The sequence below is a fragment of the Prionailurus viverrinus genome, chromosome B3, assembly GCF_022837055.1.
Source record: "Prionailurus viverrinus isolate Anna chromosome B3, UM_Priviv_1.0, whole genome shotgun sequence".
NCBI classification, from domain to species: domain Eukaryota; kingdom Metazoa; phylum Chordata; class Mammalia; order Carnivora; family Felidae; genus Prionailurus; species Prionailurus viverrinus.
Window position 1 is genome coordinate 58,153,221 of NC_062566.1, and position 60,948 is coordinate 58,214,168.

At 53.8% G+C, this 60,948-nt stretch overlaps 3 protein-coding genes and 1 long non-coding RNA gene across 18 annotated transcripts in view; 2 read left to right on the plus strand and 2 right to left on the minus strand.

The window, feature by feature from the left end:
- LOC125168627 (uncharacterized) overlaps positions 1-1,482 on the minus strand; it is a 5,891-nt gene extending 4,409 nt beyond the window's left edge. Inside the window, exon 1 of the long non-coding RNA XR_007153227.1 lies at positions 1,366-1,482. This is a non-coding gene — a long non-coding RNA (uncharacterized LOC125168627). The remainder of the gene's footprint in view (positions 1-1,365) is intronic.
- Positions 1,483-9,977: 8,495 nt separating this feature from the next.
- On the plus strand, positions 9,978-19,244 carry CCDC9B (coiled-coil domain containing 9B). 5 transcript variants are annotated; one of them, XM_047864405.1, is made up of 12 exons: positions 9,978-10,148; positions 10,981-11,094; positions 11,366-11,473; positions 12,152-12,304; positions 12,396-12,521; positions 13,162-13,361; positions 13,639-13,697; positions 14,291-14,344; positions 14,445-14,544; positions 15,125-15,167; positions 15,251-15,310; positions 15,462-15,781. In XM_047864405.1, the coding sequence occupies exons 1-12, from the start codon at positions 10,137-10,139 to the stop codon at positions 15,639-15,641; spliced, it is 1,209 nt and encodes a 402-aa protein (XP_047720361.1). In that variant the 5' UTR covers positions 9,978-10,136; the 3' UTR covers positions 15,642-15,781. The 5 variants fall into 5 exon arrangements, with proteins under 5 accessions (XP_047720361.1, XP_047720357.1, XP_047720358.1 ...); XM_047864401.1 differs by having other exon boundaries at positions 9,980-10,148; positions 15,251-19,244; XM_047864402.1 differs by lacking the exon at positions 9,978-10,148 and adding an exon at positions 10,313-10,887 and having other exon boundaries at positions 15,251-19,244.
- Positions 19,245-23,976: 4,732 nt separating this feature from the next.
- INAFM2 (InaF motif containing 2) lies at positions 23,977-27,208 on the minus strand. Of its 2 annotated transcripts, none has more exons than XM_047861311.1 (2): positions 25,725-27,208; positions 23,977-25,342 (listed from the first exon to the last, which is right to left on the minus strand). In XM_047861311.1, the coding sequence occupies exon 1, from the start codon at positions 26,631-26,633 to the stop codon at positions 26,175-26,177; it is 459 nt and encodes a 152-aa protein (XP_047717267.1). In that variant the 5' UTR covers positions 26,634-27,208; the 3' UTR covers positions 23,977-25,342; positions 25,725-26,174. The 2 variants fall into 2 exon arrangements, with proteins under 2 accessions (XP_047717267.1, XP_047717266.1); XM_047861310.1 differs by having other exon boundaries at positions 23,977-24,291; positions 25,202-27,208.
- Positions 27,209-39,774: 12,566 nt separating this feature from the next.
- Positions 39,775-59,860, plus strand: PLCB2 (phospholipase C beta 2). 10 transcript variants are annotated; one of them, XM_047861293.1, is made up of 32 exons: positions 39,783-40,723; positions 43,816-43,893; positions 44,550-44,618; positions 45,255-45,395; positions 45,533-45,612; positions 45,698-45,751; positions 45,858-45,933; positions 48,403-48,503; positions 48,648-48,814; positions 48,904-49,050; positions 49,230-49,387; positions 49,652-49,734; positions 49,997-50,081; positions 50,658-50,820; positions 50,958-51,049; positions 51,179-51,275; positions 52,341-52,425; positions 52,555-52,679; positions 53,227-53,381; positions 53,908-54,072; positions 54,641-54,740; positions 55,266-55,370; positions 55,538-55,632; positions 55,756-55,831; positions 56,045-56,110; positions 56,227-56,449; positions 56,525-56,699; positions 56,831-56,907; positions 56,998-57,093; positions 57,660-57,717; positions 58,363-58,449; positions 58,795-59,860. In XM_047861293.1, the coding sequence occupies exons 1-32, from the start codon at positions 40,640-40,642 to the stop codon at positions 58,996-58,998; spliced, it is 3,567 nt and encodes a 1,188-aa protein (XP_047717249.1). In that variant the 5' UTR covers positions 39,783-40,639; the 3' UTR covers positions 58,999-59,860. The 10 variants fall into 10 exon arrangements, 8 of the variants coding, with proteins under 8 accessions (XP_047717254.1, XP_047717255.1, XP_047717249.1 ...); XM_047861292.1 differs by having other exon boundaries at positions 39,784-40,723; positions 50,943-51,049; XM_047861295.1 differs by having other exon boundaries at positions 39,784-40,723; positions 50,943-51,049; positions 56,069-56,110.
- The last annotated feature ends 1,088 nt before the right edge of the window (positions 59,861-60,948 follow it).

Sequence of the window (60,948 nt, forward strand, 5' to 3'; positions counted from 1 at the left end):
AATCATCAGGGAAATGCAACTCAAAACCACAATGAGCTATCACCTCACACCTGTCAGAAGGGCTATTACCAAAAAGATAAGAAATAACAAGTGTTGGCAAGAATGTGGAGAGAAGGAAACTGTCAGGTACTATTGGTGGGAATGTGAATTGGTGCAGCCAATGTGGAAAATAGTAGGGAGGTTCCTCAAAAAATTAAAAATAGAATTACCACAAGATCCAAAAATTTCACTTCTGGGTATTTATCCAAAGAAAATGAAGACACTAGCTGGGAAAGATATCTGCACCCCATGTTTGTAGCAGCATTATTTACAGTAGCCAGACACGGAAGCACCCTAAGTGTCCATAGATGGATAAAGAAAATGTACATGTGTAGTGTTATATTATTCTTCCATAAAAAAGAAAGAAATGCTGCCATTTGCAACAGGTTGGATGGACCTTAAGGGCGTTATGCTAAGTGAAATAAGTCCGAGAAAGACAAATACCATACGATCTCACTGATACGTGGAATCTAAAAAAAACAAAGGCCAAAACCAAAGCCAAAACTAAAAGTCCTCAAAAACCCCAGAGCTCATAGACACAGACAACTACCTGGTGGTTGGTGGCAGTCGGGTGGAGGGGGTGAGGGTGAGGGGAAGTGCAAAGTGGGTGCAGAGGGCCAAAAGGTACAAACTGTTGTACACCTGAAACTAATATAATGCTATGTCAATTAAACTTTGATTAGAGGGGCGCCTGGGTGGCTCAGTCGGTTAAGCGTCCGACTTCTGCTCGGGTCATGGTCTCGCGGTTTGTGAGTTGGAGCCCCGCGTCGGGCTCTGTGCTGACGGCTCAGAGCCTGGAGCCTACTTCAGATTCTGTGTCTCCCTCTCTCTGCCTCTCCCCAGCTCATGCTGTCTCTCAAAAATAAATAAATGTTAAAAAAAAAAAAAGAAAAGAAACTTCGATTAAGAAAAACAGGACAAGACTTGGACTTTCTCTCCCCGATTCAGGCCACGATGCTTGAAGGACAGGAGTTTGGTGTGTAAGTTCCTCTGAAAGGGAACAAATGCAATCCCTTCAGCCCTCAGTGAAACCCCTCTGCCTGGCATGACGGAGGCACGGGAGCTGGGCCTGCGGTGGCCGCAGGGCAGGTGGGCAGGCACGTATGCAGATACACCGACACACAGCACATAGACCCACATTGTGCTCATGAGAGACACAGACCTACACACACAGATGGACGACACCCACGCAGACAGAAACAGAGGCACAGATACCAACTGAGTACACATGCACACATCCTCAGAAAAAGCACGGCCACATAGACCCACAACACACTCTCACAGAGAGCCCCTCCTGTCCCCGGTCCACAGCCAGCAGATCCTTACCTGAGAGCATAGAGCAAGGAGCGGGAGTAAGTCTGAGGCTCCGTCTAACCTCAGGTGTATTTGTATAGGGTGGGGAGGCTGGACGGGCCGGGGACACTGGGAGGATCAGAGGCAGAGGGTGTGGAGGAATGAGGGAGGATGGGCTAATCTTAATCTGGGCAAAGAGCAGGTGGAAGCAGGATGTGTGAGTGTGGGTGTGCGTGTGTAGGTGGGGGGCAGGTGGGGAGGACGGAAACTTTACCCCATCAGTCTGGTAAGGAGATGCCATAGAACCAAGGAAAGTCCCAAACCTTGGCAGCCCTTGGGCTCACAATGCTGGCCCGAACTGACGCATGCTAACACTCCCGCCCCCAGCTAGATGAAAGGGCTCGGTCGGCCGTTTCAATCAAGGAGAACAAGAACCACGTGGAATCGGAAGTATGCAAGAGGAAGCAGGAGTTAAAACAGCCACTGTTGCCAGGCCTTCCTGTAAAGGGCCTGGATGAACGGGCTGCACCTGAACTGCATTAAAGTCATTTTTTCAAAAAGTTTATTTACTTTGGGTGCAGGGAGGGGCAGAGAGAGAGAATCCTAAGCACATTCCACAATGTCAGCGCGGACCCACAAACGGTGTGATCGTGACCTGGGCCGAAATCAAGAGTCAGATGCCTAATCGACTGAGCCACCCAGGCGCCCCTAAATTCACCTTTTGAAAAAAATTTTCTTTCTTTATTTTGAAGAGAGAGAGTGAGAACGGGGGAGGGGGGAGAGAGAGAGAGAGAGAGAGGGAGAGAGGAAGAATCCCAAGCAGGCTCTGTGCTACCAGCTCAGACCTCACACAGGGCTCCATCTCACGAACCGTGAGACCCTGACCTGAGCTGAAATCGCTCAGCCGACTGAGCCATCTGGGCGCCCCATTAAAACTCATTTTTAAAAAGTAACATACCAAAGGGAAATGCAAACAGGTCCTCACGAAGGATTATACTTGAATGTTCACGGCAGCTTTGTAGTAGCTAAAAACTGGGGATTTCTCAAATGTCTGTCAATAGGCTGAATGGCTGAACAGACCGTGGTGCCCGCAGTGAATGGAATACCACTCAGCAGTCAAAAGGGACGAACTGCTGATACACGCCAAAACTCGCCTGCGTCTCAAAACCATTCCACTGAGTGCAGGACGTGGGACGTGAAGGATACACGGTGTGCAGTTCCGTCTAGAAAATTCTAAAATTTTGTAAAATTCTAGATAATGTGAACTAATGACAGCAGATCAGTGGTTGCCTGGGGACAGTGTGGTGGGAACTGGGGGGAGGTTAGGAGAAGCATTAGAAGGGACACTCGGATACTTGGTTTTGATGGGTGTGTTCATCATCTTGATTGTGGTGATGGTTTCATGGAGTGTACATGGGGCACATAACAAATCGCACAGTTTGTGCAGTTTATGGTACGTTGATTTGGTCTCTGTTAAAAGCTGTAAAAACAGAAGTAACATAACCACATCAGAAAATGATTTGAGACATGGAGAGAAGGAAAAAGTGATTCTCCTTTATTTCCATGGTGGAAAGGAAAGTATTTCTGTGTCAGGTTCTTTTACACTATCAGTGATCTCGTATCAGCTCTTGGAGAAAGGTGTTATTATTTCCCCCCCTCCCTCTTTTGTAGATTAAAAAAAAAGCCGGGACTCAGAGAGGTTAAGAAACTTGCCTGAGGTCACCCAGCCAGGGTGTAGTTAGTCCCAATCAGGACCACCCCATCTAGCGCCCGGGGCCTCTTCTCTCTACATTGTCTTTCCTTTCAGGAATGCTCTTCTGAAAATATCCGGCCTGCTCTGGTAACATTATGAGCAAAGGGCTTTGGTTCATGGGAAGGTGGGGTTCATGCACACAACTGTGCGCGTTCAGGGCTCCCGGGCACAGAGGGCAGCCAGAGTCCTGGGAAGTTTACAGAGGTGTGGTGCCTGCAGCGTCCCACCCTCCAGCCCACACTTCACCCCTGCGCTCAGCCTCGGCCACCCTGCAAGCCTTCCTCTTCTGGGAATCCTTCTTTTCCCTCTCGGGGACCCTGGTGGCATGACTTCCCCACCTCCACCCCCAGTCTTTGGCAGCAAACCGAAAGGAGAGGCCTGCATCCTCAGGGACCTCCAAAGGGACAGTGGGGCTGCAGGGCTGAGGAGGGCAGTGGGGGCCCAATGCCCTGGGCTCCAGTTTCCGTTCTCACCATCTCCGGAGTCAGGGTCTGAGCTCGGGATCCAGGTCCTACCGGCAGGTGGTAGGAGGCAAGGAGGCCTTGCTCGGGCAGAGGAGGTAGGCCTGTTTTGAAGGGGTGGACACAGAAGCTAGCACAGGCTGAGCGGTCTGGGGGGACAGGAGGCCTGCCGTAGGGGAGGATGTGTGTAGCAGTGGCGGACAAGGCAGAGCGAATTTACAGCAGAGGATGCTGTTTGTGGATTCTCCCCTTCCCAACCCTAAGATGTAGGTGAGCAGAACCTCAACTGTGGGTGTGTCCCCTCTGTCCTTGGGTACTGTGCCTTAGAGATAGTGACCGCCCACCAAGCGATTGGATGTACTGTCTGGCTGAGAGAGGTGGTCTTCCTTGCCAGAAAGTCACGAGTATAGAGGAAAGGACTCTGAGGAGCAAGAAGAGACCTTTCTGGGGGGAGCGTCTGGCCTTGAGGAGAGGAGAGGCCAAAGGGAGTCTCCCATAGTGGTAGAAGCTGTGGGTGGGGGGTCTTGGGGAGGGTGCTGACTGGCAATGAAGACAGGATGTCACTCTCTACGACCCTTCATGCCTGTCAGCAGAGCCAGCAAGGCACCGTGCTCCTGGGCTGCTCTGTAGGGTGGGGAGGGAGGCAGGAGAACCAGGCGTCTTTCTTTACACAGTTTGGGTGGACAGTTTTCTCCCGGCAACAGGGCAAACGTGGCTGGTCTTGGGCACGGGCTGGAGAGAGTGTGCAGGGCTGGGCATCGGCCTCAGTGATTCAGCACAGGTGCAGTGGGGAGACCCCACCCTACCACGGAGACTTCTGGGCAAGTCACTGGCCCTGATCTCCAAAAAGAAGCTAATAACACCTGCCCTGGCTAATTCACAGATTTCAAAGCTCGGTGAGATCAAATGACATCACAGGTGTGAGGCCTTTGGCAGTGCTGTTTGTAAGTGCGTGGTGTTCTCATTATTGTCAGTATTAGCACTGATGAGCTATTGACTTCCTGGCCTCATCATTCCTGCCCTTGTGCACACTGAGATCTTTCTGCGGGACATATCACCACTTCTGGCTTCTGGCATCACTGAGTATTTTACTGAGAGCCTCCTGAGACATTTCCCCCCAGCCCCAGCTTCTTCTAATGCCCTCCTTCCCCCTAAGGTGACCAAACTTCCAGGTTTGCCTAAGACTGAGGGGTGTTCTGGACTCAAGACTTCCGGTGCTAAAATGGAGTCAGTTCCGGGCAAGCTGGGACAACTGGTCACTGTACTTCTCTCTCCAGCCTGTGGCTGCTTCCTCTTCCCTGTGGTGACCATGGAACGTGCTTTCACCCAGGTTGTCCTCTGCTGCCTTGAAGCGTCCAGGTTGAGTGACGCCACCTGGGGGGGGGGGGGGGCATGTCAGCCCTGGCCATTCCAAAGTCACCTTCCCTCTTCTCAGTGGGACAGGTCACCTCTCAACAAGCCCTCTGCCTTCTGTCGGGCTTCTGTCCTTCTTTCTATTCTTCAAAACTGGGCCAGACCTCTTCCCTATGTCTAGAGGGTATGACCCCACCCACACCTCACCCCCATGAGAGGCCCCTGTGATGAGCTTCAAGTGGGGGAAGAACCTGTCTGTCCCATGCCGGCATTCCAACCTATTTGCCTGCCCAGAGGAAAGAGCCCCCTGGGTGCATGCAGGCAAGCCTGGCCTGTTCCCCACATTCGTGAGGACCCCCAGGCCTGAGTCCTGGATGCTGTCTTGACTCCTCCCCTCTCTACTCCATGCCCCCTCCCCCATGCTGATGCTCTAAGGCCTCCTGAGGCTCCCTTGCTCACTCTTCCCTGGACTCCCACTGCTCTGTCTGGCCCAGACCCCTCCCTCCGGGATCTGAACACAGCCCCCCACTTGTGCCACTGTGCTTGCCATCATGCATTCACGGGATGCCCTCTCACAACTACCCCCTTGCTGAGTCTTCCTCATCCGCTTGAGGCTCAGTCGGAAAATTCCTCGGTTGGCCCATGCCCTGTGCTGCCCTGGCTTCAGGCTAACATGGCCTGGTGTAGGCAAGTGCCAGTAAGGTGGAGTCTGGATCCTCGCCTCTCGGTTCCCTCATTGCCTCGGCCAGGTCAAGTACGCAGTAGATACCCCGTTAACGTTAATGTTGTGGGCCAGCTCTTGACAGGGTGGCACTCAGCCTCTGGTTGTGGGCAGCTCTGGGCTAGGGGTTGGGGGCAGGGGTGGGCCCTGGGTCCTGGGAGAACACTGTGAGTCACCTTTGCACCCGTCATGGAGAAGAGAGCCCCAAACAAGGGAGAACCCGGGGCTTCATCTCTCACTGCTGGGCCAGGAGCTGGAAGGCATGTGATGTCCCAGCCTTGGGTGTGCCCTGGAAAGCAGAATGGAGGAGTGGGTCCCCAGATCAGCCTTTTGCCTCCTGATGCCTTAAAGGGCTTCAGCCCCACCCTGCTCTGGCATGCGTGTTCTGGGGAAAGGCGAGGCCCAGACTGCCCCCGTGGCTGCAGCCTGCCCAGAGCGTGTCCTGGCCCTACTTCATGTACTCTGAGTCCTCCCCACCCAGGGCTGGGCCTGGTCTGCCCTGAGAGGCTTGCATCGCCTTGCATAGATCTCAGGTCAGGAGGAGGCAGGAAAGCAGTTTCTTGGGCCAGGAATGGCCCTGATGGAGAGTGGGTTTGCAGGAAAGGAAACCCAGGAGGCTTTAAGCCACCCTCTTGACTCTCCCTATTTGGAGGGTCGCCTGCCTATTGTCTGGGTGCTCATGTAATCCAGCCTTGCCCGCCCTCCTCCTCAATACTCAACCACCCACCCAGAGTGGGGAAAGTGGCCCCAGTGATCTCTAAGGGTTTGGCCCCAGCCCGGAATGGTTCCCAGACACTGGGATGTGAGCCTGGAACTGGGCCTGGTGGGATCCAGAGGCAGGTGGAGCACGGGGACTGCTTCTGGCAGCATCGGCGCTAGCTGGCCAGAGATGGCAGCCAGAGCCTGGGACTTCAGAGGGGACGAGGCATGAGGGAGGGGAGCAGTCAAGGTGAACTCCCTGCAGGGGGTGGGGCAGGAGCCTGGCCTTACAGGATTTGCTGGGCAGGGGTCATCATGAAGGGAGGCTCAGAGAGGATGCCGAGGGGGTGCCTCAGGATCTCCCTATCAGGTCACAAGTGGGCCTCACACTTCAGAAGTCTTCAGTGTGTTCAGATCCCAGCAGGCTGGCAGGAGGCAGCCTTTGGGGCCCCTCAAAGGATGCTGTAGTGGTAGCATCCACGAGGTGGCTATCACGGTTCCCGGAGGCAAGAAGAAAACTATGTCGAGCTTGACTCTGGGAGGCGTGTTGTTCCAGATATAGATAAGACGTGTCATTTCCTTTCATCTGCCAATGACTTGGAGGAGTAGGTACACCTCATTTTACAGATGAGGACCAGAGCGTTAAGGGACTGCCCTAAAGTCATACAGTCAATGAAAGTGAAATTAATTCGGACTCCCCCATCCCACTCTGCCCCATCTTATGTCAAGGTTGAGGAAGGGCAAGGACTGGAGTGCTTACGTTTTATTAATCAGCCCTGGGCAGGGGCAGCCATTCTGGAAACAGTGAATGAGGCCCAGGAGTGGGGTCTCTGTCAGACCTGGGCTCCCAGTCTTGGTGCGTGGTCCAGAGAGTCCCTTCCTCCCTTGCAGGCCTCTCTCCTCTCTCCTCCTCAGTGACAATCCCCAGATTTGCAGCCATCTTGTCCTCAGGATGGGCTCTGGGTATGTATACCACGGACCACGAATACCACCCAAATACAGCCCACTCCAGGTGTGTGGCCATGGTGTGTGGCCACGGCCCAGCTGGCAGGCCACCCGAGAGGGAGCCAGGGAAGAGCTGTTGACCAGGACCCATGGCTGAGGTGCCAGGACAATGGGTCCGCCTCAGCGCAGGGAAGAGGAGGGCACAGAGTGAAGTATCTGCGGAAACAATGTTTTGGGGGGCCACCTGGGGGTGAGGGGCGGGAAAGTGCACAGCTGGGTGGCAGGCGCCTTGGCTCCTAGTCTCTCACCTGTGACACAAAAGGCAGTGTGGCCTGGGCAGGTGGTGCTATCTCTCTGGCCCTTCTCATCAATAAAATAAGGCTTCTACAACTGTGTAGCTTCTCTAAGATGGCGGAGTTGGGAGTTCTCTAGTCTGGGGATTACAGAGACTTGAGGGAGAGGAACTGGGGAGCTGGAGGGAAGAAGGGGAAGAGAGCCCACACCTCATCAGGATTTGTGACTCTGCTGTCCCCTAGTGGTGGCATGGAGTAACAGAGACATGGGGTCTCCCTCTTCCCCCAGACAGGGGTCCTTTCTTTAACCCTCATAGGGGACTTTACCACTACTCAGCGCTGCGTGTGTTTCTGGGTGGAGAGAAAGGCAGTCAAAGCACATACATAGGACACCCACAGCCACGCACAGGATAGCGTGGGTTATTCCCTCCTGTATCTGCTCTGCGAGCGCTTGGGGAGGGTCTGTAGTTTATAAGGGCACTATGCCGGGCCCTGGGGATCTGGAGGCACTCGGTATACCATTTCTGCCCTCAGAGAGCCTCTGTCCATTGGGGGAGCAGACAAGCAAACTTCAGACTCTGGAGAAAATAGGAGAATGTAGGGGCTGCTCTGAGGGACGACGTATTGTGTAACATTTGGCAAGCACACGGCCAGCAACTGTGGGGCCCTATCTGATCACTGGTTTGTCCTAGAAAATGTATGCCTGCAGCCCGATGGGCTTGGAGACCTTCACTAGGTTAGGAGGGTCTCTCCCTGCAGGCCCTTCCAGAAGAGGGGGGGTGTCACCCTCTCTATGGGATGGCCGGATTGCTACCTGTGCTTCCTGTCTCCCTGCTGCTGTCCTGCCCTGACCCTGGCTGGGAACAGGGGTGAGGGGCACAGCCGACCTTGCCTCACCCCTGTAACCTCCTGTATCTACACCTCACTGCCCTGGACCTGGTTTGAGAGCCAAAGATGATGGAGAACATTAGGTCTCAGCTGCTGCACCGCTCCATCTCAGGCTGGTGCTGTGCAGGCCTCCCAGGTCCAACAACACGGTGCGGGGTAGGTGGTGGGAAGCTTGGGGGCCAGACCACCAGGGCCTTTGGGGGCTAGGATGAAACTCAGCATCCTGTGTGAGGTAGCACACAGAGAGGGTGGGAGAAGGAGAGGGAGAGGAGAGAGAGAAAAAGAGAGGGAGAGGAGACTGGGTACGTCACCGTTGCTGGGAGTCTGACTCAGTGGGAACATCCGGCAGGAAAGGAAGAGACTGTGGTGGCATTTCCAAGCAGGATGGGAACTCTGGGGCTGTGGAGATGGGCTGTGGGTCAGGGGTGCTGTGTGAAGGCCTGGCCAGGAAAAAGGCTAACCATGGTAGGGATGGGAGGGGGGCAGGAACGGATGGGTCAAGGGGAGTAGACCTTGAAACTCTGGCCACCTGGGCTGGTCTGGGGAGGAGTGAAAGGGCAGCGAGGATTTCTGCTCTGGAGACAGATCATGGGATTAGCGAAACTGAGGCCTGTTCCATCAGGAATGTGGGGGATGCGGGGACCTCTCCCTCCCATCAGGTCTTGGAGGTCGGGTCCCTGTAGCTATTGAAATAGACCATAGGTACCCTTGATACAGAGAGACACCCCTCCTCCCAGCACCCCAAGCCTCAGCTCCCAAGGGCTCTAAGAGTGGGACTGCCAGGCAAGCCGCTTCCCTCAGCCATCCTGGGAAGATTTGGAGAGAGACTTTCCTGAGAAAGGCTGCCTCCTTTCTCAGGGTGGGAGAGGATGAAAGGCCAGTCCTGGAGAGCAAGGCCAGGAAGCGCCCAGAGTTGGGACCCTGAGTGGCCGGCTCTGGGCTGCGGTGGCATGGGCCCTGAGGGAAGGCCCATCTCCCCATACCGAGGGGAGACTTGGACAGCTGAGCCTCTCTGGAGTGTCTGTACTTTAAAACACAGGGAAGACACTGTTCAACCTAAAGGAATGACTAATCGTGTTATGTCAGGTATGTAGTAGTATTTGGTGGCCGAGGGGAGGTGAGCTTCTTGATCCCTTCAAATTCCTGAAACCAGAGCTGATGAGGACAAATAGGGAGAGGCTCATTTGAGGTGGGGGCCCTCCGACTAGGGTGCCGGATGGGCTCAGCTGCACCCTGTAGGCTCTTTACTCCTGGGAAGAATGGAGGCTTTTGTTGGCTGCCCATCCCTCTGCAGGTGCGTCCAGGCTGGGGCTCCGCTGGGCATAGAGCCTCAGAGAAGGCAGGGCCTGGGGCAGCCAGGCCCCCTGCATGGGCCAACCCGGCAGAGAAAGGTTCTTGCCCTGTCTCTGGGGACACTGGGGCGGGGCAGGGAGAGAGGTGCTGGGCAGGGCCAGTGCCCTGGTCCTTGCCCTCTGAGAGTGGATGGGTGGGGGCGGCGGCGACAGCATTCCTGGCTGTGAGCCCAGAGGAGTCTTTTGTAATCACAACATGATCTCGTGTGCTGAGCAGTGAAGCCGGCAGGGAGAGGCCAGCAGAGGCCCGGCTCCGGTGGTGGCTCGGCGGCTCCGGCTTCCCTCCGGCTCTGGCTCCCCTGGGGCTGCTCTGGAATTCTCTCAGTGCCCACTGTTGCCATGCACTCGGCTGTGAGTGGCACCTCACCTTTGGCGGGGGGCTTCTGGGGGCTGGGAGGAGCCCGGGACACCAGGCAGCCACACTCTGGGGGCAGCTGGGGACAGCTGGGCCTGGGAGGAACAGGGCTGTGCCTAGGCCTGCAGGGGGCTGGGCAGGGGCGTTTGGCTACAAGGGAGACCCTGCAGCCACACAGGGAGAGACCTGGGGATTTCGGGGCAGAGGCATGGTTTGCTTAGGGTGGCTCCTCTGCTGGGCCTGCCTATGGAGCTGGCTCTCTCCTGCCCCGACTGCCGGAAAGAAGCTCAGGCCTGGAAAGGCTGGGCTCGCAACGGTGGCTCTTTCCCACAGGCTGGGCTGCAAGCCTGGGGAGTGGGGCCTGGGGCCTGGGAGCCCAGGACAGAGCAGGGGCTTCTCTTTTTTACCGTGGTTCTGGGCCTGGGAGCCAAACAGCTCCCCTCCTCGACCTCCTGAATCCCCTGGCAACTTCCCAGTCATGGCAGGTTCCGCTGCCAGAGCCATTTATAACTCTCATTCCTGCTCGGCAGGCTCTCTCGGCAGTGGAGCTCCCTGGAGAGCCCGGGGGAGGGGCAGCCCACTGCTGAGAGCGGAGGGCCCCGTATGAGGCCCTGATCTGAACCCCTGAGGAGGCGGAGAGCCGGGCAGACAAGCCTAGTAGGGTGGGGACTTGGGACCTTCCATGTGCCATCCCCCCTTGTGAGCCTAGCTCTGGAGAGCCGGGGTCCATTCATGGTAAGAATATGGTTCTCAGGTGAATGTGAAAGTTAGGGGCCTGATAAGGGATGGGCCCGGCAGTCAGGAGCTTGGGCCCCCTGCCCTCTGCAGGGGCCTCACGGAGCTGAGTCACCCCTGAGCAGGCAGGAAGAGAAGGATGCAGAGCTGGATCGGAGGATAGTGGCCCTTCGAAAGAAGAACCAGGCCTTACTCCGCAGGTACCAGGTGAGTGGGCTGTGATGGGCCGGGAAGGGCAGCTGGGTGGGCACTCCCTGTCTGTCTCGCAGACCCCTGCATGGCGGTCTCTCCCTGCAGGCTCTAGGCCTGGGGCCAGGGTTAGGGCCATGTGGTTCATCTCAGAAACTCTGAGAGGACCTTGGGGACTCTGTGATGCCGTGCCTCTGCCCCCTGGTGTCCCACTGGTGTCTCTCTGTGTAGGCCTGTCTGTGTGCGTCTGGGGGGCCATGGCCTGTGCTGACCCCGGGCCCTCCCGTAGGAGATCCAGGAAGACCGTCGGCAGGCGGAGCAGGGGGGCATGGCTGTGACCGCGCAGGAATTCCTCCGACCTGATGGCCTCACTGTCACTATCAGCCAGGTTCCCGGCGTAAGCCCCACCCCGGGGTGACATCGTGGGTTGTTCATTCTTGTAGCTGCTCTGTGAGTGCTGACGGAGGGTCTGTAGTTTACAGGGCACCATGCCAGGCCCTGGGGACCCGGCCCTGCGAGGAGGTGGAGGCCCAGCCTGCATCAGGGGAAGACAACCGCTCCTGCTCCTCTGTTTCCTCCACTCACAGTTCTGGGGCTCACCCGTCAGTTCCCAGCCTTCTGCAGCCCAGCCCACCCAGTCCCCCTGCACCCAAAGGGCCACAGCTGAAAGGCCACCGAATAGAAGCCTCCCCATACCCTTTCCCAGTCCCATAGCCCTGCACCTGTGCTGTAAACCACAGGCTGCTCCTAAAACCCAAACCCTACAGGGACAGAGAAGTGGGGCCGAAAGCCAGGAGCAGTATCGGAGGGACAAAGCCCCATTGTCCGAGTGCTTTGGATTTCCCAGCTCAGAGATGACAGGCTGCTATGGCATCTTGGGCCCCAGGGTGGCCCCAGGGCCTGGATAACCTAATGCCACTGGCATGTGAATGCCCCATAGAATCAGCTCCTCTATGGGCATTCCAGGGAGGTCCAGGGCTGGAAGCCAGCCTTGGGGAACCTCCCAGAGGACTCAGTGCCCAGCTCTGCTCAGCCCTGCCCATGTGGCCTGAGGGCATGGCATCCCATTCCGCAGGAGAAGCGGGTGGTCAGCCGGAACTGGGTGAGATCCCTCGGACCTGAAGCAGCCGGTGCGATGCTTGAGGACGAGGAGGTGGAGTACCACACCGGTACTTTCTGCCTGGGGGACCGGGTGGAGCTGGCTGTGACCATGGAGAACAAAGCTGAGGTAAGCAGGGTGGGCGGGGGAAGCCCAGGCACCAGGCCGACGGCCTCTTCTTACCTGGCTGTGCCACACCACCCATCCTCACCTCCTCCAGGCCAAGCGGATCGTAAGTGAGAAGCCCACCAGAGCAAAGAACCGGGGGGCAGGAGGGTCACCTGGAGGGGGCTTGGGCCGGACCCCCTCCGTGCAGATGGCCGTCAGCTCGGATTCGGCACGGAAGGTACATCTTCAAGAGAGGATGGGGACATGAAAGTGGCAGTGCTCATTTGGGGGAGGCGGAGAAGCTGAGTCACATATGTCCCTCATCTATGGGGACATGCCCAGGTAGCATCAGCAAAAATTCCCACCCCTTCTTCCTTTCTCTGGCCAGTCTCCACGTTGGGCGGGCCTTGCAGTGAGAGGAGAAGTCAGAGGTCAGCCCCTTACCCTAACTGGATCTCTGACGGGCCTTGGGGTGGGCCAGGAGGCTGCAGGGGACTGGCCATGTGCCAGGTGTGACCTCTAGGTGGCAGCAGCCCCTAGTACTGGCTCTTGCTGACCGCTGCCAGATGCCTCTCCACTCTGGGCCTGTCCATACCCTCCCTCCCCTATAACCCGGTGGATAGGTGCTATTATTATCCCCATTTTACAGATGAGAAAATGATACACAGAGAGGTTAAGTAACTTGCCCAAAAGACACAGCTAACAAGTGGATGGAAATCGTATCTATGGCAAACAACACGTTAGAGACGGAATGGATTTAATTTTTAGACGGGGACGTGGAAACCTGGAGAGGAAGGGGTTAGTAGTATCCAGATTTCCACTCCAAGCCCAGGCCTTCCTGCTTCTACCCCATGGTGCTGAGTGTCTTCTCCCTGCAGGGTGCTCAGGAGCCCCAGAGTCCAGGCCTGGTCCCAGGCCCGGTTCCCCACCGACCAGTGGGGGGACCCCAGGAAGTGGGCTGGGACTACGCCCAGTGGAAGCAGGAGCGGGAACAGATCGACCTGGCTCGTGTGGCCAGGCACAGAGACGCACAGGGTGACTGGCGCCGCCCGTGGGACCTGGACAAGGCCAAGCCCACGTGGGTGGCAGGGCTGGGCAGCTTGTTGGACTGACATGCTTGTGGGGTTTAGGGCAGGATTAACTGTGGGTGCTTCTTGGAGGGCTGGTGAGACCGTCTCCAGGGTGGTTAAGAGTCTTCCTGGGCCCTCTGGTTGGGCCCTGGGCTCAGGGCGGGCACCGGGTCCCCCACCTTTCCCCCATCTGTCCTGGGGTTGGAGCTGGGGGAGGCAGTGGTTGTGTGAGGCTTGCCCTAGCTTGTGTCCATCCCACAGCAGCCTGACTCTCTGGCTCCACAGGCTACAGGACTCCAGCAAGCCTCGAGAAGAGGGCCCGGCCAAGGCGGGCGGCACCAGGGGTGAGCCAATACCCACCGCACCTCCTTCCCCTCCTTGGCTTTTATCACAGCCTCCCCCCACCCCCTGCTTCCCCTCCTTTCTCTGTCTCTTGGTGTGCCACTTATTTCTGGAACTAGAAAGAGGCATGGAAGAACATCTTCTTTCCTCTCCCTTGCTATTAGAGCAGGGCACCTTCCCTCCCTCCAAACCCACAGCTCCTACCCTGGGTTCTGACCCCAGCAGTTCCGGGGAGGAGGCTCACAGGAAGTCTGCACTGGGATCCTTTTGAAGTTGGTCCCTCACGGGTGAAAGCTCCAGTCTCCCTGTCCCTGGCCTGTTATAGGGACAGACATCTTAGAACTGCTGGTCCCCTTACTTCACATAGGAGGAAGCTGGGGCTGGAGAGGCTCAGCCAGTTACCTAGCCAGGAATGGCAAAGTGAGCACAGGCACCCAGCTCTCTCGATCCCCAGACCGGGGCTCTTTTGGGGAGTCAGAACACCCACAACTGGACTAGGAGAAAGACAGACAGCTTCCTCGTCCTGGAAAAATGGTGTTGCTTCCTTGGATCCTTTATCACCCCACTCTTTCCCCATTTCCTTTGCCCCACTTAGGTCCCAGGAGCCACCGAAAGCTACAGCCCCCACCCTTGTCCCCTGATGGTAAAGGTGAGTTGGGAATAAAGGAGGAGCAGGGTTGCATGAGCTGGTGAAGGAGCTGGGCTGCCATGCCCTCTTCTCTGCTTGATTCGTGGGTCATCTCTTGCAGGTGGTACTACTCGGGGTGGGCAACCCAGCAGATCCTCAGTGGTGTCTGCCACACGAAGCAAAGCTCGGGGGACAGAGAGGCTGACTGGCAGGGCCCGCAGGTAACAGGGGGCAGGGGGCAAAATCAGGGGAATCATCTGGGCTTCCTGATTTCCTGGATCTCCCTTGCCCCTGGGAGGTCAGGACCAGCACTGGTCCAGCTTCATGCTCCGGGCCTCGGGGCCACTGCCTCCTGCCTGACGGCTGCCTGGCGGCAGGTTAATGAGGTTCCAGAAGAGGCCAGCAGCAAAGGCAGCAGCAGCGAGAGCCTGGTGCCCAGGGAGGCCGCAGTAATTACAGCAGTTGCCTTCCCCCAGGAAGTCAGGCATGCCTTTCCAGGCGGTGCAGGCAGGGACACGTCCAGAGTCTCCATGGAACTCAGGGTGGCCCAGGCCTGGCCATAAACATCAGCTGGGCACCTGGGATGGAGCTCAAGTGGCTGGCGTTCAGAGGAAATGGCAGGATTTGGGGAACAAGGTCGGGTTGGAAGGGAAGTATCCTGGAGCCTTGTTCTGGCTCTGACACTCCTCTGAGACCCTTGGGGTCTAGTTGCTCCCTGGGAACATGGGCCCCTGGCTACAGAGCAACTGATGTGAAGGGCATGGGTAGGAGTAGACCCTGCCATGTGTCGTGTTTCTACAGGTGGGAGACGAAGGAAGGCAAGGAGGAGCTGGAGAGCCAGGAGGTGGGTGTTTGGGAATAGGATGGGACGGGCTGGGGATCTGAGCTCTGAATTCGCCAGCCAGCAGGGCCAATCTCTTGTTTCAGGGAAGCCAAAGTACCAGAAAGAGTCGGAGCGAGGAGGAACACTCACAGAAGCAGAGCGAGGTGGAGCTGAGCAGACCCACAAGTGCCCCAGCAACCAGCCCAGCCCCAGTATCCCCAGAGGGGCCAAAAAGGGAGTCAGGAGTCTCGATAGCCAGTCCAGAACCTGCCTCTCCACAAAACACTGACTTGGTTCCCCTTGACCTTTCTCTAGGAGGAGCCAGTAGCCCTGGGCCCGGGGCGAGTGTGTGTGTGCTCCCTCCAAGGCCTGGAGCCCAGGAGAACCCTGTGTCCCGGCCAGATGGTTCTGAGCAGCTCCCGGGGTGGAATGACCCCCAGGCTGAGCCGGAAGTACAGACTTGCTCCAAGCCCCAAGGAGGAGCAGGGCCCTTAGAGCCCAGAGAAGACAGGTCTGGCAAGGCTGGGACCCAGCAGGGCTTGGCACAACGAAGCAGGCCCACCAGGGGAATGGGCCAAAGGGCAAGGGGCGCAGGAGGTGTGAGAAGCAGGACAGGAGGTCCGGGCCCCTCGGGAAGATGCTGAGCAAAGCCCCTGGGAGCAAAGGGGCCGGGCTGGGCAGAGGAAGAGGGAAGAATGCAGTCAGGACTCTTGTGCGTGGTGGGTGTCTGGTTGCTGGTGGCTTGTGGCAGTCCAGCTGAGCAGTTGGGCAAACTTTCCAGTGGGGTGACATCGTGAGGGCAAGGAGCTGGCCTTCCTTGTATCTCAGGTGCACATCCCTGTGTACGGGTGTGTTTTCACCTGCAGGTAAAGCTCCTGGTGTATTCCTATGTCACACCTGGTCTCTGAGGCTGGCAAGAAAGGGAGGCTCGGAAACACTCAGCACCTGGCTCACCTGGCTTCTATCACCCCCAGGGCCTGGCTTCTCTTTCCAGCTGTGGCTTTGGAGGTGGAGGCAGCCTCAGTAGCTGGCAGGACCAGCCCAGGCCTGGGCCCTTTCCCATGCCTCTGCCTTGCACCCAGGTGACTCACAGCCCCAGACTCACAGGATGGCAAACGAGTGGAACATCAGCCATCAGCTGGCAGCCTCTTGCCTTCCTGGAAGAGGAGGCTGAGGCCCAGAAAGGGAGGGCACAGCAGGTGGGGGCTGAGCTGGGGACAGGAGAGTGGAGCTCAGGTCTCCTCTGCAAAAGAGAGGGTTCCTGGAAAGTCCTCCTCTCTGAAATGGGGTGGAGTTGGGTGGTGAGAGAATAGCGTCTCCCCCCGCCCCCCCACAGTAGGGTGGGAAAGCTCACCAGCAGGGACACCCTCCCCCCTACCCAGGTCAGACTTCAAGTGTACCCCAAGGGGAGGGAAGAGGGCAGCCCTGCAACCCAGGGCCATTTCCTGCCATCTCCTACTTCCTCTTCCCCACCACCTCCCTGCACCAAGGTCATGCAATAGCAAGGACTCAGACGAGGGACAGAGAAACAGCGACTCTGGCAAAGTACAACTTCAGGACTTGTCTTTCCTACTTAGTCTCTGTTCCTGCCCCTCCCCTGAGGCCCACGGCTGGTGAATTATTCAGACTCCGCACAAGCTGTGGCTTCCTCTCAATTCAACAAACATTTCCTGAGCACCCACTACCAGCAGTGCAGCCGGTGGGCGATGGTGACTTTGCCAGCAAGAGGGAGGGAGAAACTCAGGCATCCAGCAGCCCCAGGCTGCACAGCAGGAGCCATTCTTGGCTGCAAGAGCCTGACAGGAGCTGGGCATGGTGGGAGGAGCCCAAAGGGAACCATCTCACTTCTGCTCGAAAAGGCAGGTGCCCCTTCCTTTCTCACCACGTGTGTCTTTTGCCCCCCAAGCTCCTGCCTGGATCTCCCCATGTGGCCCCCTCTGTTCCCCTCCTCTTTGGCCCTGTGGTGGTGGCTGCTCCTCTCTGCTGAGGGTCCCAGGCCTCACTCACCAGCCTCTCTGGGTTCTCTAGGGAGTGTCCAGATCATGCTCAGGGTTTCTCCACTGTGGAAGGGAGGGAGGGCTGCAGGAAGCATGAGGAGGGGGTGTCTTTTCAGCAGATCAGATTGTTTAGAGCAGTGCTTCTCACATGTTAAGGCGCAGAGTATTGCAGGTCCTAATTCGGTCGGTCTGTGGGGGGCCTGGCAATGTGCATTTCTAATCGGCTCCAGGTGACAGCTGTGCTGCTGTTTCCTGGGCCGCGGGTTGAGTAGGAAGGGTTTGGGCTGGGAGATATGGTGAGCTAGGGCCAAAGACAGACTCTAGTCTCTAAGGACTTGTTGCTGGCTATGTCGGGGACCTGGCGAGGGCTGCCCCGGCCGGGTGCAAGCTTCCTGGCTTCAGAGTTGGGTGGGCAGCTGAGGCACCTGGGAAGGTGCCAGAGAGGCCAGTGAGTGGGTGGTGCCAACTTCCTGTAGCGGGGAGTGAGGGTTGGGAATGGGATAAGGTGAAGGGGGTGGAAGAGGTTGGTGTGGAATTTTGAAAAGGCTTGGGAATATTCTTATGCGTGTGGGAAGACCCCTCTGAGACATGAATAGGTAAGGGCGAATGATTCCAACTGAAGTTTTCCTCTCGCTCTCCAGTCATACATATATGTATTTGGAGCAGGGGCCTGGGCCTGACCCATGACTCCCAAAGGATAGAGGTGGGGAAGAGCAGATTCAGCAGAGCCCTTGAATTCAGATGTCTCAAAATAATAATAACAGTAATCATCATTATCATCACCATCATCATCAAGAATCTGAATTCTAAGATTCACAAACTGCTCCCAACGGCCACCACCCGCCCCGCCTCCATGGTACCAACCGTATAGACAGGCCTTCGTTAGAGGGTATATGTCAAGGTATGTCTGACTATGGGATGGGGATGTAGAATTCAGGCAGAACTCTGGCTCGGCCCTTACAAACAGAACCTAAGCAGTAGAGAAAGCTGGGCAAGGGGCGCCTGGGTGGCTCAGGTGGGCGTCCGACTCTTGATTTTAGCTCAAGTCATGATCTCGCGGTTCGTGGGATCAAGCCCCAAGTTGGAGCACAGCCTGTTTGGTATTCTCTCTCTTTCTCTCTCTTTCTCTCCCTGTGCCCCTACCCTGCTCACGTGCCCGCTCTCGAAATAAATGAACTTAAAAAAAAAAAAAAAAGAAAGAAAAGAAAAGAAAGCTGGGCAGAAGGGTTACGGAAAAATAGGGTTTCTCTCTCTGAGGGTAACATCTAGAAGGACATTAGGAGAAAGGATGTCATGGGAGTCACTAGGGGTTAGAGAGTGCAGAGACCAGCACAGGCGGTCTTCACTCTTGGAAGACTGTAGTGCCAGAAAAGTATCACAGCTTTTCTCAACAAAGGGGGAGCCTTCTTCAGGGCAGCAGCTAAGGGGGCGAGCACCCTCCTCCCCTGGGATGGAACCAGCCGTGGAGAAGGAGGGAAGCATAGACACCCCTCCATAAACCTCAGGGTCATGGGAGCCTGGCTGCAACAATTCCTGGCTCCTTTGCCTAAAGGAGTCTGGCTGGGAGACTTCCTCTTAGATGCCTCTTTCCTCTCCAACCAGCTGACAAGACTTTCCTCAAAGGTGGGAAGCTCTTCATGAGACAGCACTATTGGGAACCCAGGCACAGAGCTGGGGGAAATGAGAAGGAAGGTGCCTGCAGAATAGTAGGGCAATGACAGCTTTACTTAGGGCCTCATAACACAGAGGGCAGAAGGGGCAGAATCTCTCTCCATCCTGAGCCCCTATCACCTGGGCAGAAGGGAGCAGCAGACCATATTGCAAGGGAGGTATGTTTTTTGAGGAGAGGCAGCAGGGTAGGAACAGACATGGGCTAGGTCTGTCATCAGCTAGCTGGGTAACCTTGGTCAAGTTAAACCTCTAAGGCCTTGGTTTTCTTATCTGAAAAATGGGGCCAGTAACACCTACCTTGAAGGGTTGTCAAGAAAATGAAAGAGAATGCAAAATATCCCCGGCCCACAGCAGGCACTCTATCAGCAGTAGCCTGGCACTCAGTCATTGTGTGTTAAATAAATGGATAGCTATTTGGTTTGATCTCTGTCTACTTTGTTTCCTATCCTCTCCTTTACCTTCTCTTCCAGTCTCATCTTCACTAGGATCAGAACACTTCAGGGAAACAAGGGATGGTTTGTAAAGTTTCCCCAGCCTTCCAGGACAGTGAGCTTCCTTAACTGTCCTGGAGGAGTTGACTGGAGTTCAGAGCCTCACGAGCTGGGTCACCGAGATTCCTAAGCATTGCCCCTACCTCTGCACACTGACTTCCACAGGTCAGCGCATTCCCTCTTCTGTTTCCAACTCTCACGAACTCCCACCACAGTCTTTGCTTAATATTTTCCTCAGAAACAAACTCCCTTGTGGGGTTTGCTCAGATCTCCTGGAGTTAAGGGTTTTTTTCCCCCCCAAAGGAGCAGCACGACTGTATTTTCTTACAGTCAAGGAAGAGCCAGCTATCTAACAAGGCACAAGTTTGGAGAGTTTGACCACCAGTCAATTTCAGTCCCAACCCTGGCTTCAGGGACAGGAATAACAGGAAAAGATGGCACAACCCCTCCTATCCCCCCACCCCCCCAAAAAACCCCCAAAGGAAATGGCAAAAAACCCCACATGGCCATATCTTCTTATTTTGGGGACTAAGTTGGGAAGGGGGGTGTGGTCAAAGGAATAGGAGAAACTAAAGATACCACTTCACTCTGCCTCTCCAGCCACTTATCAGTGTCCACAGACCCAGCAAGCAGCTCTGAGTGAGGACTGCCGGTGCTTTTGCGGAAGGGCTGACGCAGGGGGGGCCACGGCTGAGGGGAGGACTCGAGGCTGGGTAGGCAGGGAGAAGAGCGGCAAGAAGCACAGACTGAGGCTGCTTTCTCTCAAGTCGGCCTGCCTACGTCACGGCCCCTCATTAAGCATCCACTTGACGCCGACGAAGTGAAATAGCACAGACCTGGCACCAGAAAGAACAAGTGTGGCACCCACTGCTCCTTTTAAGGTCTGACTCAGGAGCAGCAGGCCCCAGGGCAGGAGGTGAGGCAAACACCATCAGTGGGAGGGGAAGGGAGGACTCTTTCAGGCCTGCCTCCTTTACCAGTTCTCCAGGGCAAGTTCTCCTGGCACCTTCAAAAGATAACCAGTAATGCAGCAGGCTCTCCCCCTTTTTCTTACAAACTCTGGGGATATAGTGTTTGCTTTTCTCCCAGCAGGGCAGCTGGCTTCAACTGAGAAAAAAAGTCAAAAGTCATCTTGTAGCCATCTGTCAAAACAGAAACACCTAAACCCTAAGTTATAGAATCGGAGGCAAAGTCTGGGCTGGTGGTTTTGATTTTAGAGTCAGAATCACCTGGAAAGCTAGTTAAAACACAAAGGCGGGCTCTAGCCTCTGAATCTCTCACCCAGTTGGCCTGGGATGGGGCCTAAGACATGGCATGTCTAACAAGTTCCCGGATGATGCTGACGCTGATGGTCTGGGCCTTGCTATGATGTTTATCACCTGCCCCTTTGCATTTCTTTCCAGGCATCACTTATGCCCAAAGGGACAGACACTCCCTAGAAAATACATTACCTCCTATGTCTATGCTGCACTTCTATTCCCAACATCTCCAAGCCCTCTCACATCTGTTACCTCCAGTTGCTCTCATGAATTCCCATTTGGTTAGGAGGAAAAAGCAGGGTCAAGGCCCTAACCAGTGCTATTACGGAGTCTGCAAGGTTCCTATTTTCCAGTTCAGGGTCCCTTCCAAGAACACACTGCCTCCCCCCACCAGGTCCTCATGATGCTGTGAGCTGCCCATGCACAGAGGCCGACTGCCATGACACAATACTGCCCCAACTACCAGTAGAGAGCTGGGGGAGGGGGGGGGGCAGGTGGCCTCTAGGTCATAAGCTGGGCAGAGACCTCAACTCATGACTCTAAACACTGAGGTTAGCAGAGAGAGGTTTGTTTGCTTAATTATTTTTGAGAGAGGTATATTTAAAAGGAATTTCTTGGTAATCAACATAATTGCCTCTCTGGACACGTTGGCTTGGGGACTTTTGAGGCTCACTTGGCACACTGCAGGCACTAAATAAATAGTTCTTGAATTAATGATAGTGATTTGTGGAAAATATTCTACAGGGAGTTAAAATCATACTGCTGGTTAACTGATAAACTATTTTAAAAGCAGATTATTGAAGTTAAGAAAACAGGGCAGTGACAAGAGTAGATTCTTATTGGCATGTCTGTAAATTTCTTGAGGACAAGAATTCGGTGGGAATTTTCTGGTCCCTCAGTAGGATCTTGGCCAATGTTTATAGAATGTTTATATGGAACTGGTTTGGCCCAGGTGCTCCCCACTGACCAGGTGGCTCATGTACACAGTGCATGACTTTGGGAGCCATGGCTGTTTGTACACTTAGGATGGAGAGCCTGGGAGAGCCTGGGCATGTGGTGAAAAAAAAAAGTCCTTGTTTTTTTTATTTTTTAAACTAGCTACTGGAGGGAACAAAGAGTATAACACAGGTTTTCTGGCAGCAGAAACCCACAAGCTATGTCAGCAATTAAAACAGATGTGACCCAAAACTGTCAATAAAGCAGGTATTTTTATAGCTCAACATTAGGCCGTAGGGTCGGGACAGAGGAGGCAACGAATGGGCCACATAGTCTATGTTGTGTCTGTTGACTACTACATGGACTGCAGCTGTGTATGTCTTGTGCCTGGAAAGAACAGGCAGGCTGAGCCCATGTCCTTTAACTTGGACATAAAGAAACTGTGGCCAGAATGGCTGGTACAGCTGTGATTTGCAGGGCTTCTCTTTAGCCTTCTACTCCCTCGAACCAGATTATGGGCTGTGGATTACGACAGTGACACCACACTGATACCAAGGCCAATTCTATCTAACGCAGTGATCAACCAGATGATCAACCAACTCTAGGCACTTCCTACTATGTGCCAGGCACCGGGCTTAGCGCTGGTCCAGTGAAATGAGCAAAGCTATTGTGGTCCTGCCCTCCATTGAGAGACAAAAAAAAAAAAAAAAAAAAAGGGAAAAAGTATACAGCTGTGGCCCTTTTGTTATTGCATTGCAATTCCAGAAATACCTCCATTCTCTGCAGACAGGAAGGGGAGGACAATTATTACCCCTTTTAAATAGTTGTGGTAGCCCTAAAGCTCAGGACCTGACCTTTTGGTTCCCCTTAAAGAAACATGTAGAAACAAGTAGATGCTCTCCACCCAGCCTTTCAAAACAGGATATAAATACTCAACTGAAGAACACAGCATCTTAGAATTCCCTAGTGAAAACTGGAAAACAAGGTAGACAGAAGAGCTTCTAAAGCTGCGCTCTCATACTGTGCAGAAATCTAGAGCTGTTAGGCAGAAAAGTCAGGATTAAAACTTCAGAGACACATTTCCCTGCACCTCAGCATCATGGGGGAAAGAAACGATTCCAACACAAACTCAGTCTGAAGAGCTTAGCAAACTCCTGATCCTTCGCCCTCCAAAACTTCACTTTCAAAAGAGGATTATCTCCTCCTTCAAACTCGGGCTGCCAGGGCATAAATGTGCACAGTAACTTCTAATAGAAGTAAACACCTAGAAATGACCCTAATGGTGGAAGCAGTTAAAGGAGAGTAACCCCCCTTTGCACAGACCTCTCCTTCCTGACCGGCACTTTTGCAGCTGATTTCTAACCTATGAAAATAAAGCTGTTCGGCCACTGCTCCCCGCCAACCCAGCCCTGTTCTGGCCGAACAGTGCCCTTCTTATCAGCCAGCAGGCTCTTGCCGCACACACCGCTGTATGTGCCCAATGCGTGAAGCTGTGTGCAACTGCAAAAGCCACATGTCACCGTCTACACAAAGGTGGGGGGGCAACTAGAAGAACCTTGGAAACTCTTTCACTTCCCTTCTGCTCTGCCTTACCAAGCCCTCTCACAAAAAGCCATTGTGTAGGCTGAAGAGGGAAATAAAAGAAGGGCGGACTTTTTCCATGCTCCCCTGCAGACTACAAGGTGATGTAAAAGCACAGAAGCTACCCCCAACAGCTCTGGAGAAGTGCAGGCCTCAGGGGGCCCCACCAACACGGCTTCTCACTCCACTTTGTACTGGGCAGCATTGTCTAATAATGAGCTGAGTTCAACTGTGTGCCGTGTATTTTGCAGCATTGCTAATCCCTTTTATTTTGCTTTTCACCCACCTGTCTTTTATTGTTTGCTTTAGGGCATGAAAAAGCCTCACCTTTGAAGCAGCCTACACCTTCTCTGAGCCATTTGGCTCTCTCACCTGCTCCACTGTGGACAAAGCTCTGGCTAACCACTGCAGGTGTGTCAGCACCTCTTTCCCAGTGTTGGCACTTTTCGAACTATCTAGGGGCCAGTGGTTTACAGGTGAGAACAGTGGTGCTGTCGGGTGGCCTATCCTCACCGCAGCTCTCAGCCAGCTCAGTGTTTGTCATAATTCTTAATATGTTGGCTTACTGGTCCTTGAGCATCCTCAGCTAGGTATCTGCTCAGAACCTCTTAAAAGCAGAACTGTTTTGAACCTTTTTAAGGTTGGTAAAAGGTGGCTGAGCTAGGTATCACTGTTCACCTGACCCCATGACTGCTTCCCGACTAAGATGCATCCCTGCCACACTTAACCAATCAATTCAGTGAAGCCATCAGGCACAAAAGTACAGTAGGGCAATTGCTTTTTCCTCTGACACCTATTCATCAACGTCTGTCCACCACATCTCAGACCAGGTCTTCTTCCAAACTCTACTCCTTCCCCAAGGAGTACGAAAGAGAAATGGTCAACTTACACAGGCTTATGTAGAGTTCTTAGAATGTATTTTTGTTCACCTGAAAAATAAAACTTTTAAAAAATATACAGGACTTTTTGAGTACAGGTATATCTTAAATGGCTGAATTATAAATAATGTCTCTGGTCATGTTCACAGCTAGAGCTGGAGCTAATGTCCCAATTCCAGTGAAGGCTTTAGAGTCTGGAGGCCAGCAGCTGGACCTATGAGTGGTCTCTCTAGACTCTTTGATCCATCCCAAAGTGGATTAAACAGTCCAGAATGCAGGGATGGGGACAGGGGACTGGATTCCCAGATGTTCTCCGGCAAGTTCAAAGGATTCTTGGAATAAGAGATCAATTTACAAATTATTAAAATATAGGACTAAAAATTCACACAATAAATATAAATTACAGGCTATTATTGAAGTTATAAAGTGGCATTTTATGTTTCTTCCCCACCCCCAGACCCCCCACCGAAAATTTAAAAAGGCCTCAAAGGCTTCCTAATGACCAAAGTCACATCAGCTGCTCAGAAATCTCCTCCAGCCAAGACACCTTGGGGGGTGCGACCAGCCTGCTCCCAGGCTATGACAGCTCAGCTGCTGTTATCTTGCCCACAACAGAACATGGCTTAAAGCAAGGCTTGTTGTCCTGTAAACTTGGATCAGAGCTAACTAGAGTGGAGGCCAAAAAACTGGAGAGACCAACTGTTTCAGGACTCAGGTGGATAAGTTTTTGTTTTTGTTTTTTAAAAAGTGCCTCATTTCCCAAAAAGGAAACACTAAGGGGTTTGATATCTTGTCACTACCCACACTCAATTGCCTAAAAGCAAGTGGCAGAAGGAAATGGAATCCAAATTGAGTATGTAGAATTCTTGCTGTCCCAGAACTATACAGATGTCATTTCTCTTGGTGTTTTTCATCTCAAAGCATAGGCTGCAAATAAGTAGGTTTATCAGGAGACGTAAAGACAAGCCAATGTAACCTTCCCACGGCTGGTCTATTAATCGGCTATCAAAGCACAGTCCTGAGTTTGAAGCTCACTTTTTAGCCTTTCTGGTTCTATAATACAAGTCAAAACCAGACAACGTGCTCAACGCTCTGGTTTCACAACAAATTTGGCCCTAATTGCAGGGCTACAATGTCACAGGCTCAGCAAAGAGGGAAGAAGGCAAGGGTGATTACTGGAACAAGACAAGATCTTGAGGAGCAGAAAATAAAATAAAAACACTTGTGAGCCACTCTACTTACAAAAGCTTGCTCTTCCTAAAAGAACTCTGTGAGGAGAAGGCCAAGGATTGAAGCACAGAGGCATTGCTCTTTCCCTTCCTTCTTCCCTGGCCCACATCCAGATACTTAGGGCCGCAACAGGAAGCCTCTTCCGTGGGGGCACTAGGGTGGGAAGAGGAGGGGATTAGTTCGTTCTCCACCCTCCCTAAACTGCTTCTACTTCTTCTAAGGTTTCCCCCTGTCCTCTCAAGTCTAAGAATGATTATACTCTTTTGGGCCATAAACCTATCTTTCTGAAATAGGAGGGGGTAAAGGGGAGAGAGTGGATGATGAAAAAAAACAGTGTTTGTGCCCTTCTGGTTAGCTGCACTTTGGGGGCCAGCAAATAGCCCTTGCGTGACCCCATCGGTGGGAAGCTAACCAGGGTTGTGGGAGGATACATATAGTTCTGTGTAATTATAGCTTCTAGTGCATATGTCAACAACTATATACAGGGATCTATAAATTAAATGTATCTGTGGCCACTGCAACTAGGTTGACGTACCTGAGCTCCACTACTTTTGGTGCCCTCCTCCTTGTGAGAGCTTCAGCTTATTAAAGAAGAGCCCCTACAGCTCCCTCCTTCCCCTGAGTCTTGGGGGAAAGCCCGAGTCACTCCTGCACGTAGGATACACAAGAGCTAGCGGCGAAAAAGGGTTCGGAGCTGGGATCTCCCCACCCCTCCCCCCATTCCCTTTATGGCTCAGAGCCCTGGCGCAGCACGGTCCTGGGAAGACCAAACCCCGAGCCCCCGGCGAATCGTGGTCCCTTGGCTTGAAGATCGGGATGCAGGCCCTTGGCTCCCCGGGCGAGGTGGCGATCGTTGCGGGGAGAGAGGGCGTTCCCTCCCGTGGGGGTCACTCCCGCGGGCTCCCCGCCCCGTCCTGCTGCAAAGTCCTGCCTCCGGGCGTGGGGAGGGGAGAATGGTTCCCGGCCGCCCCTGGCGCGGAGGGGCTCAACGACTCCCGGGCGCCGCCGCCGCTTCCTCCTCGTCCTCCTCCGGTCCCCGCGGCCGCTCCAGCGGCCCGGCCGGGGGACTGTCTGCAGAGGGCTCCGGAGGCATGGGCCGCGCCGCCTGCAGCGGGGGCGCGTCGCGCGGTGCCTCGCGGCGGGACGACCCTGTGGCATTGGGCCCGGCCGCCGCCCCCGAAGTCCCGGACGGGCCGGTGGCGTTGGAGCCGCCGGGGGGCGGGCCGGCGGCTCCCCCCGAGGTCCCGGCGCCCACCGGCTGCCAGATGAGGCTGTAGTAGACGGCGAGCACGATGGCGGCCAGCGACACGGAGAGCACGTAGGCAAACACGGTGGCGAGCCGGACCCACTTCTTGTTGGTCTTGGCCGCCATCTTCGCCTTCTTGTCCCCGGTGTAGGTGGCCGGCTTGCCCCGCTCGGCCGGGGCCGCGTCGCGCTCCTTCATGGGGGGGCCCCGGCCTTTGCCCCGGTGCTCCACGGCCCCGGCTGGAGGGGGCCTGGCGGCCTGCGAGGACTGGACAAGGGGCGGCCCGGCGCCCCCGGCTCTCGGTAGCTCCGCGCTCCTCCGCCGCTCCTCACGCCGCTCGCCCGCAGCCCTCCACCGCGTCGCTGCAGCCGCCGCCGGGGCCTGGACCAGTCACTGCCGCCAGCGCCGCCGCCGCCGCCGGCCCGTCAGCTGCTTCCCTGCCGCCGCCACAGCCACAGCCGCCACAGCCGCCCGGCTCCGCGTCCCCATCCGCCGCCGCCGCCGCCTGCTCGGCCGCCGGCCGCCCGGTCTCCAGTGGCCGCGCGGACGGCGCGCTCCGCTCCAGCCCGGCTCCCCCACCTCGCGCGCCGGCAACAGGGGGCGGGGGGAGCGCTGCTGGGGGCTGCCTCTTAAAAGGGCGACGCCGGGGTCCGGAAGTGCCGCGAGGGGAGGCGGGCTTGTGTTGGGCGCCGCAAGCCCCTCCGGGACGCCCCGTTAGGAGAGAGTTAAAGGAGGCTGGTTCTTAAAAGGGCAACGTCGCTGCAGCCCCGCGCGAACTGGCGCGGAGAAGATGGGAGCCCCGGGCGCTTCTTTAAAAGGGGAACGGCGCCGTTTGGGGCGGGGAGCGGAACTGGAAAGGGGGCGGGGAGGGGTGGTCAGAGCACGGAGCTGTCAACTCTGGCGCCTCTGTCCTTCGCTCCCCACTGTCCGAAGTGACAGGTGGAAGAGCAATAACGGCTGCGGCCCCAGGCCTCAGTATACCCCCCAAAGTCGGGGTGATACCACTCTCATGCTCATGCTCTCGGCCGGCGTCCCGCTCCACGTGCCCTCCGGGCGGGTTTCCTGAACCCTTTCACTCCTAGCGAACCTGGCCCGCGTCCTGCACAGGCAGCTAAGCGTCCCCGAACACTCACTGTGGTCGCAGCTGGTCGCGCCCCTTCCCTGCTCCCCACCCCCGGCCGGGGCTGGGCTTTGGAGCGGTGCTGAAATCTTCCCGATTTCCTCTCTTATTCTCTTAGAGCCCGAAGTCAGGCTGCGAGACCTTTCGAAGTTTCTGGGAACCACGTGCTGAGCGGGGCTCTCCAGACTCGCCTTAGTCCTGAAGTTTGCAACAGGTTTCAGATCCCGCTTTTTGGGGTGCCCGATTCCCAGCTTTGGGCTTGATTTGGATTCAAGAGGCTGCACTGAACCCGTGGAGTGTGGCTCTCAGAGTTTTACTCCTCTCTGAGCCCCTCTGGGCCTGAGTCTGGGCTGTTGTCCCCTTCTCGCGCCCCCCCCCCCCCCCCCCCCCCCCCGCAAAGTGCCCGTTCTCTTGTGAGGTTTGTCCTCCCTACGGTCTGGTCGGTGCCAATGTCCCCTAGCCAAGCTTCGACTCTCAGTAGCCACTTTCCCCTGTGCCTTCCCTGTCCTTCTGTCTTCCTCTCTTGCCTTCTGTTTCCCCCACTCTGGGTAAGGATTTCCAGAATTTCTGGTTCCCTCCTCCTTGAATTCTACTTCCTGTGTTCCCAGAGCTGGGTGAGCGGACTGCTTGGGTGTCTTAATGGGTATGTGAGACTGTGCCTGTGTGCTGGTGAGTGGGCAGAGAACTGTGGTAGTGGCGGGGGTCCTGTGGGTGACCTCCCCCTCCCCAGCATGTGTGAACCTGACTCCTGGCTTCTGACTCTGTGGGGCAGGACCCATTGTCCCTCCTCCCCAACAGCACCTACCTTTGCCTTCCCAACACCTGCTTCTTTATAAGGAAGCTCCTCCCTAGCACCGGTGCCCTGCTACCTCAGCTGTACAGAAGTCAAGTGGCTACCAGAACTAAGTGTGTTGGTCAGCTGCTTAAACCATAGGCCTATAACCCAGCCTCTCTCTCTCTCATTCCTGAGATCCAGGTGTAAGTCTGTCACTAGCAGTGGTCAACTGGATGCTATCTCCAGGAATAGCCTGCCTTTGTACTTTATGAGAAAATTTAAGGACATCAACTATTTGAAATGTTTATTGCCTTTTGTGGGCTGATGGGGAAAAGACAAGTGCTCCTTCCCTATACTGCTTCCAGGTTGGCCAGAGGCATCCCCCCCCCCCCCCCCCCCGCAGGGTAACCTGTTAAGTTAAAAATCTCTGAATTGTCTCTGGATGTTGTCCTCTCTTCCCTGCTTTCTGGTCTTTGTGGCAGAACTGATCAGATGAACTGTACTAAGGTGAATTATTTGGAAAGATTCAGGTAAGGCCAACCCAAAGCCTCCTTCCATCCTCTTTCTTGGATGCACTCTGCATTTCTTGTGTTGCAAAGTAAACTTTCTTCTTGCTTCGTTCCCAGTGGGCTAGGAAAATAGCCCGTCACTCTTTTCTATGCTAAGGAATACATATACTCAAAGCCCTCATTCAGTTCCTCTCACCCTATTCTTCTCCAAACGAAACAGTGCCAGATTCTTTAAACTGTCATCAATAAGTCCTATTTATTATCCGGATTTACATAGTGTCTTTTACCCTAGGAACTCAAAATGCTTTCAGATATAATTGAGCCTGATCTCCCTGGTGCCTGAGTCATTAAGAAACCATTAGTGTATTCCTGTTGCAGGCAACCAAATGGCCCCCTAGTGGCCTGAAAGTGAATATGCTTCTCTAAGTGCCTCTCCCCGACCAAGGGTAAGCAGTCAGAGAAATCAGAGAATCAAGGCAGCTTGGAGACAGAATGGGCCCCAAGGTCATCTTTTGTGAATACTCCCATGGACCCTAGAGAATCCTCCACAACATCTCTATGGAGCCCTCTCCAGCGACAGCTAAAAGACTCTCCATGATGGTGTACCTATTGTCTGTTTTATAAGGCAGCCTTTTCAGCTTTGGAAAGGTCTGATCGGTTATAACAGTAGCAACATCCATGGCGTTAGTATGTGCTGGCACCATATTAAGCACTTAGGTTCCTCATCTCATTTGTCTCATACCAATCTATCAGGTAGTTACTATTTATCTCCGCGTTGGAGATGAAGAAACAGCCTCAAAAAAGTTAAGTAACTTGCCCAAGGTCACATAGCTAGATGGAATTCAAACCTGAGCCTTTCTGACTCTAAGGTCTTAGGTTCTCATCCCTGCACTACTCTGCCTCATAGGCAGAGCTTAAATTCGTCTCTGTAGTGAGGGTAACCTCAGATGGGGGCTGAGGCACTCATTCTTCCAGCTGCCAGGAGTGTTGGCTACTGATGGCTCACAGCTTCCACTGTCTCTGGGAGTTGCTCTCAGGTGCCAAAGGAAACTGCCTCTCTCTCTTGGCCTCCAAGACCAACACATAAGGGCAAAGCTGCAACAAAACCCAGCCAGGGATGTTCAGGAGCCTGATAGGAAAGGAAGAGGGCTACACCTGCAAAGGAGCTACAAAAGTAGCCAACTTGTACTGGCATGAGCCAGGAGAGGATGTACAGGCTGGATCCATGGGGAGCCAAGTCTGAATGTTAAGTTAAAAAAAAAAAAAAAAGACAGTTTATTGATATGGGAGCACTCTCGGGTAAAATAGGATTTAAGACCCTGACATGGATCCTGGGAGATAGGAAAAAGACAATGGCTGGCTAAGGGAAAAGAAAATGCCAGAACTGCCATAGCAGAAGATGGAGGAGGCGTTCAAAAAGCTCAAAGAAGTGAGCCTGCTGTAGTCGGTATTCTATGGAAGGCCAGAAACCTGCTTCAGTTCCACAGGAAGGCCCAGGGGATACTCTGGCTATCAAAACAAAGAGGAATGCACTGGGAGAAGCTGTGTGGCTGTCCTCTGTAGGCCAGGGCTGACAGCAAGAGGCCGTTACAGAATTGGCTCTTTGATAGCGATGGGAATGATAGGACCACGCAATAGAAGCCAGAGGTTGGCGCAACTACTGTGGTGAGCAGCAAAGAAGAGTGGCAGTGGAGGGTCCCGACAGTAGAGCTAGGCAGCTGATGAATAGAACATAGCATCCCTGGGCCGAGCTAGGTGGGCAGCCCGTAATGGTACCTGTACCAGTGGTTCTCAAGTGTTTTGGACAAAATATCACTTTACAGTCTTGAAAACTGGCATCTCCAAAGAGCTTTTGTTTATGCGGGCTGCATCTATTGACATTTGCCGTATTAGAAATAAGACTGAGAAATTCATCAAGTATTTATCAACTCATTAAAAAAAGAATTAGCCCAGGGGTGCCTGAGTGGCTCAGTGGGTTAAGCTAAGCATACGACTTCAGCTCAGGTCATGATCTCACGGGTGAGTTCCAGCCCCGAAACGGGCTCTCTGCTGTCAGCACAGAGCCCGCTTTAGATCCTCTGTCGCTCTTTCTCTTTGCCCCTCCCTACTCTCTGTTTCTCAAAAATAAACATTAAAAAAATAATTAGCCCATTATATGTTAACATCAATAGTATATTTATATGAAAAATAACTACATTGTATGAGAGAAAAAGTTAGTGAAAGAGTGGCTTTTTAAATATATTTTTGTAAATCTCTTAAGTGTGGCTTTATAGAGGACAGCTGGATTCTCATATCTGCTTCTACTGGCAATATGTTGTTTTGGTTAAAATATATGAAGAAAATCTGGCCTGACCCAGATATGTAGTTAGGAAAGAGAGAAGCATTTTAATAGCCTTTTCACATAATTTGAGACTACACCAAAACTCAACAAGTAGTATTTTCTTAAATGGTAGTTGTAATTTAGAATATGAAACTATATCAATGAATTTTTTGTACTCGATCATATTAAAGTCTATTAATCTACCCTGCAGTATGAATGGCTCTGTTTCCCATGCGTGGTTTTATAACATCCCGCTTCAGTCATTTGGAAAATATTGCTTCATTGGATTGCATAGATCTTTCAAACATTGATACAATTCATTATACAATAGTAAAAATTATATTTGTTAATATCAGAAAAAGTTTAAGCGTTGGGATCTATCAACTCATGATAGTGTGTACAAATTTTCTAAAATTCTAATTTTTGCTGAAAACCTCAAATTTTATCGTTAGTAAATACTTTTGGTTGTTTTCCTCAAAGTGACAGGCTTACTTGGTTTGGATTTGAGAAAACATCTGCCAAATAACAAAGTCTAAATAATCAGAGTTTATCTGTCAGTCATTCTTTCAAGTGAAAATGGTGTTCCATGAAGAAAATGGGTTAGTTCAGCTGGTGACTCAGTTGCACTGTGGTTCATAAGAGAGACACATTACTTCTTTTCTTTTTTCTCTTTTTATAATGTTTATTTATTTTGAAAGAGGGAGAGAGTGCAAGAGGGGAAGGAGAGAGAGAGATGGGGAGGAGCAGAGAGAGAAGGAGAGAAAGAATCCCAAGCAGGCTGTGTGCTGTCAGCTCAGAGTCTGACACAGGGGCTTGATCTCACAAAGCAGATCACAACCTGAGTTGGACTTTAACGGACTGAACCACTCAGGTGCCCAAGAGACCAGTTACTTCTTTTTTTTTTTTTTTTTAATTTTTTTAACGTTTATTTATTTTTGAGACAGAGAGAGACAGAGCATGAACAAGGGAGGGGCAGAGAGAGAGGGAGACACAGAATCTGAAACAGGCTCCAGGCTCTGAGCGGGCAGCACAGAGCCCGACGCGGGGCTCGAACTCACGGACCGCGAGATCGCGACCTGAGCTGAAGTCGGACGCTTAACCGATGGAGCCACCCAGGTGCCCGGAGACCCGTTACTTCTGTGTGCAGTACAGTACTTTACATTTAATCACAGACAATATTTATTTTTATTTTTAAATTATTAAAAAATTTTTTTTAATGTTTACTTTTGAGAGAGAGAGAAAGAGAGAGACAGAGTGTGAGTTGGGGAGGGGCAGAGAGAGAGGGAGACACAGAATCTGAAGCAGGCTCCAGGCTCTGAGCTGTCAGCACAGAGCCCAATGCAGGGCTCAAACTCACAAACTGTGAGACTATGACCCGAGCTGAAGTTAGATCCTTAACTACTGAGCCACTCAGGCATCCCTATTTTTAAAGTGATCTCTATACCCAACGCAGGGCTTAAACCCACAACCTAAAGATCTAGAGTTGCATGCTCCACTGACTGAGCCAGACGGTGCCCCAATGACAGAGAATATTTAAAAGACATGTATTTAAGGGTCATGATTTAATAAATTTCAGCAATTTTTATTGCTTCATTAAGGACATTCTTTTTTCTCTCTCTCTTTCTTCTATAGGATAGTCTTTTTTTTTTCATTAAGGACATTCTTAAGTGAAACTGATTCTTTTTTCCTTCTTTCCCCCCCCTCCTTCCATCCTCTTTGTCTCCTTTGTTTCTTCTTTCTCTCTTTCTGTCTTTCATAATAAAAAAGAACAAACTGTTTCAAGAATAGTTTGCTTCCACTGCCTTGGTTTATTAAGGTGCCAGTTGATTTATTTACCATTGCTTTTACACCATCAGTGCAAATGTCTAGACAGTTAAAAAGGCAAATAACATCTTAGTATTATAATGCAAATATTTTGACCTTGTGAAGTCTCTGAAATGGTTTCAAGGACCTCCAAGGATCTGTAGACCACATACAAAACTGCTGAGCTGGGGGCGCCTGGGTGGCGCAGTCGGTTAAGCGTCCCACTTCAGCCAGGTCACGATCTCTCAGTCCGGGAGTTCGAGCCCCGCATTGGGCTCTGGGCTGATGGCTCAGGGCCTGGAGCCTGTTTCCGATTCTGTGTCTCCTTCTCTCTCTCTGCCCCTCCCCCGTTCATGCTCTGTCTCTCTCTGTCCCAAAAATAAATAAACGTTGAAAAAAATTAAAAAAAAAAACAACAAAATTGCTGAGCTGTACAATGAAAAGAAATCAAGAGTTAAAGGCCAGGAGATTGATGGCAGTTGCTCTAATAAAAAGTCACAATACCTCGTCCAGTTTCCAGACCTGATTCAATTTTCAGATCTAGAACTTGTTGACTGAAGGAGAGGTTAAGTCTCTAGGGGAAAGGCCTTTGTAATACTATGGCAGTAGAGCAATGATTTCACTAGTCCTCCCCAAAGGGACCCGTGGACATTTACTAGGGTAACTGTACAATGGGGAAAGTGAAATGGCCAAACATTTTAAGGTCATGCGGTGTCCGAATTATATTGATATCTGGGGACCTGGATCCTCACGGCTCCCCGGAAGAGTGGCCCTACATACAATTTTGTATAGGATCATGGGCTGTAGCAAATGGACTCGGTTAGTTGGTTAGAGGCCTAGAAAGAGCAACACTGGGAGATTGGAAACAATGTCTTGGGGAGAGGCATGTTGGTGTATTCTATGAAAGTGAGCACAAAGTGTGAAGATCTATATATTGCATGTTAATGCCCATCTGAGAGCATCTGCCACCAGAGGAGACGCTGAATAACCAAATGGATAGAATGACTTGGCTAGTTAACGTTTGCTAGCCTCTGTCATCAACCACTCAGGTTGGCGCAATGAGCACATGGATAAAGTGGCCATGTTGGCATAGATGGCATATTGTCTAAGGTTGTAGTGGTGGGCCCAACAAAATTGACTCCCACTCACCAAGGCTGATCTAGTAATTGTTGCTGCCAGATGTTCAACCTGCCAGCAACTGATGGCCAACCAACAGCTCGGTAACAAGTTGACTATCCTTCTCTGGAAAGGTTGGTGATTAACCTTTACTTGAATCAGCATATTCTGAACATGGATTTCTCTTTCCTGTTAGAGGCCTCAACCAGCACCACTCCCTGAGGACTTATAGAGTATTTGATTTACTGACGTGGAATCTCACATAACATTGTATCAGACCAAGAGTCCCACTTTGTGGCAAAAGAGTGGACATAGGATCGTGGAATCTTCTGAACCTACCACATACTTTGCCACCCACTGGCGAGTAGAGCTGATAGAGTAAAAGAGCAGCCTTTCGAAGGTGTAGCTGAAGGCCCATTTTAAAGATGGTGGGACACCATCCTCCAGAAGGAAGCATGCACCCTATTCAGTAACTATAATATGGTGCTATTTCCCAATGGCTATGATACAGAGGTCTAGAAAACAAGGGGTGAAAGTAGGAATAACCCACTTATCATCACTCCCAGTGACCCTTTTGGGGGAAATTTGTGGTTCCTATTCCTACAGTTCCAGGCTCTCCAGGTTTAGAGAATCTGGTTCCCAGAGGTAGAACACTTCTACCAAGGGACAAATCAAGAATCCCATAAGCTTTAAGTGTGACTGCTTTCTGTCCTTCAAACAACTTGTGCCAAGAGACCAGTAGGTAAAAAAAGGAGCCACATCATCACAGAGGGACCTGACCCTGGTCTTTTGGAGAAGATAGATTTGCTGCTACAGCGGGTCAGGGAAGAATATGTTTGGCACTGAGGTCATCCACTATGGTATCTCTTGGTACACACTTGCCCAATTTTGATAATAAGTGGACAAATTTACCAGCATGGTTTGAGAAGGACATGGTGACTAAGGGCTCATATTGCTTAGGAATGAGGATCTGAGTCATTTCACCAGGCAAGCCAACTGGACACATACAGGTACAAGCTGAAGGTAAAGAGAATCTAGAATGGGTAATGGTTGGGGAGTGGGGAACACTGAATATCACTTATGACACCTAGACAAGCTGCAGTAGTAGGGGCTATAGGTCATTCCACTTACCTTCTTGTAAGTTTCCCAGGGAAAGCAATCACCAGAATCCCAGAGGAGTTATTCCGGGTAGAGTGAGCTTAGCATGTGGAGCAGATAGGTCTGAGTTGTGCAAAGTAGGTATTGCCATAGTTGCTATGATGCACTACCCAGATCCCACCTTTGGGACAGAGAAGCTTATCCCCAAGTTGCCAGAAGGGTTGGCTGGTAATGGCTGACAAATGAGTCTCTTCCTGGGCATTTCCTTAAGCCACCAAAAGAAGCCGCCTTGCCTGACTTCATGAGCCCTTCCTAGGGAAAATGTAGATGGCCAATGTAGGGGTTCAAAGGACGAGCTCTCTTGCCTCAGTTGGGGCCATCTCAACTTGCCTCTGAAGGGTTATCTCAACCCTAAAGCTCCTTGTTGGAGTGTCCCTTGTTGTGATTGCATCATTGATCAATTTCTCTCTCCCCGCCCCCATCAATCCCTAGTCCTTCATTTCTGCAGGTGTGCGGTGTTGCTTCTCGGAGCACCTCCCAATAAACTTCCTACAAGCAAATCTCTGTCTCATGGTGTTTCATGAGAAGCCTGACCTAAGACTATCACCTAAGATCTAACCTTTAGGACCTCAGAGAACAAGTCTGACCATTTGAAGGTGGACCTCGTGGACCGCCTGTGTCTTCTGTGCTGCGGTTTTCTCTAACAGTCTTCACCGTGTGTTGTGTGCTTCCTACATCCTGGTTGCCCCTCACCAGTGTTCTCCAGCTTGTGTGTTTCCCCCACGATTAAGCAGCCTAAACTGGGTCCCTGAGTACATCAGCTGTGGTCTGACATGCATGCCAAGAAGGAGAATGGACTGAGTCTCTTTTGGTCCTCAAGCTGTGGCTGCACACTGGAACCAAGGGCAAAACTCTTCAGAAATCCAAACTCCTCACCTTCCTTCCCTCCCTCATCCACCCACACCAGGTCCTGAATCAAAGGGTCTGGATACAGCAAGTTTCACAGTGTTCCTAGAGCTTCCCAGGCAATTCTGATTAATATCAAGATGGAGAATCACTGGGCTCAATACTTGACTTCAATTTAGCAGCCCAAGTGTCTGTCCGCTTAGCAGCTTTTCATTTGACTCCTATGGACTTGGCTGTGAGCGAAAACCCTCAGTTTTATTCACACATGCTTCCGCTAAGCCGCCACTTCCCCACCCTGTCCTTGTACAGTTGGTGCTTTGGAGCCAAGCCCGGATCTCTCAGTTAAGCCCTGTTCTTTTTACCTTGTGAGGCTGAGGCTGTTGCTTGAGCAGGCTAGGATGTTTTGGGATCCTGAGTGTAGCTCCCAACAGATTCCCTGTTTTCACTGGCTTTCTGCTATTCACAAAGGCCACGGTCTTGTTCACTGTGGCTTTACCCAGGCCCTGATAAAAAGGTGGACCAGCACAGGGACAAGGATGAGCCACCCATCAGCTCTGAGGGCATTCCTTGTGTGCAGCGAACCATATGCCCACCCAGAGAAGGACATCATCTAGCTTACTTCCATCACACTTATAAAAACTGGTCCACTTCACAGATAGATAAAACAGAGGCAGAGAATATAAATACTGTGCCCAAGAACATCCTGCTGGGGTAGGAGCCAATCTTTTCCTGCCGTCTACAGTGCTAGCCTCTAGGTTTGTCACCTCTCAGAGGAAAGGCAGGAGATAAAAGTGATGAGGTTGCCCTTTCTGGTTGTAAAGAGAAGATTTTTTAGAGTTGAAAGGAATCTTAGAAATAATCAAAAGTTTAACAGATCAGGGAGCTCCGGTAACTTGCCAAGATCTCACAGCAAACCTTTGCTCTGGTTGAGACTAAAATCTGGGTTTTTGAGGCTGGGCCCAGTGTTCACTCAGCTATACCTTCAGGTAACTTTGATCCAAAATGGTACTTCAAAGGGAAACACCCATGAGACTTATTATAAGTCCCAGATGGTTCTTTCTATGCTTCCAGAAGGGCTTGGCCTGGGAAGACAGGCAATGTCTTCCTCCTGGGCTTCTGCGTAGAACTCTTAACAAGCTCTCCTCTCCTCCCCAAGGGATCAGAACCTCAGCACCTGCCTCCCAGCCTTATCTGGGTCTCCACCCACATCTAGCTCTCAGTGTGCAGAGGGTGGAGCCATAGCCGGACATTCAGCTGGACTGACGGACAGCTCCTCACTCTCACACCTGCCTCATCGGCTGTGGAGGCTGTGGTGGTTAAAGGTGGCAGGAGGTTGGCATTTGCCCACGATTTGAGTCCTCATGCCCATGACCTCATGAGTTCAGGCTGCCTGCTTGAATAGCAGACAGCCCGCTTCAAGTCTATAACCAGGCGCACCCTTAACTCTGCCTGCCCTTTGAAGATGGGTCAGCCCCTGACCCACACAAACTGCTGAGAAAAAGAAAAAAGAGCAATCCAAAAAGCAAGTCAGTGAAGATACTTGTTTTGACAAGAACAGCATATATACTGCAGAGGAAGTGACGAGAAACTGTATTTCCCCTGCCAGTGTCTGCCAATAAATAATAATGATAAATAATGGTAACAATACTATCGAGCTCATGTGCAGGCACTATATTAAGTATTGGATATACATATTATGGAATCCTTACAACCACCTTTGGAGGTATTATGATCCTTGTTTTATAGGTGAGGAAATGGAGGCACAGGAAGGTTAAGTATCACAAGATAAACCAGCTGGTAAGTGGCTGGATTCATGGAGACTGAGTGTGGCTCCCTATAACAGACTGGGAAATAGGCCCCAGAGAATGCAACGACCAAGGCATCTTCATTTCCAAAGTAGCTAACCACTGGCCTAAAATGCACCATAGATCTCCAGGCTCTTGAACTTTGTTGCTTTATCCGGTAAGTCACGGCATCAGGTAAGAAACCAATCTCATATGACTCTCTTGTTTGGCTATGACCTGAAGATCGGAGTTGAACTTCCATTACTAATCTTTGCTGATGAACAGATTGGAGAACCACAGCACAAGGTCCCCAACCCAAAAGTGCCAAGTGAGCGAGAGAATTCGACACCTGCCTGCCTCCTGGGTTCTAGGTACCAGCCTCTCCTTGGGAGGCATTCTGTTGAGTGTAATTTCTCACCGCCAAAGCTCACACATGCCAAACTCCCCAGCGAACGTGTCTCCGTGAATCACCATGACACAGACCCTCCAGTGACTTCCCTGAGAGTCGGCTTTCCCAGGATCCCCAGCCTTTCCCTAGGAGGCACATGCTTTCCAGTGCGCCCAGCAGGGGGCATCCTTGCCCTTCTACCTTCTGCCCTGGGGGTGAGATTGGCAGGCAGCGTGGGGTGCCTACTACTCAGCTCAGCCCAGGAGCCACATTTCCCAAACTGGTTATTCGTGTGACCTCCCTGATTTTCTCCATATCCCCTCTACCGTTACTTACACGGTATTTTTCTTTGTCAATTCACATTGCAGGAAACCTAAATGTATTTTTAAAGGAAAAAAAGTCCTCTTTGATGAAGGTTTTCCTGGCTCTCCTTGCTGCGTGGTCTTCTTGCATTCTGAGGGCCGCTAGGTAGGATGAGGGCAGGAGAGTACAGGCCCCACTGAAGCTACAATTGGGGGTCTCAAGAACTGGGTCCAGGCACTGCCATCACCGGGAGAAGATGGGTGAGGCTTTCTTCTGTGGATTAGAGCCTCTGTGGAATCAGAGCCCAAGATTGAAAGGATCAGAGTAAGGAGTACTGAAATCCCCGCCTTCCTGTGGCACCTCCAATCTCATGAAATGAGAGGAGCCTGTCTCTTGTCTCTCCCCAGGCTGAGGGAGAAGGTGGGGATTGTCTTTCCAGGCAGACAAGAGGGAGGGACTTGGGTGCAGGACGAGAGGTGGCTGCAGGTGACAGGTGTAGGGTCTTTGGGAAAGGGCAAGGATTTCCCTTGCAAAATGCATTCAAACAGACCAAGAGAGAACCTGATCCCAGGGAGGGAATGGGAACTGCAGGGGCCCTACAGGGGGCCCACTGCTGGCTGGAGGGAGGGGTGATGACAGACAGAAGAAGGCTTGGAGGGAGGGGACAGAGGATGAATCCTGAAGGCAGTGGGGCATGGAAGCACAGGGCAGTTCCAGAACGGCTTCCACAGGCTGTCGGGCCTTGTTACAGGATCCACTCCAGTAGCCTTAGAATCACTTTTCCGGGGACTATTTTTGTGCTGGGAATCCCCTTAGCTCCAGCCCTCAGTGGCCCCCATCCTCCTGCTCTGGCCCAGATTGGCCAGCAGAGGCAGTTCTAGGGCCTGGGTGAGGGCCCCACAGTTGTTAAGGGGCGGAACAAAGGCTCACATGGGACCTGGGGCAGAAAGCCAGGCCCTCAGAGGGGAAGGAAGTCCTGGGCAGAGCTCCCTGCTCCCCCAGCTAAGCTAAGAAGGGTGATAAGGAGGAGTAGGTTAGGCAAGAGGAAGTGGGCTGGCTGAGGGAGGTTGGGACTGAGCTCCCAGGGCCCAGTCAGTGTTAGGTCCATGCACCCTCAGCAGGCAACCAGAACTGAGGCTTCACCAAGCGGCCTCCTGCCCCCTGGTGTTCTCACCCCAGGCCCTGGGCACAGAGCAGAGGAGAGAGCTGGGCAAGAGAGCACAGTGGAGGTGGCGACAAGGGTTGCTGTGTGTGTGTAGGGTAATGTTGGGTTTGTGGGGGTTCTAGACCTCTGCCAGGCCCAGAGGGCCAAGAGGAGGTATGTGCGGTGGGCGAGGGGCCTGATTGCCTCACTTGTACCTCATTTTCATGGGAGGAAGCATTGAGAAAGAAGAGCTGGGTGTGCAGCAAACTTTGCTTATTCAAACCACCAAATCCCAGCTGCGCCCAACCCCACCCTCAACACCCACCTCCAGGGTGGTCCCAGCCTCCTCAGCTGTGGGAAGAGACTCCTATACTTTAGAGCCCACCTCTGTGGAGGTCCCTTCCCCTGGGGAGCTACTTACACCCTCCCCTCAGGCCCAGCTTGGGCAACAGCATCCCCGGGGGGTCCCCATATTGTTCCTTCTCCAGCTCCTCACCTGCATCTGACCAGAGATTACTCCTGGGACTGAGGCCCCCAGCTCCAAGGTGACCAGTTCTCAAGACCCGCCCCTCCGTCCTGAACAGCACATAGAAGGAAGCCCTGAGCAGGAAGTGCTGAGGCACAGGGTGAGGGCGGGGGCTTTGTGGAGGGGAGCCTAACCTCCCTGGGCAGGAGCAGTGACCACAGCCCCCCATTGAAAGCAGGGGGGAGGAGACTGATTTAAAAGACAGATGGGCCTCTGGCCAAAGCATTCAGCTCTGCCCCCAGCCACTGCCACCCGTGGGCTAAAAGAGTATCCAGACTTCCGGACCCGCTCGATCAGGGCGGGTGCCATATGAGCCCAGCCTGGCTGGCTCTCCTCCTTCGGGCCTTTCTTCCTTCCCTCCTCCTACCCACGGGTGCCTGTCCAGCCTCTCCAAAGAGGGACGCTTAGCAGCATGTCTCTGCTCAACCCTGTCCTGCTTCCCGCCAAGGTGAAGGCTTATCTGAGCCAAGGGGAGCGCTTCATCAAATGGGACGATGTGAGTGGGGCAGGGGCCGTGGGCTGCTGGGGCACTGGGGTGGTGGGAGCCCTGTTGTCAGGGGCCTTGTTGGGGTGGGTGGGTTGGTTTATGTCTTCTGGGACCAGGCGCCTGTGTGGCTTGGCCAGGCAGCTGACACAATGGCCTGGATAAACAAACCTGGGGGTGAGGGTATGTGGCCCTGAGTGTGTGTCCCTGGACTGCAGGGGCTAGGGCTCTGTGTCTGGATGTAAGAAGAGGATGGGCTGCCTGGGTGGTCACAGGAGGGAGTTTGTTTGGGTTTGCATCTGTCCTTCCCCAAAGCCCCCAAGACAAGCAGGATTTGTTGTTCCTGGTCTCAGTACTAGTGGGAAGAAAGTGCCCCAGAGCTGAGGCAGGGGCAGAAGCAGAGGTGAGCCAGGCCCCTATTCTTGGCACAGAGGGTGCACTCTTGCTCCTCCCCATCTGGCCCTGCCCTGGCCCAGGGGAGCCCCACTCTTCCCATAGCTGCCGTGGGGCAGCTACACAAGGCCGGGGGACCCTAAATGAGAACTGGAGGCTTCTGCTGGGAAGGAACTGATTGACTTCTGCTTCTGCTGGCTGTTTTCAGCCGGGCTCCCTGCCACCCCCCTATCTGCAAGGAAAGGGGGAAACCACTGCTTTGCCTTGTATCTTTGTTTCCGCTGTCTGTTCCTTCCCAGACTGGGACCTGCTTCCCAGACTCTGGTCCTCCTGGCCCCTGAAAATGTGTGGCGACAGGCCAGGGACTCTCTTGGGCAGTGAGAATAATTTGGGGTCCTTTGTGAGGCTGCTAGGTGGGTCCAGTATTGGAACCACTGTGGGCTGATCCCAGGAAGGGAACTGGAAGGCTCAGGGGTGTGTGTGGGCGGGGGGCCTTAGGGCTGGTTCATTCTTACAGGTGGGATGAAGGGGTTCTGGGTCTGTGAGTTAAGCAGCCTGGGGCTCTACATTAGGCTGAATAATCTGGTTGCCATGACTATGGGTAGGAGGCCCTGGCTAGATGCTTTCTGCTTCCCTAGAAGTGGTGTGGGGGATGTGGCATGGTGGTGACATGTCCCAGGAGACTGTGGAATGGGGGAAGTGGCTCAGAATGAAAAGTGAAGTGGCCTCTCTCGGTTCCTCTGGGAAGTGTGTGTAACTTGACTGGGCAGAGGGCCATTGGTGGGGGGGGGGGCATGCTAGCTGGCCTTCTCTGCAAGCCAGTACCTATGTAGCAGGTTGCCCCCCTCCCTTCCCTGGGGCAGGGCACAGCATGACCCCAGGAGCCTGACCTCCATGAGCAGGAATCTCCGAAGCCTAGTCACGGGGCACATGCACCTGTGAGACAGGGCTCTGCTCAGACTGCCTTTGGCCCAGCTGGCCTATGACTTGAGTATGTCATGTCATGTTGAATAAGCACAATGCAAAAGATGTAATCAACTCCCAACTTAATTTTGTCTCCCACGGTCCCTTTACAGTGTATTTGGTGGGAGAGGCTCTTCTCCTGCCCATGGAAGGAAACTCAGCCAGTCACAAGAGATTCCATTTACTCTTGGGGAACAGACAATCCTATGGTCACTTCTCATAACACCCAATCTTATTTCAGAAACTAGTTATAACTCAAAACTCAAATCTTACTTTGGATGACATCTTCTGCCCTCCTCCTTCTAGGGATGGTTTTAGGTGGACTGCATGTGCTCTGCGAAGGCAGGATTCCCTGATCTTCCACCAAGCTCTCCAGACCATGGGTGCAGGGAGAGATGAGGGAGAGGGGACCAAAGTCCTTAATGAACAGATGCCATCATCAGTTGGCTCATGCTTTCTGAGCCTGGCAGAATGTTAGGCTTATTCTTTCTCTAGTGGACACTTTTGAGGATTCTCCTCAAAGTGAGGAGACCCTCCTTCCCTAAGCTGGTGGTCCCTTATGTAAGGGTCCCTCTGCCATCTCTATTTCAGAAGGTCGCTCAAAATTACTTCTTGGAATCCAGTTACCACTTTCAGTTTCCTATGGTTTTGGACTCTGTCCCTCTTTCCCACAGGCCTCCTCTAAACCTCAGCACATACTCTTGTGTTCACTGCCCCAACAGACTCTGAAGTTTGGGTTTATCTAGCACAACCAGCGTCTCAATGCCTCTGACACTCGGTTTCCTGGGCAGGAGTCAGACCCCAGTCTGCTTTGCCCCACAACTGCAGGGGTGACCAAAGCTTTCTAAGTACAGTTGAAACCCCTCACTAGGTTTAAAGTGAGGGGTCAACCCCCACCGACCCTCCCTTTGGGAGGGAAGGGAATGGAGTTCACAACACAACTTTCTCTAAAATTATCCCCCTCCCAAATTGTTTTTTTCCCCCATACTCTAACCACCCCTGACCTGAGAACCTTGTTTTGACCATTGCCTTTGAAAATTCTGCACTTGGTGTGATTTGGTGTGCAGCAACTACCATGCCTTATTGGAAACTTCAATTTTACCATCTTGTTTTATATGCATACGAAGACCATTAAAATGAAAGATAGCCTGTGTGCTCTGTGAGTGGAACAAGAATTTAGAGCCATTCACTGGCTCTTCAGCAGACACGAAGCACTAAGCTCATGGTCTAGCGCATAAACTTATGGCCTAGCTTATGCTACAGCATAGGCTTGTTTCCCTGGAGTCCATAAGCCCTTGGGGATTTTCTGGATGGGCTTCTAGGTGTGTGAACACACACACTGTTATAGCATGTTTCTGGGAAGGCTTTTCAGAAGAGGAGAGACTTGGGGTGCTCTTTGAAGGTATTTCAGGCAGGGTTGGGTTCTTAGGCTTGAAGGTGGGAATGCACTTGGTGTCTATGGGACAGTTGGATGGATTGGTGGGGAGTGGTTTGTGGAGGGGAGATGGTGAGCTCTGAAACCCCTGGCTTGGGCCAGGGAAGCTTGGCCTGAGGTCTCAGAGCAGACAGCTAACCCCTTCTGTCTTTTGTTTTTCCTTCCTTCCTTCCTTCTTTCCTTCCTTCCTTCCTTCCTTCCTTCTTCCCTTCCTCTCTCCCTCCCTCCCTCCCTCCCTTCTTTCCTTCCTTCCTTCCTTCCTTCCTTCCTTCCTTCCTTCCTTCCTTCCTTCCCTCCCCACTTCTGTCTATAGGAAACCACAATAGCCTCCCCGGTTATCCTCCGTGTGGATCCCAAAGGCTACTACTTATATTGGACATACCAGAGTAAGGTGAAGCAGCCCCTACCTACCATGGCCCTGAACTCCTGCTGATCTGTTGAGTCAAAGCAACCTTTTGATAATGTAGGGGTGGAGGTGTGAATGCTCAGGGAATACAAAAAGACCTGGAAGGGTGGCTCTGGGGGATCTCCTGTGGGCAGAGGCTATTTGCTTTGGGAGGGAGGATGCAGTCACTCCAACCATGGCTGCCTTGGGCCAAGATGTTCCAGACTTAGCATCCCTTGGAGAGAAAGAGAGAGAAAGGAAAAAGAACTGCCACTGAAGGCGCGTTCTCTACCTGTTGTTCTGGGTAAACTGGGGGCTCAGAAAGATTAAATAGGGTCTCAGTACCTGGATGGAGGGAAGGGAGTGGAACCTAGGGAGAATCCAGGATAGCATGGGCAAGACCACAGGCTATACGTCCTGAGTAACTTGAATGGCCAGGGAAGGAATGGACAGAGGAAGGGAGGAGCCTCCTATGAGTGGGGAGAACCTGACTGGTGAGAAGGGAAGGGTAGGGTCCAGGCCACCACAGATAGTCTTGGCATCTACAGAAGGCAATTGGTCAAGATGTGAAGGGTGATGGAAGTTCCCTCCTCTCTGCTCTTCATTCTTGACTGACCTTTTTGTTCTCATCCCTTCTTTGCTCCTACCGGGACACCCTCCAGGAGATAGAGTTTCTGGATATCACCAGCATCAGGGATACTCGCTTTGGGAAGTTTGCCAAGATACCCAAGGTAGGTGGGCCCAGTGGCATCCCAGGCTCAACATGGCCACAAGCTCTGTGGGGTCAACGCAGGAGTCCCTGTGGGTGTGGGAAGCCTAATCTCTGGAGCAAGGGGAAGAGTTCCCAGACTGGGTAGCCGGGCCTCGTCCCAGAGCGGAGGAAGGGACATGGCTGCTCCTGAGCTTTCCAGAGCTTTGGTACCATAAACAGACATGTCGTGTGATCAGTTCCTGCCCCTAGAGCACCCTGGACTGTTTGGGTGGTACTGCTTGTGCCCACCCCCTCCCCATCTGGTTTGCCTATATATGCCTAACGCCAGTAGGAAAAATGGAGGAAGGGATTGGTGGGAAGCTGGGTTCCATGAGACTGGGACCTGAGAATTGATCTTCAAATGAAAAGTGGCAAACAAAATACACAGGACTCCCAGGCCCTGCAGCTAGGTTAATCTCCTCCTGTGGGCTCTCCATCTCCACTCCGGCCCCTGGAGTCGGGGATGGGAAGGTGCGGAGGCCCATGACTCCTCAGATGGGGATGGGACTCCGCCCTGGGTGGCCATAGTTCAAACGCTGAGGGGAAGGGACAAGGAGAGCCACAGTGGGCCAGGGATGGGGGCATACTTCTGATTCCGTGTCGCTGCTTGCTGCAGAGCCAGAAGCTCCGGGATGTCTTCAACATGGACTTTCCTGAGAACAACTTCCTGCTAAAGACGCTCACTGTGGTGTCTGGCCCGGACATGGTGGACCTCACCTTCCACAACTTTGTCTCCTACAAGGAGAACGTGGGCCAGGTGCATGGTGGGGGCACACCTCGCCTGGGGTGGGCACCTGGGGTAGCCTGGGCTTCCTGCAAGACAGGCCAGGGTTGCAGGGGGTGAGGGCACCTGTGTGGTCAGGGGTCTGACTGCGGTGCCCTGGGGTCCTGCAGAACTGGGCTGAAGATGTACTGGCTCTGGTCAAGCACCCGCTGACAGCCAATGCCTCTCGCAGCACCTTCCTGGACAAAATGTAAGTGCCTGTCTGCCCGGCCTTGGTGTGTGGGGTTAAGTGTGCCAGCCCCAGGGCCTAAGTGAGATGCTTTCTGCCCCACCAGCCTGGTAAAGCTCAAGATGCAGCTCAATCCCGAAGGGAAGATTCCTGTGAAGAAGTGAGTTTCCCCAAACCTCTTCCCACACTTCGCCTCAGCTCCTCAAAGCCTTTCCTCTCCAGGTCTGACCCCTGTCTTTGCCTGGTGCCTTTCTCTGCTCCTTCAGTTTTTTCCAGATGTTTCCTGCTGACCGCAAGCGGGTGGAAGCTGCCCTCAGCTCCTGCCACCTCCCCAAAGGCAAGGTGAGTGGTTCTTCTGCCCCAGCCCACCCCCTCTCACCTGAGCTGGCTGTGACAAGAGGCCCAGTGTGGCCAGGTCTGGTCGGGGGTGGTGAAGGCAGGGATGATGGCACAGCCCAGCCAACAGCCCCAAAAGCCAGTTAACCCTAGAGCACCGGGTCCTGATACTAGGCACAGAGACAGAACCAGGGCAGTGGGGGTGAGGTGCCTGGATCCAGAACAGGTTGGTCTACACCGCCTACTCCTGGGTGGCTGTGTGGGCAGTGGGCGGTGGACTGTGTTCAGGGCAAGCAGGTGGGTGCATCCCCATTCTAGCCTTGGAATGAAAGGTGAGAGTGAAAGTTCTCACCTAGAGGAGGGAGATAAGGTCAGCAAGGATGGGGGCAATGTGCAGGGGTCTGAAATATGGGGAAGGGGTTAGTTGTGCAGTGTGGGGAGAGGAACAGGCCAAGCATTGAAGCTGTCAGGACACAGCCTTTAGCTTAACACAGGAAAACATTTTTCCCCTTCTGGCTAAATAATTTAAAATTACAAGCTGTATGCAGGGTCACCCCATGAGGGGCCTTACGTGGATTACAAAAAAAGGAGCCCTCTGGGCAGATGCAGCCCGAGCCCAGTATTCCTGCCTGGGTAGGGGAGTGGATCTCAGTCCCCTGTGCCCATGGGGGGCACTGCTTGCACCCCATGGAGTTTTGTCTCCTGATAAGAAATTGTTATGTTATAAATAAATAAAACAAAGACCTCATCGATCACCTGTCCACATGGGTCCTTGGAAGACTACTCCCCCTCCAGGCACAGCTAGTGACTCCTTGATGTAGTCAGTCACAGGAACGCAAGCATAGGGTTAAAGACAGGGTGGAAATGGGCTCCTGCAGAGGGCCCTGCAGCCGGTACTGCTTGCTGCACATCCCCTCTCCTGTTCTCCTGCCTCCTGAGCTCCCACCTTGGCTAAGTCCCCCTTATTTGTCAGCTCTCCTTGTGTCCTGCTAGGACCCACTGACCTATCTTTGCTTGGAGCTGATAGGTCCAAGACCCAGGCTTAGGGAGATAGGGGCTGGCTCTCTTGTTCAGACCCTCTGCTCCAAACTATGACTGATGCTGGCCTTCCTGTATGATCCTGGAAGACATGGGATGGGTTTTTCTGGGATGAAATGCAAAGGCACAGTATCCCTGGAGACCACTAGTCTACTTTCAGTTTCTGCTTCTATAAAGATCCCTAAGCTGCACATTTCACATAAATGGAAGATACAATATGTCAGGCTTCAATCATTTAGCGTGAGGATTTCGAGGTTCTTCCATGTTGTAGCACCCAAGAGTACTTCATTCCTTTTTACTGCTGAGTAATATCCCGTAGTTTGGATAGACCACATGTGGCTTATGTATGTTCGTTAGTTGATGACATTTGGGCTGTTTCTACTTTTCGGCTCTTTTGAATAATGCTGCTGTGAACATTCGCGTGCGTGATTTTGCCTGGACGTATGTCTTCAATTCTCTATACCTAGAGGTAGAATAGTTGGGTCATGTGGCAACTGTCTATTTAACATTTTGAGGAACTGCCAGATTGTTTTCCAAGGCGACTGACCATTTTACGATCGTACCGGCAATGTACGAGGGTTACAGTTTCCTCACCAACACTTGTTGTTGTCTGTCTTTTTAAAATTGTTGTCATCCTGTGGGAGTGAAGTGGTATCCCATTGTGGTTTGGATTTGCATTTCCCAAATGACTAATGAGACTGAGCATCTTTTCATGTGTTTACTGGTCATTTGCATATCTTCTTTGAAGAAATGTCTATTCAAATCTGCCTGTCTTTCCACTGGGCTATTTGTCTCTTTGCTGGTTGAGTTGTCCCTTTACTGGACATTCGGTGTGCAAATATTTTCTCCTATTCTATGGACTTTCTCACTTTCTCGATGGTATGCTTTGAAGCACAAAAGTTTTTAATTAGGGCCAAGTCCAGTTTGTCTTTTTTGTTATTGTTCCTTGGGTTCTTTGGTGTCTCTACTATCGTTGAACTGTCTATTTCTCACTTCAGTTCGGTCAGTTTTTGGTCCGTGCATCTGGGGGCCCTGCTGTTCCGTGCACTATTTACATTCAAGTTGCGTCTTTTGGAAAAGTTGTCCTCCACTTAAAAAAAAAAAAACAAAAAACGAAGACAGCTCACTGCTCTGGCAGCAGCATCACTTGCTGCTAACCTTGTTTCCTCCCTGCTCTGGTCATCCCTAGTTCTGATCCTGCCCCAGCCAAGGGTCTAGCCTGTGTCCAAGTTCAGAGGCAAGGCAAACCAGCTAAGCATGCTTTCTGCTCAGCAACCAGCACCTTGAGAAGCCAATGCTTGGGGGTGTACCTGATGCTGCTCGGCCCGCCCTGAGCCCTCCCTTTGACAGGCCCCCTTGTGCAGGGCTGGGCCTCATTTGTGGGTCTTAGCACTGAGAAGGTGGGACAGGAATGATCAGGTGACTATCCCCCCCCAGAATGATGCCATCAATCCTGAGGACTTCCCAGAATCCGTCTACAAGAGTTTCCTCATGAGCCTCTGTCCTCGGCCAGAAATAGATGAGATCTTCACTTCCTAGTGAGCTTCCTTAGCTGGGCTGGGCATGGGGAAGGGGTGGTGGCTAAAATCCCACTTGCCATGCTGGGAATTAGGGGGCTTCTCTGGAGGAGGCGGTGGTCCGTGCTCCCCGGCCCAGGGGCTATAGACCTCTCTGGCCTGCAGCCATGCCAAGGCCAAGCCCTACATGACCAAGGAGCACCTGACGAAATTCATCAACCAGAAACAGAGGGACTCCCGCCTCAACTCTTTGCTGTTTCCGCCCGCCCGGCCTGACCAAGTGCGGGGCCTCATCGACAAGTACGAGCCCAGTGCAATCAACGTGCAGAGGGGTGAGGACTAAGGGAGCCCCTCATCCCTGTGGGTCTGACCTGCTCTGGCAGCTGGGCTGCAGCCCTGACAGCTTTCCCTTGCCCCCCAGGCCAGCTGTCACCTGAGGGCATGGTGTGGTTTCTCTGTGGGCCGGAGAACAGTGTGCTGGCCCAGGACAAGCTGCTACTCTACCAAGACATGACACAGCCACTCAACCATTACTTCATCAACTCCTCACACAACACCTACCTGACAGGTGACCAGGGTGACCTCACTGTGACTTCTCCTTTTACGGGGGCTGCTCCTATTCCCTGAATCCATCCCTCGCAGGGATCGCCCACAGGCTGCAAAAGGACAGACTGTGTTGGAGAGGGCTCGGACGAGCTGGACCGGCCTCTGGTGAAGCCCCCACCTCTCCCTTTTGCTCTGGTGCAGCTGGCCAGTTCTCTGGCCTTTCCTCGGCAGAGATGTACCGCCAGGTGCTGCTGGCTGGCTGTCGCTGCGTGGAGCTGGACTGCTGGAAGGGCAGGCCCCCTGACGAAGAGCCCATCATCACCCACGGCTTTACCATGACCACAGACATCTATTTCAAGGTCAGACTCAGTGTGTGGAAGCTGGAGGCAGTGGCACTAGGGAAGGGTCCTGGGCCATAAGTTTTCTGGGGGTGCAGCTGAAAGGAGGGGGGAGGTGGGAGGCCTTGACCAGTGAAGGTACTAGAGGGGACCAGAAGAGACAGGGCCAGCAGTGGCCCTCCAGTTCTGTGTGTGTCCTGAAACTGGGGAGTGGGGACGGGTGCCTCTGGGGGTGGGGGGCCTGGAGCACCGACCTCCTCTCGGCTGGGCCCCCTTCTCCTCCAGGAAGCAATTGAAGCCATTGCAGAAAGTGCTTTTAAGACCTCCCCCTATCCTGTCATCCTGTCATTTGAAAACCATGTGGACTCGTACGTATCAGACCTGTTCAGCCTCATTCTCTCTTGTCCCCATCTCCTGCCTGTAGCTGCCCTCTCCCAACTGTCCCCCACCTCTAGCCATGCCCTCCAGCTCTCTCCCGGGTTTTATAAGTTCCTTGGGACCCCAGGCTCTCCTGTCTGTGTCCCTGCCTCCCTGACCTCCTGTGCCCCTGATGACCCAGGTCAGGGGCCCAAAAAGATGGACAAGAAGGGGGTAAAGCTGCTGAAACCTACCCACTTCTGCTCCCTGCAGACCCCGCCAACAGGCCAAGATGGCTGAGTATTGCCGGACGATGTTTGGGGACATGCTACTCACAGAGCCCCTGGAAAAGTTCCCAGTGAGTGGAATTTGCTGTGGGGCATCTGGGCCTGGGGGCTGGGGTCCCAGGACAGGGTCAAGGCCAGGTTAAGGAGGCAGATGTCCCCAGAAGATGTTGGGGTTTATCCGGGAAGATTGTGGGACCAGAATCTTATCATCTACCATGTGTCAGGCACCGTGTTGGGCTTTGGGGCTATGTTAGCGACAAAGACACAGTTCCAGCCCTCAGGTTGCTTACCTTTTGGTGGGGAGACAGACAAGTAACCAGGTCATCACAACCAGGGGCTGCTATGGAAGTACTTGGGGATCAGGGAAGTCTTCCTGGAGGAAGGGATGGCTAAGCTGAAATCTGAGGAGGAAACTGGATTATTTTGGTGAGGGCGGGGAAAGAGTATTCTAGCAGCTGGGCAAGAAGAGTGTTGTCTGAGGAACTGTGTACGTTGGGTCAGGCAGGAGCACAGCACACAACAGGATACGATGGGATGAGAGGCTGGAGAAGCAGGCGGGCCAGATGGAGCACAGCTTGGGTACAGAGTTGCTGAGATTGCACCCTGAAGGGGAGGAGTTGGTACTGACCCTCTCCCCTCTCCCTCAGCTGAAACCAGGCATCCCCCTGCCCAGCCCCGAGGATCTCCGAGGCAAGATCCTCATCAAGAACAAAAAGAACCAGTTTTCTGGCCCAGCATCCCCCAGCAAGGAGCCGGGTGGGGAGGCTGAGGGCGACTGCCCACCCAGTGCCTCTGTGGGTGAGGGCACAGGTGAGGCGGCCTGGGAGGGGGGGTGTGGGAGGGGGAGCATCTGGAGGGGGAGAGAGGGGCTGGGCCTGGAGGGGATGTATGGGGTCCCCAGGCCCCAGTGCTCATGGAGCTGCATGTGGCAGCGTGGGCTGGTGAAGAAGGAACAGAGCCGGAGGAGGAAGAGGTGGAAGAGGAGGAGGAGTCGGGAAGCCTGAATGAGGAAGAGATCAAGAAGATGCAGTCGGACGAGGTGTGTGGAGGGCAGCCCCTAGCCCCTTCTGCTGTGTCCTCTGTGGAGCCCTCCAGGTGCGGGCAGGGGGCCACCTCCCTGGGTTCTGTACCTGCCCTCCCCTTCTCCACCCTCCCCTCTCTTCCCTAGGGCACAGCGGGCCTGGAGGTGACAGCTTATGAGGAGATGTCCAGCCTAGTGAATTACATTCAACCCACCAAGTTCATCTCCTTTGAGTTCTCTGCCCGTAAGTAAGCATGAAGCGGGAGGAAGGTGGTAAGCTGGAGATGAGGCCAGATTCAGGAGAAGGCCCTTAAGAAGTGCATCCTGACAGCAGAGCAGCTTGATGGGTAGGGAGAAGAGGAAGAAGGACCCCCCCCTTCCTTGGACTTGGGGACCCTGTCTATAAATAGCCAGCAGAGGAGTCAGGCAAAGGGCTTGTTTAAGTGGCAGTGGCTCCCAGTTTCCCGGCCCTATAGTGAGAAACTTGGCACCTACCAGAATGCTCTGGAGTGTGTCCGCGACAGGCAGGCCACTTATGACAGGCCATCTTAGCCCTGTTGGCCTGAGGCTCCTGCAGCCTTCTGCAGGTGCTGTGGCTCTCAGGGATGAATGGAGCCTCGGGCTGGCCCAAGCCCAGAAGCCCTGTTCCCTCCCCCACCTCCTATCTCCCCACCCCAGGCAGGAGAACTCCCAGGAAGGGCCAGAGGCAGAGGCAAGGGACAGTGCACATCTGCCCCTTGCACCCTTCCCTTCCTGTGCACACCTATGCTGTTTAACTTCAACTTCTCCTGACACAGGCATAATGCATTCCCCTCATCCTCTGGGCGTACCCCCCACGTAAACACCTCTTTCTGCACACACTTGTGCAGTGTGTACCTCTGCAACATTGACTCCTCATTCCTGGACCCGCACCCTGCAAACTCACCTGTGCTCAGCCACGGCGTGTCCGGTCCTTGATGTATATCCTCCCTCCCCTGCCCCCAGCCCTCATGTTTAGATATAACTTGCATGCTCACTGTCTGCATATCACAGCATGTTCCTGTACCATCCAGGGCACACACCCCTCACTCTGCAGGACTGTGGCACACACCCCATCCCTGTGCACGTCTCCCACATATACCCTTTGCCCCCAGCACACCGTTACCCACATGGATCTGCACATCAGCTTGGCCCCCTACGCCCTTGGGCCTCAGTAGAAATGCTGGGTTGAAGGGATCTCTGTGCTGGAGGGAGCTAGCCTAAAGGGAGGGGAGGAAGGAGGGAGGAGGACAGCCTGACATGGGCCCCCTGCCCTTTCTCTCCGACACAGAGAAGAACCGAAGTTATGTCATCTCCTCCTTCACAGAGCTCAAGGCTTACGACCTGCTCTCCAAGGCCTCAGTGCAGTTTGTGGAGTATCCTTGAGGCCTCAATAGCCAGGGTCCCTGGTGGGGGTGGAGGGTTGGGGACAGGGCTCCCAGAAGGAGCTGTTGGGTCCTCCTGGTGTGGGCGGCCTTCGGCCGGGCTCCTAAACTCTGAGGAAGCTACAACAAGCGCCAGATGAGCCGCATTTACCCTAAGGGCACCCGCATGGACTCCTCCAACTACATGCCCCAGATGTTCTGGAATGCTGGTTGCCAGATGGTTGCCCTCAACTTCCAGACGATGGGTGAGGGTACTCCTAGGCCCCTGAGAACCTTCCCCTGCTTCCTGCCTCTCCCACCTTCACCCCATCCCTGTGGGGGGGGGGGTCTTTAGAACAGCTCGGTGTCTTTAGAACATCAGTGTCCTGATGTTTGTTCAGGCTGTGAGAGCACGTGCAGGTGTGTGAGCAGTCAGGGATCTAAATGCATTAGCTCATGCCTATAGGATTGCACGTGTACGGGTATGTATGTGAAGGTGCCAGGGTGCTGGCGTAGGTTCTGGCTGCTCTGCCTGAATGGGCCCATCGAAACACCTGCTTCGCTGGCCTCAACTTCCACAGCGAGTTGTGGTCTGGTCGCGGCTTTGTTCCTGCTGACTCCAGGTTGTGGAGCTTTCCTGAGAGATGAGACACCCCAAGGGAACAGGCTAGGTCATGAGAGACCCTCATTCTCACAGTCAACCCAAGCGCCCCATTCACAAGATAGGAGAGAGAGGCTGAGAAATGTAGGACACAGAGACTGGGTGCAGACCGAGGGCCGGGCCTTCCTCACTGAGTGCCCCTGTCCCCCCAGACCTGCCCATGCAGCAGAACATGGCGCTGTTTGAGTTCAATGGGCAGAGTGGCTACCTCCTCAAGCATGAGTTCATGCGCCGGCCAGACAAGCAGTTCAACCCCTTCTCAGTGGACCGCATCGATGTGGTGGTAGCCACCACCCTCTCCATTACGGCAAGGCCCTGAGGTGGACAAGTGGCCGGGAGGGCTGGGGACTTGAGGAGAAAGACACGAGAGCTCTACTCCTCCCCTCCCAACCCCCCTCCCCTGATATCCTGAAAACTTCAGCCCAAGCCAGTTCGTGCAGTAGCAAGTTGCCTTGGAAACTGCCTCCTCCTCAGCACTGGAAGCTGCCTCTTGGTCCCCATGGAAACCAAGGGGAAGGGCTGAGGCTGGGATGGGGGAGGGGAGAAGAGTAGGCAGAGTGGGTCCACAGGAGCCCCAGGCCCTGGGGGAGGGCGCTGTTCCTTCCTTGCCGGGGGAGGGAGGTGGGGAGGCCCCCATTTCTTCCCTGAATGCTGGAAGCACCTGGTCGCCAAGAGCTTAGCTGTAACCCTTGAGCCACACAGCCCCAGCTGAATGGGGCTCTTCACAGTATGCAAGAATGGATGCTTTAGCCACAGGAGCTGGAGGCCCCAGGTGCTAGGGAAGGGCCTGGGTGGGTGAGCTGACGCAGGCCTCCCATGGGCCCCACCCCTAGGTGATCTCTGGGCAGTTCCTGTCAGAACGCAGTGTGCGCACCTATGTCGAAGTGGAGCTGTTTGGCCTTCCTGGGGACCCCAAGAGGCGCTATCGCACCAAGCTGTCACCCAGTGCCAACTCTATCAATCCTGTCTGGAAGGAGGAGCCCTTTGTCTTTGAGAAGGTGGGGACCTAGGCCAGGGGCTGGGGTCTGTCCCTACTTCTTGGCCTCTACTTATAGAAAAGAGGAACTAAATAAAGGGACTTCCTTCATCCTCTCCCCTCCCCTCCCCTCCCCTCCCCCCATGGCTTCCTGATTTTTAAGAGTCCCAAATCCACATTTACAGAAATCTGTGAGCAGGTGTGTGCGTGTGTGTGTGTGTGTGTGTGTGTGTGTGTATGTGTGGATGTTCATGTCAGGATGAGAGGCAGAAATGTGAACTCCCAGTCGAGGGTACAGAATGCCACGGAATGGTGAGGGTCTTTTGCTCTGCTCCCATTGGATGCTCATTGGCAAGGCTGTCAAGGGTTGCCTGCACCAGGACCCCTGAGCCCTGGGCTGCATACCCAGCCCTTCTCCCCTGTGTGGACCAGCCATGGCATGAGTTGAGAGGATGCCTACGTGTGTGGCCTAGAGTGTGCCAAATCTGGTAACACCTGCCATGTTCTCACACTGACGCTAAGACTTCTGAAGCTAGGGAGGTAGGTAGGTTGGCCACCTCCTAGCTTGTCCTGTCCCGAACTCTCCTTAGATCTTGATGCCTGAGCTGGCCTCCCTCAGGGTGGCTGTAATGGAGGAAGGCAACAGATTTCTTGGACACCGCATCATCCCCATTAATGCCCTGAATTCTGGTAAGGATGGAGTCCTTCTTTGCTGTTGTCAGCTGGTCTGAGACGAAGGCCAGTGTTAGGAGCCTGTCCAGAGGGTGGGGCTGCTTCAGGGAGGTGGCCCTGAGACCTTACCTAACCCTCTCAAGTTATCAGCCCTAAGGAGTGTGGCAAGAATAGGAAACTGACAGAGGTGGGGCCTCTGCCCACCTATCAGAATGTCTGTAATATTCTGGAACTACTGGGGCAATTTCCCAAGTAGCTGATACTTACTGGGCACTTAAAATGAGTTAGGGCTTATAACACGTTCTCACTTAATGCTAACAATAACCACATGGGTAGACCCTAGTCACCCCATTTCACAGCTGAGGAAAATCTCAGAGATTTAAACTAATCTGCCCAAGGTCACGCAACCAGGAAGGTACAGAATCAGACTCAGGCTCTGGCCTCTCTGACTCTAAAGCCGGGAGTCTTGAGTAACTAGCTGCTCCTGTGCAGTGCTGGGCAGCAATGAGCATGGCTTACTGCCCACCCTGCCATGCCCAACAGGCTACCACCATCTGTGCCTGCACAGCGAGAGCAACATGCCCCTTACCATGCCTGCGCTTTTTGTCTTCCTGGAGATGAAGGACTATGTACCTGACACCTGGGCAGGTAGGAGGCCCTTAGTATGTTGGGAGCCGGGATCCACTCACTCCCCCTCCCCCTCCTCAAGCCAGCCTCCAGAGTGGGGCAGGACAGGGCATCCTGGGGTAGGTGAGGATGGGGGAGGCTTCCAGGTACATCTCCATACCAGGCCAGTGATGCCCCTCTGCACCCAGATCTCACCGTGGCTCTTGCCAATCCCATCAAGTTCTTCAGTGCCCACGATAAGAAGTCTGTGAAGCTCAAGGAAGCCATAGGAGGTCTGCCTGAGGTCTGTGTTGCCTGGTCCAGGAGCTTTGCCCTCTGGGAGGGAAGATGAGGGAGGAGGCAGAGTCCTAGGTTGAAAGACCAAGAGATGTTGGTGCTATGTTCCGAATCTGCTCTCCCTACACAGAAACCCTTCCCACCGGGGAGTCTGGTCGCCGGCCACGTCAATGGGGCACTGGCCCCACTGAGCAACGGGTCTGCAGGTAAGCACTGCAGGGTCCTCCCACAGACTGGAAGGGCCTCAACCTCTCCAGCCATACCCACAGCATCCCCCCAAAATAGACTTTCACCTGGGATGGGAACAACTGTGTGAGAAGTCGCAGCGCCAGGAAAGTGCGCTACAGGGGGCCCATAATGCCACCCCCCAGGGAGGGGAGAGTAGCCTACAGAACTAATCCCGTCCCCGCACCTCTTAGCCCACGCTGTGGCTCTTGCAGCAGCCGGGGCCAGGGCCAGGGAGGAGGCCGTGAAAGAAGCTGCGGGTAAGGCCTGCTGAGTCCGAGTGATCTTGGGAACGAGCCTGGGGAGGGTCCTAGACTCCTGGGGGGGTGGTGGTGGGGGTTCTGGGAGGCGGCGCATCTCACCCCGGCCCCCACAGAGCCACGGACGGCCAGCCTGGAGGAGCTGCGGGAGCTGAAGGGCGTCGTGAAGCTGCAGCGGCGGCACGAGAAGGAGCTGCGGGACCTGGAGCGGCGCGGCGCGCGGCGCTGGGAGGAGCTGCTGCAGAGGGGCGCGGCGCAGCTGGCCGAGCTGGGGCCGCCGGGACCGGGGGGCTGCGGGGGCCGCAGGCTCGGCGCGAGCAAGGGCTCCCGCAAGAAGAGGTAAGGGCGGCGGCGGCGGCGGACCCTGCCCTCCGAGGAGGGCTCAGGGCCTGTCCCCACACGTGGCCTCCACAGGACCCCGCTCTGCGAGGAGGCCGCCGGGGCCGCGCCGAGCGAGGGCCGCGAGGGCCCCGAGGGCGCGGACGCTCGCGCGAGGGAGCTGAAGGACCGCCTGGAGCTGGAGCTGCTGCAGCAGGGCGAGGAGCGGTACGAGTGCATCCTGAAGCGCAAGGAGCAGCACGTGGCCGAGGTGCCCGGGCGGGGGAGGGGAGGGAGCCACAACCCAACCAACACCACCCCGTCCCCACCGCCTCACAGCAAAGGGCTCCTCTAGCCAAGCTCATCCTTGCACAACCGCCCCCCCCCCCCCACCTCCCGCAGCAAATCGCCAAGATGATGGAGCTGGCCAGAGAGAAGCAGGCTGTGGAGCTGAAGACCCTCAAGGAGACCTTGGAGACGTATGATTGCCTCCTGCCCATGCCTGACTCTTATCTCCCAGGAGGGCTCAGGCCCCTCAGAACATCTTCCTGATGCTTGTCTTTCTGCAGTGATACCAAAGAGATGAAGAAAAAGCTGGAGGCCAAGAGGATAGAGCGGATCCAGGCCATGGTCAAAGTCACCTCGGACAAGATGGCTCAAGAAAGGTGAGCCCTGGAGGGAGGCCCAGACCTCACACTCCAGGGCCGGTCTGAGAAGGGACCACTCCAGGTGGGAAGGGGCCTGACTACAAGTGGATCCTGACTTACTTTCCAGAGATGTGCCTGTCCCCTGGATTTCAAAAGTTAATCCCATTTCTGTCACCTCTGATCAGAGTGTTCGCCTTAGGCAAAACACAGAAGCCATCAGAAAGGAGAATCAAAATTCTCAGAAAGGAGAATTTAAGGGAAAACCAATCATACAAAGAGGGAGGTGCAATCTTGGGACAGTAGCTCCCCCCCCAAGAGGGAGGTGCAATCTTGGGACAGTAGCTCCCCCCCCCCCACACACCTTGTAGGACAGTGCACTTCAGTGAGGAAGCCCTTTCCTCAGACAGTCCCTGGAGCTCCCAGTGGCCCCTCAAGTCCTCCTTGGGTCCCCATGATTACCCCCTCTGGCTGGTTCTGCTCTTAGGGTGGAGTTCTCATTTTGTCTACACACTGAGGAGACTTGGTCTCATTCAACTCTTCCTAGGGGCCCCCTGCCCTCTCTGAAACTCTGATCACCCCAACAGGCTGAAGAGAGAGATTAACAACTCTCACATTCAGGAGGTGGTGCAAGCCATCAAGCAGGTGTGTAAGAGCTGTGTCCTTCACACACACACACACACACACACACACACACACACACACACACACTACATAGGAGGGAAGGGGTGGTCCCAGGCCTTTACTTTGCCTTTAAGAGATGCACAGTCCAGAACAGGCCCTGCAGCTAGGGATGGGAGGAGGCAATGAAGAGGAAGAGGAGTCCCCAGGCTATCCCGTGGTTCTGGCCTTTGTGGGAGGGTGGGGTACCAGCCTAAGGGGATCTGTCTATGGCCAATCACTCTGGATGGAAATGTTAAGGGGCTAGATGGCCAGGGGAGGATGGGATGTGGGGGGGCTTCCTGAGGCTCCGAGAAGTCAGAAAAGGAAGGAAAACCTGCTGAGAATGGACCTAACCGCCCCCCCCCATTAACAACACTAACACAGCTCGCTTTTACTGAGACCTGACCTCATACCAGGCTCTCAACCAGGTACTTGACTTGAACTGTCTCATACACTCCTGCACAATCCAGCAAGACACACTATTCATTTTACAAGCTTGAAAGAACTGTTTGAAGGGTAACAAATTTGTCCCCAGTCTTACAGCTGGTTAACTGGGACTGTAGCTGGATTTCAAGCCAGGTTGCCTGTCTGTGCTATCCTGATTCCCTGCCTCTCACTCCCACCCAGATGACAGAGAACCTGGAGAAGCACCAGGAGAAGCTGGAGGAGAAGCAGGCAGCTTGCCTGGAGCAGATCCGGGAGATGGAAAAGCAGGTGACAGGGACCACTACCCTGGCCACCAGCAGAGTTGGCCTGCCCCGGGGAGCTGCCAGTCAGGGGATGGGGTGAGGGGAAGGGGACTTAGCCTTCACTGGTGGACCACAGGCCCCGATTCCCACGGGGTCCTGGGGCCCTTTAAGAGGAGGTAGTTCTATACATCTCTTTGCCTGGTTGGTACCCCCTTCCCTGAGAGGTTCCCTGATGGTCTCCACTACCTTCCACCTCCCACCCCAGTCTCCTGGGAGCTCTAAACAGACTGGGCATCCCCTTGTCTGACTGTCCAGAGAGTGGGCGGTTGGCCCCTTCTGAGACAGGTGGTGATCTTTGCTGTCCCCACAGTTCCAGCAGGAGGCACTGGCAGAGTACGAGGCCAAGATGAAGGGCTTGGAGGCCGAGGTGAAGGAGTCAGTGAGGACCTGCCTCAGGGACTGCTTCCCCTCTGAGGCCAAGGACAAGCCTGAGAGGTCCTTTGGGGCCTTCAAGGAGCTGTGTGAGCAGGACCCACTCACAGCAAAGGCAGATGCCCAGGAGAGTCGCCTCTGATGCCCCCATCCCACTGGGACATTCTGTAAGGACATTCGCTCTTCTCTGGGATGTGGCTCCATCCCCCTGGGAGGAAAGGCCCCCGCATTCTAAGGCTGTTGGAAGCTGGGGCTCCCTTGGACTCTGGAGCCCCCTACTGCAGCTAAGCTGGAGGAGGAGGCAGGAACCTGGTACCATCAGGGCAGGGGCCTGTCTGGGTTTAGAGGCCCTCTCCAGTCGGACTTCCTGCTCTTCATCCCTCACTTCTTCCTCTGAATGAGTGTCACAGATTCGTTGAGGGCACAAGAATATGGACTGGGAGGCAGGAAATGGGGTCCTGGCCCCACTCCACCTTTCCTAGTGAGCAACCATTGGTGCCCCACTCCGGACTCACTGTTCTCACCTGGAGGGTTAGGTCTGGCCACCTGGAACCTCCACTCTAGAACCTCTAGTTCAAGCAGGACCAAACTCCAAACCCTGCTGCTGTGAGGCCCCATCTCAGACCTGTCCTGAGTTGGCCTCCTTGTCAGCTCCCTGATGTGGAACCTGGCACTACCTCCAAGCTCCCTGGGGACAGCTGCTTCCGGGATCCCAGGCTGAGGTCCCTTCCCTGGCCTCCTGCCTGTGGGGGACGGAAGGCTGACATGGAAAAGCTGCCTCAGATGTCTGGTCTCTGAGACACTGGGCCTCTGGCTCGCAGGGAGGGGCCAAGGAAGGCCTTTGGGACACTCTTCTAGGCCTGGGGGTGGGGGGTGGTTACTTCCTAGTATGCACCCCCACGCAGGCTGCCTGACAAGGTCAGTATCATTTTCTCTCCTGCCTTTATGAGATTTATTTATTTTTTCCCCTTCTTACTGCTACTGAAAAGAACCCTGTCCCAATATTTCCTGCCTAAGCCTGGTCTCTGCTCTACAGCTAAGAAATGGGAGGCAGGGGTAGTATGCTCCTGAAATGAAACAGCCTGGGGAGTAAAATAAAAAAACCCTTTGGGAGCTGAACCCCAGGATGAAGTCCCTTCCAGAGCCCAGTGGAAAGGAATGGCCCTGCCTCTGGGCACGAAGGGGATTCACTTCCCCTTCTGGCAGCTCTGATGCCACAACCACTGGAAAATGAGGTCACTCCTTTTCTCCACCCGCCCCCAGATGTGGGCTTTCCTTGTCTCCACCCTCAGGGCTTGCAGCAGAAGAGCCTATTGCAAAGGTGCCCCCCACCCTCTTGGGGAGCTGTGAACCTCCAGGCCACCTGGGCCCCTTTAGGCAGACTTAGAGTGATCACATTCTTAGGCCCCCGTGGTAGTTATGGTTGAACCCAACACTTGCTCGACAGGGGCTTGGGGGCAGCTGTTCGCTGCATCTGTGGCATGGTCCCAAATCCCAAATGGGAATAGGCACTGGCCTGGGAGAAGCCAGGTGGGGATTGATTCTGGGAAGAGGTTGTTTTCTTATCAGAGAGTTATAACAAATGCCATTAGCTCTGAGCACCTGTGCCTTCGAAAAATAAACAGAACCACCGCCACCACCCTCCATACCTCTGGGGGCCAGACCTCTGGGATCTCAGCATTCCCGGGTTGCAGGTTGAGACTAGGGGTCCTGCTCATTCACAGCAGTAAGGCCTGTCATTGGCACGTCCAGCTTGCATACACACTGGATACAGCCAAGGGTGGGACACTTGTACCCCAGAGCAGTGTGCTGTCTTTAGTTCTCCTGCTGGGCACTCCACTGCCCCATCTCCCTGCCGGCCCAGGGGTAGAACCGTGTAGGGATGAGGATCCAGGCTAGACGAGCTCACTGACCCAGGCACGTGGGCATAAGCCAGAGCCAGTGCCAAATAGAGTCAACTGGACAGTCCCCTGTTTTTGCCCGAGACTGCTGAGGGGAAGGAGAAGCTGCCTTCCCCGAGCCTCTCAGCCAGACCGGGCAGTTTCTGGGCTCCCCAGTGTGGAGCTGGGAAGCCCAGGAATAGGGAAGGAAA

Coding starts and splice junctions, on each gene's coding strand:
- CCDC9B (XM_047864401.1), top strand. Junction 11,095..11,365: donor CCTTACTCCGCAGGTACCAG/GTGAGTGGGCTG, acceptor GCCCTCCCGTAG/GAGATCCAGGAAGACCGTCG. Junction 13,698..14,290: donor CAAGGCGGGCGGCACCAGGG/GTGAGCCAATAC, acceptor TGCCCCACTTAG/GTCCCAGGAGCCACCGAAAG.
- INAFM2 (XM_047861311.1), bottom strand. CDS start 26,633: ATGAAGGAGCGCGACGCGGCCCCGGCCGAGCGGGGCAAGCCGGCCACC.
- PLCB2 (XM_047861292.1), top strand. CDS start 40,640: ATGTCTCTGCTCAACCCTGTCCTGCTTCCCGCCAAGGTGAAGGCTTAT. Junction 49,051..49,229: donor ACACAACACCTACCTGACAG/GTGACCAGGGTG, acceptor GCTCTGGTGCAG/CTGGCCAGTTCTCTGGCCTT. Junction 56,450..56,524: donor AAGGGCTCCCGCAAGAAGAG/GTAAGGGCGGCG, acceptor TGGCCTCCACAG/GACCCCGCTCTGCGAGGAGG.